The sequence below is a fragment of the Mesoplodon mirus genome (genome assembly GCF_964341445.2).
Source record: "Mesoplodon mirus genome assembly, chromosome: 17".
Classification (NCBI taxonomy): domain Eukaryota; kingdom Metazoa; phylum Chordata; class Mammalia; order Artiodactyla; family Ziphiidae; genus Mesoplodon; species Mesoplodon mirus.
Genome location: NC_138993.1, coordinates 51,627,441 through 51,699,529, shown reverse-complemented (window position 1 = coordinate 51,699,529; position 72,089 = coordinate 51,627,441). Strand labels below are relative to the sequence as shown.

Sequence of the window (72,089 nt, the reverse complement as noted above, 5' to 3'; positions counted from 1 at the left end):
CTCCCAAGCTCTGGTTCATGGCTGTTAATAGACCTCAGTTTCTCATTAGCTTTTGGCCAGAGCCTTCAGTTTTTCTATAAGAAAAGCATCTCTACATGAATGCTTGTAACATGACAACTGGCTTTCCTCAGATCAAGTGAGGAGTGAGACAAGAATGTGTGTGTGTGTGTGTGTGTGTGTGTGTGTGTGTGTGTGTGTGAACACAGAGAGAGCGAAAGAGACATAGAAGAGAGAGAAGAGAGAAGATGCAGGGTCTTTTATAACCTAAACTTGGAAGTCACATACTATGACTTCTGTCACCTTCTATTGATAACACAGATCAACTAGTACAATGTAGGAAAGGACTGCACACAGATTTAATACCAGGAAGCAGAGATCATGGTGGACCATCTTGGAGACTGGCTGCCACAGTAACTAGCTGTGTACTCATTAAAATATATTCTAAACAACACATACTTCCAAAACCAAAAAATAAGAGTCCTTCATAAGCTTTCTACACACTTCACACCCCCAATATAAGTATTATAAATGATTTGTTGTCTATAGTTTTAAATTTTTCTTTATGTTTTTACATATATGCATGTATGTGCATGTGTGCATGCACATGTGTGTATATAATTCATAAAAATATTCAGGAGCTATACATTCTGTTCTGAAGCAGACTCTTCCATACAGCAATCTATTGTGAACATCTTTCCATATAGACCTATTGATACTTTATTCAATCATCAATGACTAAACAGTATTTCCTACTATGTATGTAATAATATTATGTTGTAACCAATTTTTTAATGGTTGCATGTAAGTTGCTTCTAATTTTTTCTCCACTGCAGTTTACTTTAATAAATTTTTGCATTACATTAATCACAATAGCATTCACATACATTTGAAATAGAAAATCAGAAAATTCAAGTAATATTTTTTCCAAAAGAAAAAAAGCCTAGCATTCCATGAAGGGTTTTTTTCAGTTAAGTTTTAGAGACATTAGCCATATATTTCTATATTTCCAACCTCTGATACACACCTAAGCATATTTGTTCAAAACCTCCCCTGTTTGTATGTATGCACAGGGCCCCTCATCTCAAAGGACCTACAATCTTTGGTGGTGTTGGTGATGGTGGTGGTGATAAGGGTGTGGTGATGGTGATTATGGTGGTGGCAGTATTAGAAGTAGAGAAAATTGTTGGATACATTGAGGCAGACAAGCAAACAAGCAATCTCAATATAGTGTAATAATTGTTGTGATAAGAAAGCCCTTAGGAGGCCTAATCTAGTGCAGCTTTGGAAAGTCTTCCTCATTAAAAAATTTCGTATTAACAAAGACATGAAGGAGGTAGGTTAGTCAGGTCGTCTGAGTCAGCCATCATGCATTGAAAAACTAATTTCTGTTTCCAATCCTCCTACTTTCAGTTCACACACACAAATTCATTCTTCAATCCCCTAATATTTGACAGAGATAAGCACCTCCTCTCTGCCACCAGGAAAGAGATATGCTGATGGCTAACCATCTTTAAATTTTGGTAATGTATTCGCTTACCAATATTCACTGAAAACCTACCATGTGTCTGTCACTGTTTAGGCACAGTGAACGTGGTAATGAATAAGAAAGAAAATGTTCTTGTCATTGTAGGCTTCTATTCTAGTGGAGTGAGATAGACAACTGTCAAACAGAAAAGTGTACAATCTGTCAGAATAAGAGGGGGCAAATCATGGAATAGAATTTATTTTTGTATCAGTCATAACTATTTTTGACTACTATGCTTCCTGAAAGATGCTCTACTGAACATAACTTGGCAAAAAGAGTTTTTTCATGTTCCACTATTTTAGCCCTAAGGAAAGGGAAGGTTATGGCTAGACCTCAAAAAAAAAAAAAAAAAAAAAGCTAGATGGAGGGATTCAAAGTCAGTAAAGCTCTTCCCCACCCTTTCTGGGTAGCTGGTGAAATTCTCCTAACTGTGAACTGACCCCTGCCATTTGAGAGACACCACTAACATCTGCTGTGAAAAAATGTTTCCCTGACATACTATAAAACAAAAACAAAAAAACTATGAGAAGGACATTGATAGGACAGTAGGACAGCTTGGGTCTGGTACCTCCCCACCGATCGGCTTTGGCCAGCAAGGCTGTCCTATGGTACAAACATTTGTCTCATTGCAGGTACAACGCTGCATAATTAAGACAGAGGAAGAAACCTCTATGGGTCAGGAAGTTTCTCCAAGAGTATCATTTATAAGCAGCTTGGTTAAAAGTGGTTGTTGTTTAATATAACTTCTTATATAAAATTTGAAAAATTCCTCACCAATGTAAGGAAAGGAAGATTTGGGGGCATGGCTTTAAACATAAACGCTAATAAGACTGAGCCATGGGCTTCCCTGGTGGCGCAGTGGTTGAGAGTCCGCCCGCCGATGCAGGGGACGCGGGTTCGTGCCCCGGTCCGGGAAGATCCCACATGCTGCGGAGCAGCTGGGGCCGTGAGCCATGGCCGCTGAGCCTGCGCGTCTGGAGCCTGTGCTCCGCAGCGGGAGAGGCCACGACAGTGAGAGGCCCGCGTACCGCAAAAAAAAAAAGGAAAAAAAAAAAAAAAAACTGAGCCACTTCATCAATGGCCTTACAATACTTTAAGTTTCATTTGATTTTAGTGTCAATTATCCATGTAAGTATTTTAGATGTTGTATTAAAAAATAGAAATCTGGCTTTACATAATGGCTTTAGGAAAACAGGCTTGAATTATCTTAGTCAACAACAACATCATGACATTGGGCCCCAACTATTTAGATGCTGCTTTTCAAAAATAGCATCTGGAGACTGAATTTCTGTTTCTCTTTGGCTGGCAAAAATCAGTATTTTGCTGCTAAATATAGGCCTATGTATAATACACATTTAGAGTTTGGGTCTTTACCTTATAAGGTAAAAATAGGTGTAGAAATGTCGTAAAATAGAGAGTGCTCCAAATTCCACTGGCACCAATAACAAGACCCAGCTGTGCATGTTAAACTCCTCGAAGACTACACTTTAAGCACTGCATGTGTTTAGCCAAGTCTCATTATCTCTGAGAACATCTCAGAACTGCTAAAAGTTCTATTTGGGCGCATAACAGATGTATCAATAAATGCTGGATTCTTCTAAATAGCGTCTGCATATACTTATGAAAAGTTAGTATGTTACAAACTATCAAAATTTCTGATATGACTTTGGTCTCAGATCTGCAATGATGGATAGTACATGTCCACCAACATGGAAATTTCTACCCGAAACCATTTCTCCATCACAACGCTATTGTCTTCCAGAGAACAAACAACCAAAGACAGTAGAAATCATTTATGCTAACCTGTGGTGCCATGTTACAGATGTTTAATAATATTAAATATAAAATATTAAAGTATTCTGAAGTAAAAATTAGAACTGACAGCCCAATGAACCAGTTATTTTTACACTCCTCTCCAAAAGTAGCTTACTGGAGCACACTTCTTTTTTTTTTTTTGGAGCACACTTCTTATATGAAAGTACATATTAAGAACTTACTGGAATAAACAACGCAACTGAATCTATGTAGCTCTAACTCTGTAAGTGATGCAAAATCAGCATCTATATAACTAATTTTCACAGTTTTCAGTTTTCTTGGCCGGTTTTCAAGTGGTTATCATTTAATTGGTCATAAAGACAATGGCCATGTCTTTGAAGACCAGTTAAATAATCACTGAGATGGTCAGTCTTGCTCACTTCTGGTCATTATATAGTTGATCATCAAAAGAGAGCAATTCAGCACAACAACCAGGAATTGCATAAACTCAGCTGTCAATCAATCATACATGTGTCAATTCTGTTAGAAGCAAGCCTCGCCAGAGAGACTCCATCATGCAGTGTCCCCACCTTAATACTTACCTTCAAGCAACCAGAAAATGTATTAATAATAAAAATGATCTCTGATATTTCTAGATGGTCAGCTTATCCCAAACACTATTCTAAATGCTTTACAAACTGTAGAATTTAAAATTTACAATGGAGTCACTATTCTCATTCTCCCTTTTACCCAGGAGATACATCGAGGTAAAATGATTCACGTAAGGCTTTTCAGCTAGGTAAATAACCAGGATTCAGATTTGCTAAGGTCCATGCTCTTTTATCTTTTCCAGGCTACCTCCCTTGTAAGGGGACATGAGTCTCTGCTTTTTCTAATCCAGAGGTTTAAAAAGAAGATTGTTATCAAGAAGGTATTGGAAAATTTGCCTGCCATGTACAAATATGTCTTCAGGTCATTAAGAAACATCTAACCCATATAAGAATTAAGAGAGTTGATATCTCATGGGTCTAAGGATAGGTAGATCAATCTCAGCCAAAAAGTAATAGCAAATAAACCAAAGAAGGGGAAGTCTTCCAATGTACTTTTTAAAAAATAAAGGCCACTTAAAGAGAACAGGAGCTGTGTTATTAGACCAAGCTGAAGCCAATAAAACATCACTAAGTATCAAAGAATATTCACACATATGTATAGATGAAAGGTACACCTACCATGACCAGATCTTAGATATTTATCTTACCCTTTTCCCCTACATCATATTACTGACTGTTTAGGGAGATCGAGTCCTGTATATTTTGGTCATCTCACTCATATGCTCTGAGGATTTCTAATAATCAAAACAATTCATGGTACTAGGCCCACATTTCATTTGCTCATACAAAGCAAACAATCCCTTTGCATGATTATTTCCATTGTCAGTCACTTCCAGAAATCTGTTGTAACAAGCAGCATAGTGACAAGTACAGGAAATGAGTCACTCACCTTTTGACCTTCATCAGTGTCTGCACCTAAAATTTCAACCTGATACATGTTTGAATACAACTGAAAATGCTTCAATCATTATTGCTTTGTATCTTTTGCTAATGGCCTGGGCTCGAAGTAAATTTGATACTTACAGAAATGAATTTAACAGTTGGGGATTGGAAGATGAATATTGTTAAATTAAGCATTAGAAATATTTTAGTTCTTCTTAAATAATTTGGTGAAAATGTTACCAAGACAGTGACATTTTGCCTTTGCTTCTTATCCCTGGAGCAAATTCAGCTTATCCCTAGAGTAAAGGTAAGGATCGCACTGTTCTCAGACTTGATCTTCTCTTGACTTCCCAGAAGCTGTATTATGTCTGGAATTCCAAGGGAAGGGGCCATTTTTGTTTTTCAGGCAAATCCATTTGCATTTATATATTTCAGATTGAATAACTTAAATATGTGTTTTTAGAGGTAGTTTTAAGCCAAACACGTTGTTGATGGCTTCAGTGGTAAACCTTTTCAGGAAAAGACATTCCTTTTGGAAACAAAGCTCCTTAAAATATCATGTACTTTAGATAATTTTACACCAGAAAACACTGTCATGAAAAAAATATATAAAATATTTGGTAACAATACCACCCTGTGGTAAACAAAAGGGATGAAATATTTCCTCAGAATATTTCTTGGTGGTAAAGAAGGACCACCAAAGATCAGGTCATTTGGTTCTTGACATAAGACAGTGGTTAACATCACAGCTTTGAAAATATGATGAGATATTATAGTCATATCTAATATTAAATCCACACATGTATATATAATAAAAGTGGTATTTTATTTACCCCCCAAATTTTATAAGACAAAAGATTAATTTAACTGTTGTCTTCTTGCTTGCATATAAAAGATTAAATATACCTGAGTAACAATAACCTTTTTCTACAAATACTTGACTCCCTCACAAGGCATGGATTATTCATTGTGAATATCTAGATGGATGGATGGATGGATGGATAGAGGGATGAATGGTTGGATAGATGGATAAAGTTAGAAGAAAAGAAATTGTGAAAGTCTAAAGATGTTATAGCTCTTACTCAGGATAAATTTTATCCAAAGCACCCCAGTGCTAATCATTTACCTACTTTTTCAACTACCTTGGAGTTGGAAAAATATCATGAAAATATTTCTGTGAAGTTCCTGATTGTCTATTTCACCCAAATTCCATGGCTAGTCTCTTACCAAATGGTCAAAAAGGGGAAATTTGTATTAAATTTGTCTTGAGCACTCCCACCCTTGTTAACCCTTGACCTAGTTTCTAGACACAGACTTCCCCAATCCTCACATCCCCTCAGATGAACCTCTGACTTCTACCACCAGGAATAGAGAACTAGGCAATTAAGAACAACATTTCTTATGAATGAAATAATGCCATTAGCAGCAACAAGGATGGACCTAGAGATGATCACACTAAGCGAAGTAAGTCAGAAAGAGAAAGACATATGATATCGTTTATATGTGGAATCTAAAATACAACACAAATGAACATATCTACAAAACAAAAACAGACTTACAGATTTAGAGAACAGACTTGTTGTTGCCAAGGGGGAGAGGGTGTGGGGGAGAGAAGGACTGGGAGTTTGGGATTAGAAGATGCAAACTATTACATACAGCATGGATAAACAACAAAGTCCTACTGTATAGCACAGGGAACTATATTCAATATCTTGTGATAGACCATAATGGAGGATTGGTTCAAGATGGCAGAGTAGAGGGATGTGTGCTCGCTCCCTCCTGCGAGAGCACTGGAATCACAACTAACTGCTGAACAATCATTTACAGAAAGACACTGGAACTCACCCAAAAAGATACACCACATCCAAAGACAAAGGAGAAACCCATATGAGATGGTAGAAGGGGTGCAATCACAATAAAATCAAATCCCATAACTGCTGGGTGGGTGACTCACAAACTGGAAAACAATTATACCAGAAAAGTCCACCCACTGGAGTGAAGGTTCTTAGCCCTGTGTCAGGCTTCCTAACCTGGGGGTCTGGCAATGGGAGGAGGAATTCCTAGAGAATCAGACTTTGAAGGCCAGAGGGATTTGATTGCAGGACTTTGACAGGACTGGGGGAAACAGAGACTCCACTCTTGGAAAGCACACACAAACTGGTGTGGTCATCAGGACCCAGGGGTAAGGAGCAGTGACCCCATAGGAGACTGAAGCAGACCTACCTGCTAGTGTTGGAGGGTCTCCTGCATAGGCGGGGGGTGGCTGTGGCTCACCATGAGGACAAGGACACTGGCAGCAGAAGTTCTGGGAAGTACTCCTTGGCATGAGCCCTCCCGGAGTACACCATTAGCCCCTCCAAAGAGCCTGTAGCCTCCAGTGCTCGGTCGCCTCAGGCCAAACAACCAGCAGGGAGGGAACAAAGCCACACCCATCAGCAGACAACTGAACTGAAGTTTTACTGAGCTCTGCTCACCAGAGCAACACCAAGCTCTACCCACCATCAGTCCCTCCCATCAGGAAACTTTCAAAAGCCTCTTAGATAGCCTCATCCACCAGAGGGCAGACAGCAGAAGCAAGAACTACAATCCTGCAGCCTGTGGAATGAAAACCACAATCACAGAAATATAGAAAAAATGAAAAGGCAGGGGGCTACATACCAGATGAAGGAACAAGATAAAACTCAAAAAAACAATTAAATCAAGTGGAGATAGGAAACCTTCCAGAAAAAGAATTCAGAATAATGATAGTGAGGATAATCCAGGACCTTGGAAAATGAATGGAGGCAAAAATTGAGAAGATGCCAGAAATGTTTAACAAAGACCTAGAAGAATTAAAGAACAAACAAACAGAGATGAACAATACAATAACTGAAATGAAAACTACACTAGAAGGAATCAACAGCAGAATAACTGGGGCAGAAGAACAGATAAGTGAGCTAGAAGATAGAATGCTGGAATTCACTGACATGGAACAGAATAAAGAAAAAAGAATGAAAAGAAATGAAGACAGTCTAAGGGACCTCTGGGACAACATTAAATGCACCAACATTTGCATTATAGGGGTACCAGAAAGAGAAGATAGAGAGAAAGGACCCAAGAAAATATTTGAAGAGACTATAGTTGAAAACTTCCTTAACATGGGAAAAGAAATAGCCGCCAAAGTCCAGGGAGTGCAGAGAGTCCCAGGAAGGATAAACCCAAAGAGAAACACAGCAAGACACATAGTAATCAAATTGACACAAATTAAAGATAAAGAAAAATTACTAAAAGCAAAAGGGGAAAAATGAGAAATAACATACAAGGGAACTCCCCTAAGGTTAACAGCTGACTTCTCAGCAGAAATTCTACAAACCAGAAGGGAATGGCACAATATCTTTAAAGTGATGAAAGGGAAGAAGCTACAACCAAGATTACTCTACTGGGCAAGGATCTCATTCAGATTCGATGGAGAAATCAAAAGCTTTACAGACAAGCAAAAGCTAAGAGAATTCAGTACCACCAAACCAGCTCTACAACAAATGCTACAGGAACTTCTCTAAGTGGGAAACACAGGAGAAGAAAATGACCTACAAAAACAAACCCATAAGAATTAAGAAAATGGTAATAGGAACATACATATCAATAATTATCTTAAACACGAATGGATTAAATGCTCCAACCAAAAGACACAGGCTCGCTGAATGGATACAAAAACAAGACCCAGGGCTTCCCTGGTGGTGCAGTGGTTGAGAATCTGCCTGCCAATGCAGGGGACACGGGTTCGAGCCCTGGTCTGGGAAGATCCCACATGCCGCGGAGCAACTAGGCCCATGAGCCACAATTACTGAGCCTGCGCGTCTGGAGCCTGTGCTCTGCAACAAGAGAGGCCGTGATAGTGAGAGGCTCCGCACACTGCAATGAAGAGTGGCCCCCACTTGCCACAACTAGAGAAAGCCCTCACACAGACACGAAGACCCAACACAGCCATAAATAAATAAATAAATAAATAAATAAAATTAAAAAAAAAAAAAGACCCATATATATGCTGTCTACAAGAGACCCACTTCAGACCTAGGGACACATTCAGACTGAAAGTGAGGGGATGGAAAAAGGATTCCATGCAAATGAAAATCAAAAGAAAGCTAGAGTAGCAATACTCATATCAGATAAAATGGACTTTAAAATAAAGAATGTTACAAGAGACAAGTTAGGACACTACATAATGATCAATGGATCAATCCAGGAAGAACAATTATAAATGTACATACACCCAACATAGGAGCACTTCAATACGTAAGGCAAATGCTAACAGCTATAAAAGAGGAAATCGACAGTAACACAGTAATAGTGGGGGACTTGAACACCTCACTTACACCAATGGACAGATCATCCAGACAGGAAATTAATAAGGAAACACAAGCTTTAAATGACACAATAGACAAGATAGATTTAATTGATATTTACAGGGCATTCCATACAAAAACAGCAGACTACACTTTCTTCCCAAGTGCACAGAGAACATTCTCCAGGATTGATCTCATCTTGCAGCGCAAATCAAGCCTCGGTAAACTTAAGAAAATTGAAATCATATCAAGCATCTTTTCCAACCACAACGTTATGAGATTAGCAATCAATTACAAGAGAAAAAAACGTTAAAAACACAAACACTTGGAGGCTAAACAATATGTTATTAAATAACTAAGAGATCACTGAAGAAATGAAAGAGGAACTCAAAAAATACCTAGAGACAAATTACAATGAACACACGATGATACAGAACCCATGGGATGCAGCAAAAGCAGTTCTAAGAGGGAAGTTTATAGCAATACAAGCCTACCTCAAGAAACAAGAAAAATCTCAAATAAACAATCTAACCTTACACCTAAAGGAACGAGAGAAAGAATAATCAAAAGCCAGAGTTTAGTAGAAGGAAAGAAATCATAAAGACCTGAGCATAAATAAATGAAATAGAAACAAAATAATAGCAAAGATCAATAAAACTAAAAGCTGGTTCTTTGAGAAGATAAACAAAATTGATAAACCTTTAGCCAGACTCATCAAGAAAAAGAGAGAGAGGACAAATCAATAAAATTAGAAACGAAAAAGGAGAACTTACAACACACACCACAGAAATACAAAGCATCCTAAGAGACTACTACAAGCAACTCTATGCCAATAAAATGGACAACCTGGAAAAAATGGACAAATTCTTACAAAAGTACAACCTTCCAAGACTGAACCAAGAAGAAATAGAAAATATGAACAGACCAATCACAAGTAATGACATTGAAACTACGATTAAAAATCTTCCAACAAACAAAAGTCCAGGACCAGATGGCGTCACAGGTGAATTCTATCAAACATTTAGAGAAGAGCTAATGCCCATTCTTCTCAAACTCTAACAAAAAACTGCAGAGGAAGGAACACTCCCAAACTCATTCTATGAGGCCACCATCACCCTGATACCAATACCAGACACAGATACTACAAAAAAAGAAAATTACACACCTATATCACTGATGGATATACATGCAAAAATCCTCAACAAAATACTAGCAAACAGAATCCAACAACACATTAAAAGGATCATACACCATGATCAGGTGGGATTTATCCCAGGGGTGCAAGGATTCTTCAATATACGCAAATCAATCAATGTGATACACCATATTAACAAATTGAAGAGTAAAAACCATATGATCATCTCAATAGATGTAGAGAAAGCTTTTGACAAAGTTCAGCACCGATTTATGATAAAAACTCTCCAGAAAGTGAGCATAAAGGGGACCTACCTCAATATAATAAATGCTGTATACAACAAACCCATAGCAAACATCATTCTCAATGGTCAAAAACTGAAAGCATTTCCTCTAAGATCAGGAACAAGACAAGAATATCCACTCTCACCACTATTATTCAACATAGTTTTGGAAGTCTTAGCCACGGCAATCAGAGAAGAAAAAATAAATAAAAGGAATACAAATTGGAAAATAGGAAGTAAATCTGTCACTGTTTGCAGATGACATGATACTATACATAAATAATCCTAAAGATGCCTCCAGAAAACTACTAGAGTTGATCAATGCATTTGGGAAAGTTGCAGGATACAAAATTAATGCACAGGAATCTCTTGCATTCCTATACACTAACAATGAAAGATCAGAAAGAGAAATTAAGAAACAATCCCATTCACCATTGCAACAAAAAGAATAAAATACCTAGGAATAAACCTACTTAAGGAAGTAAAAGACCTGTACTCAGAAAACTATAAGACACTGATGAAAGAAATTAAAGTTGACACAAACGGATGGAGAGATATACCATGTTCTTGGATTGTAAGAATCAATATCTTGAAAATGGCTGTACTACCCAAAGCAATCTACAGATTCAGTGCAATTCCTATCAAATTACCAATGGCATTTTTTACAGAACCAGAACAAAAAATCTTAAAATTTGTATGGAGACACAAAAGACCCTGAATAGCCAAAGCAATCTTGAGAAAGAAAAACGGAGCTGGAGGAATCAGACTCCCTGACTTCAGACCATACTATAAAGCTACAGTAATCAAGATAATATGGTACTGGCACAAAAACAGAAATATAGATCAATGGAACAGGATAGAAAGCCCAGAGATAAACCTACACACATATGGTCACCTTATTTTTGATAAAGGAGGCAAGAATATACAATGGAGAGAAGACAGCCTCTTCAATAAGTGGTGCTGGGAAAACTGGACAGCTACATGTAAAAGAATGAAATTAGAACACTCCCTAACACCATACACAAAAATAAACTCAAAATGGAATAGAGACCTAAATGTAAGACTGGACACTATAAAACTCTTAGAGAAAAACATAGGCAGAACATTCTTTGACATAAATCACAGCAAAATCTTTTTTGACCCACCTCCTAGAGTAATGTAAATAAAAACAAAAATAAACAAATAGGAGCTAATGAAACTTAAAAGCTTTTGCACAGCAAAGCCAACTATAAACAAGATGAAAAGACAACCCTCAGGATGGGAGAAAATATTTGCAAATGAATCAACAGACAAAGGATTAATCTCCAAAATATATAAACAGCTCATGCAGATCAATATTAAAAAAAACAGCCCAATCCAAAAATTGGCGGAAGACCTAAATAGACATTTTTACAAAGAAGACATACAGACGGCAAAGAGGCACATGAAAAGCTGCTCAACATCACTAATTATTAGAGAAATGCAAATCAAAACTACAATGAGGTATCACCTCACACCGGTTAGAATGGGCATCATTAGAAAATCTACAAAAAACAAATGCTGGAGAGGGTGTGGAGAAAAGGAAATCCTCTTGCACTGTTGGTGGGAATGTAAATTGATACAGCCACTATGGAGAACAGTATGGAGGTTCCTTAAAAAACTAAAAATAGAACTACCATACAACCCAGCAATCCCACTACTGGGCATATACCCTGAGAAAACCATAATTCAAAAAAAGAGTCATGTACCACAATGTTCATTGCAGCTCTATTTACAATAGCCAGGACATGGAAGCACCCTAAGTGTCCACTGACCGATGAATGGATAAAGAAGATGTGGCACGTATATACAATGGATTATTACTCAGCCATAAAAAGGAACGAAATTGGGTCATTTGTAGTGACATCGATGGACCCAGAGACTGTCATACAGAATGAAGTAAGTCAGAAAGAGAAAAACAAATATCGTATATTAACACATATACGTGGAATCTAGAAAAATGGTACAGATGAGCCAGTTTGCAAGGCAGTAATCGAGACACAGATGTAGAGAACAAACGTATGGACTCCAAGGGGAAAAACAGTGTGGGTGGTGGTGGTGGGATGAATTGGGAGATTGGGATTGACATACATACACTAATATGTATAAAACGGATAACTAATAAGAACCTGCTGTATAAAAAATAAAATTAAATTAAAAAAAACATAATGAAAAAAAGAACAACCTTTCTTTTGAAGATGAGAAATGGATATATATCTTATACTGTATGTGTGTGTGTGTGTGTGTGTGTGTGTGTGTGTGTGTTTTAACTAGCTTGAAGACATAAAAGATTTAACAAGGTAACGATTATTGGGCCAAGTTCCCAGAGAAATCAGAAACCCAGAGAAGTAAGCCTGTCATTTGAGGCTGCTTTTGCTGCCCCCAGGCATTGACCAATTCAGCTGTGGGAAGAGGCAGCTTCTTTCCAGCCTTGCAGAGGTAGGAGGACAAAAGTTGGAGTCCAGGACACACCATGAGTGTGGGCCCTCGTAAACGTCCCCCATTCGGGGTTGCAACTCAAAGGTGTTGCCTTTTTTTAAAATTAATTTATTAATTTATTTATTTTTGGCTGCATTGGGTCTTTGTTGCTGTGCGCGTGCTTTCTCTAGTTGCGGCGAGTAGGGGCCATTAGGCATGCGGGCTTCAGTAGTTGCAGCACATGGGCTCAGTAATTGTGGCTCAAGGGCTCTAGAGCGCAGGCTCAGTTGTTGTGGTGCACGGGCCTAGTTGCTCCGTGGCATGTGGTATCTTCCGGGACCAGGGCTCGAACCCATGTCCCCTGCATTGGCAGGCGGATTCTTAACCACTGCGCCACCAGAGAAGCCCAAAGGTATTGCCTCATAAGGGTAAAGGTGAAAGCTTTCACATGGACTGAAACTCAGCTTCAAGTTGTGTGCCCAGCATGTGTGCAGAACACCAGGGGCTCCCACCCTCAGGAAAGTTTTGCTAAAACCCCAGCATATGGTTCCTGCTCACCAGTTTTAGCCCAAGGCTTTCTGCTCATCAGTCCCAGCCTGTGTTTTCCCACTTGCTATCACACTGAGGATTAGGTTTCTACATATGAATTTTGGAGGCACACATTCAGTCCACAGCACATATTCATTACAACGTTATTCACAATAGCCAAGAGGTAGAAGCAACCCAATGTCCATGGACAGAAGAAGGGATATGCAATATGTGGTATATATATATGCCTCCCTGCCTATATATATACAATGGGACATTATTATTATTATTATTCAGCCTGATAAGGAGAGGAAATCTTGTCACCTGCTACAACATGGATGAACCTTGAGGACATTATGCTAAATGAAATGAGTCATTCACAAAAAGGCAATTACTGTATGGTATCTAAAGTAGTCAAATTCATAGAAACATTAGAATGGTGGCTACCAGGGCCTGGGAGGAGAGGGAAAAGGTACAGAGTTTCAATTTTGCAAGATGAAAACTGGAGATCTGTAACAAGGCCTAACACCAGTGAACTGTACACTTACAAATGATTAAGATGGTAAATTTTATGTTACGTGTTTTTTATCACAATAAAAAAATAAACTATGTAGATTTTCAAAGGATGAACCACTTTGGATTCCTTATTGCTCTATCCTGCCTGCCTCCCTGCCTATTACTTGGTATCCACTGCCTCTGCAGTGGCCCCTCGAATGCCAGCCTTGCATCTGGAACAGCAGCCCCTGAAGGAACATGTCTTTTGTGCATTTCCTATGAAAGCATGTGAGCAATTTCAATAATCCATAGCTGATAAAACCATTTCAGAATCCCTATTTCCACAGGTAGAAATAACTGTTCTTCCTCAAAGGCCTGAAAGAGAAGAGGCAACTCTCTGCACAACCATCTCTGAGGTTTGTGAAATCGGGCACCGCTCTGAAAGCCCCTGATGATCCCTCACCTTAACAAAGATGCCATAATTCTGAGCTATTTATTTTAGTTTTGACTGGAGATAAAATTATTCATCTTATGTAAGGTAAATGAACTTTCAGGAAATTCACTGTTTCCCTTTACATTTTAGTTCAAGCAGTTCTATTCTTCTACTACTAGACCTCAACGGATAGGAAACTTTTTAAAGATGTCAACAGAATTTGATTGAAAAGATTTTCATTAAAATCTAGACCTTAATTAATAGCAGAAGTGAAATAAAAGTATTTCATTGATGAAATACAATTTTTTTAAAAGCCTGCTGTGGAAATTTTTTCTCATCTCCTAACACACTCTATTCTCTACTGCAAAGAACTTTTCCTTTCTTTAAGAAAAAAGCAATTCTCCTTTATTCAACAGGGTATTGTGAAATCCCCAAGTTTCTCTCTCTCCTTTCTTTCTAACTTCCTTTGACTATTTCACATCCTTTTGGACACACCATTAGGATATTAAAAGAATGGAAATAAGGAAAGGTGAAAATTAAAGAGAATAGAGGAAATGATCATAAATTCATCATAAATTTTATATCATTGAAATAACAGCCCCCAAAGGAGTTCCTTACACATGATGGGATTATTCGAATATCAAAGAATGGGAGTGTTTTGTGCATGATTGAATGGCCTAAGAATAATTTCCATAAATGTCAAGTGTGCACTGGCAAACTGAGTGAGCCAGGTTGGACTGCCTGCTTAAAAGGAATTTCTAAGACATTTTTAAGTTGTGCTAAATAGTTCTGGTGAACAGTTTTAAGGATTTTGTAGACCAAGTTATACTCATTTATTCTTTTACTGACACTGGCGTTGAAAAAAAATACATCAAAGAAAAGAATATAAAAATTACTTAAGCCATAAGCAGGAGAGTAAATCCTTTAATTAAATCCTTTAATTAAAGTAGACAGTAGCCTAAGGTAGCTGAACTACACTGCTTTTCTCAAACAGAAAAAAAAGGAAGTGTGGCGTTGATATTTCTCGTATTTTCTATAAGCAGAAAAGAACTAATTATGTCTTATTTCTAGTTACTATAAGCCTATTAAATTTTTATTACTTTAGGGGCATTATTAAGCAATCATCAATAAAGTTTCAAATCTTAGATTCTTTCAATTACAAGCACACCTCTAATTTATGAATCATGTTTCAGTTACAGAAACTGATAATATGTATAAAATAAGTTAATAGAGCAGAAATAATGTCAAAATAAAAATTTCAATAGAATAGTATCCAAATCCAAAATATTCAAATGTTGCTACTTTAGAAGAATAAACACATTTTCAAAAATCCCTGTTAAGTATGGGTCATAGGGAGACATTCATTTGTCAAAACTCTTCCAAAAGTGCAAACTGTGCAGTTAAGCCCTGTCCATTTAGCTATATATGAATTATACCTTAACTTTAAAAGACTTAAAAAAGCATCCTGGGCTTCCCTGGTGGCGCAATGGTTGAGAGTCCGTCTGCCGATGCAGGGGACATGGGTTCGTGCCCCGGTCTGGGAAGATCCCACGTGCCGCGGAGCGGCTGGGCCCGTGAGCCATGGCCGCTGAGCCTGCGCGTCCGGAGCCTGTGTTCCGCAATGGGAGAGGCCACATCAGTGAGAGGCCCGCGTACCGCAAAAACAAACAAACAAACAAACAAAAAATCCATCCTTAGCCAGAAGGCCCAAATAGCTGCAGTCACTTAATGTATGAGAAAAATCCCAAAATAGAAAGGCTCAGGCTGTTTGCTGTTGATTTGTACAGTCACTTTAAATCCTCTATCTGCTCTTCCTTCAACCACTATTTGATCATCATGTGTGGAGAAGCAATTGAACCAACGCTTTCTGTTTTTCACACACCGTGTTCCCCAGCATTCATGATTTAGAGACTGCCAGGTAGATTTCGAAAGGTACATTCAAATCAAGGGGATCACATGAAAGTATTAGTTCTTTTTTATGACTAAAAGGGCTTTTCTTTGTTCTCTTACCCAGGGAAAAGATTAGCTTTGGGCAAGCTCCCCATGGCAAACGTCTCTGAGAAATGAATTCTGAAGTGCACTGTTGAATGTGCATGCCCTCAAGACCTTCTAGTTAAAGCATTTAAAAGGATTGTGGGACATTGTTCTTCACCACCCTTTCTGTCTTTGATGGGTGATCTTAGCCAATCTAGGATTTTGATATACTTCCTAGGACACTTCAAAAAGTGTCTTCATAAAAGCAACTTTGTAAAAGTTTCCACATTTACGAAGTCAAAAAAAAATATCCTTCATCAGTGCTAACAGCAAAATTAGTGCAAATCCAAAAGTTTTCAGGAAAGGGTTATTAAAACTTGATCCAACTTTTTACTCCTATTTACAAATGCCATTTACACAGCACTTTAACTACTGGTGAATTTACACAGAAAGTTTATCAATAAAGGCTTTTAAGTCATCAGGTGAAAAAAGCCTCTTGTATCTGTAGTAGTAGTACTCAAAGTATGAGTCGAGAGAGTACAAAGAAGAAAACTAAGGTCTGGTATAAGATCTCGCCTCTCTGTTTTGCTTTTCAGGCCACTTTTACAGGATCAGTTAGCTTATCTGTTAAACCGATGTATTAGAGTGAGACAGCTTTAAAGATCATCCAATCCTTTCCCTCCACGTTACAAAAGGGGAAATTGAGACTCAATTTCTTGTGACTTGATTAAGGTCATTCATGAGGATCAAATAATAAATCTTTCACATGGTTACTTTTATGTTTTCACTCAATTGAAGGTTAAACTTCAATGAGATATTCTGATGTCTAAAATACTGCCTTCTCAAATTAGGAAAAAAAAAATCTGTTTAGACTCTATGTAATTAATCGAAAGCACAGTCTATGTAACCAGATAGGCTCTGATTCAAATCCTAGCTCCAAATCATAGACCCACAACTAACCAGCTATGTGACCTTACATGCATTTCTAAAGCTCCATTTCACTATCTATAAAGTCATGAAAAACAATTCCTAACCTAAGGACTACTGTGAGAGAGTAAATGAGATCCTGTAGATGAGGTGCCTAGTAGGTCCTGTAATAGGTAGCCAATACTGTATTTTATTTATTATTTATTTATTTATTTTGTGTGTGTGTGGTACGCGGGCCTCTCACCGTTGTGGCCTCTCCCGTTGCGAGCACAGGCTCCGGACGCTCAGGCTCAGCGGCCATGGCTCACCGGCCCAGCCGCTGGATGGGGATGTGGGATCTTCCTGGTCCGGAGCACGAACCCGTGTCCCCTGCATCGGCAGGCGGGCTCTCAACCACTGCGCCACCAGGGAAGCCCTCCAATACTGTATTTTAAATTCCAGATGAGGAATGTGTATGTTTACCTTAAAATTATTTGCCTTTGACCCTGAGACTTATGACTAGAGTTACCAAAATATAATTCAATTATATTTGTAAATGTAATGATCACATCTCTAAAAATTATTTCTTGAGCTCAACTTGCGGCAGGGACATTGTGATGGTCCAGAAAGAACCTATCATTCCGTCCCTGACCTGAAAAAGAAGTGGATACCCATGAAATCAATATTGAGCCAGAAAAGCCTCAATGTGATCAAGTGCTCAGTTGTATTTAACAGTCTTAAAGTGCTAAGAGAAAAGAGGAGAGTGAGATCTCAGTGAGGCTTAGAATAGACATCCAGGACTGGGTGGGAGAAATATGAATGGACGAGGTAGTGAAGATGGGAGAGCAGCTGGGAGGCAAGAGAAAATGGCCCCATCCGTAGGGCTCTATGTACGATGGGAAGAAGGACAGGTTCAAAACAGGGCAGAATATTCATACTCCAAATGCGTCCATGTAATTCCTCATTCACATAACACTCTATATTGTTACTCGGCTCAGCTGGGAAGCAACTGAATGTTGACCTTGTTTTTACCAAGACAAGGAGGATGAGTACTGGGCTCAAAATAGCCGGCACTGGAATTAGCACTCATAACCCTAAACCATATTTCTCATTCCTTTAGCATTATTCCTTAATCATCTTCTTTAGACCACATTTCAAACTTAAAGTTCACCTTTTTTAAATAGAAATTGATTTTCTACTTCGACTTTCCCAGAAAGCATCGCATAGAACACAAAAAATCCAAGATGCTTGTCCCACCTACGCCATTAACCAGCTGTGAAGCCGAGAATGAGCCACCTGGACTCTACCGTGAATTGCTACAATGCGTGGCTCCTCCTGGCTCTGAAATTTCACAGATCCAACAGGGACTTAGCTGACTGGAGGACAGCAGAGTAATTTCCAGTGTACCTGGCGCAGCCTGGATTTCTGACTTCTGTTTTATACAATCTCTGGCCCAAACTGTCAGTCATTATTATTCTTTCTACCCCTTAAAAATTGAGTTCAAGCATGGATAGGAGGAGTTTACTTTATGGCTTTGCCTCATAAATAAATATTCTAAATTTGAATGGCAGCTCTCGGATAATTTTCATCCCCCCTATAGGTATCGGGTCCTTCGACAGTAATAAAATCCAGAGATAGGCTGACAATAACACTTCAAGAGACCGCAGGAAGAAGAGCCTCTGCTAGAGAAAATGAAGGAGGAATTTTAGGTCTCTCCTAGGGCAGGGGCAGGGCTTGAAAAGAAAGGATCGTGCTCTTCCGTGTGGGTGGGGACCCATGCGGACTTGAAACTGAATGGCAAAACAAAAGCAGCCTCTCCCCCACCCTCCCAACAGCTAACCAAGGTTTAGGTATCACGGCGGGATACTTAACTTTTCTCTGAAAAGTCCTAGCGGGCTTGAAACACGTTTAATTCAGAGCCCGGCTCTAGTCTGAAGCCTCGAGCGTCGCGGGGTGTGTGAAAACTTGCCCTTGGTTTAGGCTCATCATCTGAAGAACTGAGAACCATGACAACCCCACAGCCTCCCAGGACGCGTCTCGGGCCGAGGACTGCCCTCTGCGGCAGCGGGCAGGTCCTGCTGATGCAGTCCAGGCGTCGCTCCAGGGGAAAGGTTGCCGCGCGGTCGCAAGAGGCGGGAGGAGTCTAGCGGTGATTGATGGGGAAGGGACGAATGAATAAAGGTACTTGTCTAGGGACAGCAAGGATCCCGAGCAAGCTGCGGAGGCTACACGGTCAGGCATTCCCTCAGCGTTTCGTCAGAGCCAGATCCGCCCGCAGCTGAAGGGAGGCGCGCTCTGCTCCAGGGCAGCCTGGAACCCAGCTGCGAGCCAAGTGCGTCCCGGGAAGGAGGTCCCCGCTGGTCCCTCTGCGCCTGGCGCGTCCGGTCCGCGAGGTAAAAGTTCTGGCTTGGTGTTGAATTAAAATCAGAGATTGAACCTTATCCTGGGGCTTCAGCTTGGATTACTTGTTTGGGGATTTTTTTTTTTTTTAATGTATGGATACAGCGAATTACAATGGGGTTGGAACGAAGGAGAGCGCGTGAGTGTTTGAAGCCACTTGGAGGGCACAGAAGCTTCCGCGTTAATGCAGATACTCTCCCAATCAGAACTGAGATGTCCCAGAGATTTTCCGAGTCAGCCGGCACACTCGTGGGGGGTCCGGGGGAGCCCGAGCGCAGGCAGCCGGGAAGTAGCTGCTTTCACCCGCGGGGAGGAAGGAGTCTTGGCGTCCAGACACAGGGTATCCGGGTTCCTGAGAAGTCCAATGCAGAGACTGGCACATCCCTTGGCCTCTAGGTGCCTTGATTTCCCCCGTCCCCACGCGCCCTTAGCCAGAACGAACACACACGTCTCCCTCTGGGCACAACAGGAGCTCAGAGCTTTGCTCTAGACACCCATCCTTTCCTCCCTGTCACACCCCTTCCAGAATACCCCACCCCACTGCGAGTCATTTACCCCCCTCGGGAAACGCAGGGGAGAAAAACCAGCGAAAGCTGGCTCTGGAAGGGCAGGAGACGGGCTCGGGCGGGTCACACGCGCCAGAGTCCCCCGCCTACAGCTGGCGCGCAAACTTGAGTTACTTTTGCGCGCGGATGATGCGGGCGCGGCTGCGCTCTGCGCTAGCCGCTGGCAGGGGCGTGGCTGGGGTAGCTGACCCGGGTGTCCCGTCTTCCTTCCCTTGCTGATCTCCAGACTGAAAGCTGAAGAGTGGCCACCCGACTCCCCCTGGAGCAGGCAGCAGCATGCAGCCGCTGCCCAGCCTGTGCGGACGCGCCCTGCTGGCGCTGATCCTTGCCTGCGGCGTGGTGGGGGTCCAGGCTGAAGAGAGGGGATTCCCGCCGGCCGGGGCCACTCCGCCACTTCTGGGGGCCGGAGAGATCATGGCGCCCCCAACTAAGACCTCCTGGCCCCGGGGGTCCAACGCCAGCGTGCAGCGGTCGTCCGCATCTCCGCAGATGCCGAAAGGAGGGAGACTGGCGGGAACCCCACCGCGCACCCTCCCCCCGCCCCCGTGCGAAAGACCCATCGAAATCAAGGAGACTTTCAAGTACATCAACACGGTGGTGTCCTGCCTAGTGTTCGTGCTGGGCATCATCGGAAACTCCACACTGCTGAGAATCATTTACAAGAACAAGTGCATGCGAAACGGCCCTAATATCTTGATAGCCAGCCTGGCCCTGGGAGACCTGCTGCACATCGCCATTGATATCCCCATCAATGTCTACAAGGTAAAGGGTGCCTGCTAATATCGCGATGGGAGGGCACACCGTTAGCAAGGGGGAGATGCCAGAGCCTTTGCAGGAAGCTTAGTCACGAAGATCCAGCCCTTCCTAGAAGTCAGTAATCACTGGAACCAAATAGCCTTCTGGTTTCAGTAGCCCGCTGCTAAGCCTGGAAAAAGCATAGTCCCCAGAGCCGCAGCATAAACATAACTTGGAAACTTGTTAGAAATGACATCTTATAGCCCCACCTCAAACCTACTCATCCAGAAACTCTGGGTGAAGCACAGTAGTTTGTATGTTAACAAGCCCTGCACGTAAGGTTTGAGAACCACTGGTCCTGAAGGACCTTGTCCCTAAATCCAGCTCACAAGGTACATTCTCTCTACTCAGAAACGGATGGTTCATGGACTGGCAGGATTGTTATCACCTGAGAACTTGTTAGAACTGCAAGCCCAACCCAGGCTTATTAAATCAGAATCTGCATCTTAAAATACCTAGGTGATTCAAATGCATACTAACCTTGGGAAGCATTTTCTTAAAGGACCCTAACAGTAGAGGGGCTCGAATAGGTTTTTAGGAGACAAATGGCCTAAAAGAAAGAGACCCAGACAGGACAGTAGGAAAACACAGTTCACCTGCTGTGAATGACCATACTGTACCTACCCTTTACTGAATGCCTACGACGGGCCAGGCGCTGGGATAGATGTGTTACTTTCTTTTACTCCTTTTGACAACCCATGCGTAGACATTACTCCATTTAACAGATGATAGGATGTTCAAGGTCTCACAGTGAGTAAGTGATGGAGGTGAGGAGAATCAGGCTCCATCTGTCAGGTTCCAAAGCACAAACTGCACCCCATCAATGACTTTGTGGACAAGACCGAGGACACTGAACATAAAGTCTCTAACAGTTTCAGTAGCTAACAGCATTATGTGATTACTGCAGGCATCAGAGGGAACGGGCTTGAAGAGCTAAGGCAGGACGCAAACCCCTACGCTCTTTGACTCCCGCTTTGAAACTCTGGACACTTCCCAACATCTCTGGGCCTCAGCGTCCTCAACTCTACAATAAAGTTTCTAGTGCCCACTAACTGGGGTTTTGTGGTGTTAAGAAAAGTAGCCTGAATGAAAGAGCTGGAAAATTTTAAAGGGCGATGCAAATTTGTAAAACTCTGCTTGCCCATCGTAACCAGCAATAGGAAGTCACGCATAAAAACAGAACCAAAAGTGTAAGGGATTGGGAATGTACTTTGGGGATTTGCCTAAAGCTAGTCCTGGGCTCAGTACAAGGGAAAGAAAAGGCATGTTGGTTTAGGAAAGGACTGTGGGAGATACTTTGATCTTTGTGGCAGGAGAAGTCACCAGATGGCATGCCTTTAAATTGCCTTTTATGAATCTCTGGAAATCCTAATCCAACAAGGCATACATTAAGGAATTCTAGAGACTTCTGAGGTTTAGAGACAGGATTTGGATTAGGATCCAGGTCCTAGAAGGCAACACTCCCAGAAATGAGGGATTAATAGATGAAATCCTAAATTCCTGCATGACTACCAGCTCTTGTGAACTCTGAGGGTTTCCTGGGAGAAGCACAGGCTGAAATGGGTCCCTTAAATGCAGTCACAGCTCCATTAGGGCCAGAAGGAACCCATTTTAGGAGTCCTACAGACTAAGTCTTACCATTCCAATGTGGCAGGAGAATTTCAATTCAATTCCTCAAAACTGACTTGAGAAATTTTAGAGTACAAGGTGTTGTGAGAAATTTTAAATAAGTGATAAGATCCTTCTGAAAAGGGAGATTACATCTAGTTTTGCTAGGCTTGCACAGCGTTTTGTGAAAGATTGTTTAGGAAGGTCCCAGGGAACCCCACATGGTCAGCCCATTTAGAAACCCTCCTAAGTCAGCCAGCAGATGAAGTGCTGTATGGAAGGTTGGATTGAGGGCATTTTGCCTCCAGATCAGGTGTAAATCAGCTCTTCCAGGACCATCTTACTTTCTCTGTCTGGCTAAATTATTACATTCGATAAGCCAGAGAATATCCTACTCCCAAAGGACACACAGCTTTTCCTTTCCTTTCAAATTCGTTTATGATTTCCCTAGGAAGTTACAACGTTTTGCCTAAAACCATTCAGTCTGTTAAAGCTGTGTTTCTATTTCTGAAATAAACAAACTGAGTCATTACAAATCTGACCATGTAATCATCCTTTTTGGTCATGAACAAATCCACCACATAGAATTAGGTCCCATCACTAGGTTTGCCATCAGTGAATCCTACATAGTGGCTTTTGGTTTATTTTTATATTGTGCATAAATATGTGTCACTTGAGATATAATATAACAATAATGGCTACCATTTATTATGTACTCAGTACTTGGTTTAGTTCATTAAATCACTGCAACAAACCCTATGGAAGAAGTATTGTTATCACCCCTGTTTTATGGGGAAACTACATTTTGGAGAGGTAAAGAAGTAAATTGCTCGATGTCACACCACTTGAAGGTCGATGTCACACCACTAGAAAGTGATGAAACTAGGGCTTGAACCCAGGCCTTCTGGCCCTAGAACCCGTGGTCCTCCTGGCCCCCTGCACAGCATGAGCTGAGCATAGATTGCCCTTATCCAACCTGGAGTATTGTTAGGACCTCATTTGAGTGCAGTGCTGCAATTATGGGACACACTACTACATAGTAGGATACTTGGTAAGCATTTTCAGTTTTAATTTGAGTCATCTGAAGATTTCTATCTCCTGAAATCCCCTTCAGATGATCTGTAATGAATATATAATATTGATAATATCACTGTTTGTTATTCTAAAGGCTTTATTTACAAAAACACCTAATCTAGGGCTAGTTAAAAGCCATTTTCCCTTAAATAATTATGACACCATATCAGTTAAAAAAATGCATTTATAATTTCAGAGTAGTCAAGTATTATATTTCATACAAAGCAATTGAAGTGAATTATGAGTGCCATTTAAATTTATCCTAAAGTGGGGGACTTGAATCTCTAAACTAGCGATTTCTAATTTTGTTTTTGTGGGATGTTATTATTCTCTTGAGAATCCAGTTAATTATCCATCTTATATGTTATATATAATTAATTTATAAATAGATAATTTATATATACATTATAATTAATAGATACTATAATGTACATTCACAGTTTCTGAGGGTTCATAGAATCCCGCAGCTCCTCTGTTGGTTTACCCACAGGCCCAGAAACATCAACGTGAATCTATTACATTAATCTGGACTTCAGTAAATCTAGAGTTCAGTAAAGTTGACAAACCACAAAATGTCATAGATCTGGCTGGAAGCCATGTTCCTTGATGCGGCTGTAGAATGGGATGGGACTTCACAGGAAGAGGCTGCTGTGAGGGCTGAGAAACCCCAGGGAATGTGTCTACTCTGCTTTGACTCCCTCAGGGAACTGTTTCTCTGGAAACTTCTAGACAGTCTTTTCACCAGGGCTCCTGTGTCAAGGAGGCAATCCTGATAGATCGATGTTGTGGGAGACAGCAAATCGAAGCTCTAAAAGAGCTTCAGATAATCATAAGAACCTGCTGGAAATAAAAGCCTCATTTCTCCTTCTCAGCAGCGCACACTAGGGCTGTCACTGCATGACATAAGAGCATCCAGATGAAAAATGAAAAAGCAAGCATCCAAAGAGGATGTTTAAAAATATATATGTATACATATGCATATATAAATATATTAAATGTTATGAAGAATGTATAGATGCATAAGTACATAGGTGAAAATCATTGGTCGCAGTGCCTGGCACAAAGTAAGCCAGTAATAAATGTCATTAGAATGTGTGTGAGTGTGTGTGTGTGAATAAGAATGGAAATTTGGAGGGTTTTTTTTTCAGCTTTTGCCATTATAAACATGACTACAAATAACATCTTTGTCCATATGGCTTTGCACACATGTGTGACTATATCTGAAGGGTAAATTTCTAGAATTAGAATGATTGAATCAAAGGATATGTGCATTTGTAATTTGATAGGTATTGCCATACTGTAGCCCAAAATTATTGTTGTACTCTTAGTTTGAATCACTATTTTATGTAACATCTCCATATACATATATATGTATCAATGTCTATCTTTAATACATACATGGGTCACTATGCCAGTATTTACATGGTCCATGTATGTACCTGACCCCCAAACCAGTGTTTAAGCATCTGATGTGAGGATGAATATCTCCTTATTCACAAGCTACTTATTGTGCCATTCCTGTGTAGACTAAAATGAATGGAATAATCTAGACATTTGTTGCCTATAGGAGCCTAGAGTAAGTTGGAGTAGCACCAATGTCAAAGCTGTATAGGAAGAGCTGGGTACACTTGTAGATGCTGTGAATTTTTTTATGTTGCTGGTGGTGGTTGGTTGGTTAGTTGGTATGGCTTGGTTTAGTTTAGCAGTGATTTTTAACAAGCCTTGATTGCAGGTTGAAGTTAAAATTTCTTTAACTTCTCTTAACATCTTAAGAAGTTAAAAATGCTTGAGCAAACAATGAGTTTTTAAATTATAACAAGTCACTCTCTTTGTACTATATTTGCATGGAATAACTGACTCAATAGATATATAGTTAACATAAATATAATGTAATATAAATATAATAAATAACATAAATATAGCTTCCTTTATGTGTAAGCAAATTGAGTTTGAAAACAAATCTCCTTGGAAACTGATGACAGATATCTACATGGGCAGACACTGATAAGGATCCAAGTATAATCAGATGTCTAGTGGTGATGGAGAGCTTTCTAAAAATTGAGTTGGTGACCCGCTGGAGTGCCTCTAGATGGTTTTCTTGTTAAGACTTCGTAGGCTACTATTAGCGTCAAAGAGGCTGCCTTCATAGCTCTGAGAAGCAAAACTACTGACCTTTAATGTTTAACTACTTAAGGTGGGGTATGTGTAACATTAAAACGCTGGTATGTCAAAATGGGAATTGCTTCACTGAACCCTCAAGTGAGTTTGGAGCGAAGTGACCTTGTCACGTAGTCAGACATTCCTGCTTGTAACACAATCAAAGCTGTCTTTCTGAACAAAATCACCTTTCTCACTATCCAGACTTAGACTACTTCTAGTACTTAAAAAGTCTGCATATAATTAACTAATTTCATAGTTAGAAGTAAAAGTGAATGAAGGACCAGCAAATTTAACTTTCGAAGTTATACTTTTCTGATTAGTAAATGCAGTTTATGCATATAGAGCAATAGAAGAAGTAAAGGTATCATTGGGTAGGGGAGTCTAATTTTGCCCAAGATAATAACACTGTGCATATTTCCAGTTAAGCAACTGAGATATTTTAGTGACATTTTTGTGATGTCTAGAGACATCTTATTAGCAGAAGCATTTTGTACCCAAAACAGAACTTAGATACCTTTGAGGTTCATTTATTTAAAGCAACAAAGTTTTTAAGGCGTGTTAATTAAGCACATTTGAAGTATTAACATTTTAAAAGTGTTAATAAAGAGTAAGACTATTAGCTTTGAATGACCTTGAGTCAATTAATAAATAAAGCTAACCCCCCAACACCCACATAGCATAGTGCCTGCAACAATCAATTCCAGGCAAATGCTTGTCGACAAAAGATGTTATACTCATATTTTTTTTTTTTTTCTTTTTGCGGTATGCGGGCCTCTCACTGTTGTGGCCTCTCCCGTTGCGGAGCACAGGCTCCGGATGCGCAGGCCCAGCGGCCATGGCTCACGGGCCCAGCCGCTCCGCGGCATATGGGATCCTCCCAGACCGGGGCACGAACCCGTATCCCCTGCATTGGCAGGCGGACTCTCAACCACTGCGCCACCAGGGAGACCCTATACTCATATTTTTATAACTGTCCAAAAAAAGGGAGGGAAATTTTGTTCTTTTTTCTATATGTATGAGGATATTGGCCATAACAGAATAATAGGTCAATAGCAGATGTCAAATAGCCCAGAAACTCAAGACTTCCTATTTCTGATTCACTGCTTCACATGTTGGCTGTGGATGCCTATGACAAAATGGTGGGCAAACTCTTGGCCTTGAGCAATGAAATGTTCCCCAGGTTAACTCTAGGGTGCTTCCTGTGTTTGCCTTTGATCTGCCACTCAGTCACTCCATAAATCCAAGGCTCTTAAAATGTCAAGGCAATGTTTCTTTCAATGTGGTAAGGCTTATCTATCAAAGGCTTTACATTTTTTTCTTTGCTCATTTTAAATGAATCGTTCAAGATTGAAGGCATTTCCATAGTTGTACAAGAGGATGACACAGCCAAGACCATGTTGTTTCAAGGCCAGGGAGCCAGGGTCTTCATTTTCCAAAGAAAACCATATAAGGTATGGCTAATATGCTATAGTTGATGATTTTTACAGAAACATGCCAAACGCTAATCAATGATTAAGTGCTCTCAGGGGTGTTGACAGATAAAGCCTGAGCTGAAATAAGATTCTAGAGGTAATTTATGATGTGAAACATTCTCTTTCAGGACTTTGCAAAGTTAAGAAGAGGATGGTTATGTTTGGGAGATAGCTGAGCATGGTGTATGGATGTACCTTAGCCGGCAACTTCTCTAATTTCAGACTTTTTTCCTTTCCGGTGCTTTTACTTTAGAGACTTATTATTTCTCTTTCCCTATAGATCCTCTGGTGAAAATGTAAAGGAACAAGAAAACGGCTAAACTGGGATGGTAGAAGAGAGAGAGAAAGAGGACTGTTCTTGAGTCAGAAGTGTATTAGCAAAGTTGACAGAAGCATTTATCAAGCAGTGTTCTGTCGCTGAGTCCCCCAGCCATATTCACACCTCCTAACTCGCATCCCCTCTCTATTTCTCTCCTCCTTAGCTTCATCATGGTTTCCAGAAAGGAGGAAGCCTATTCTCTGGACGTTTACTTTGTACATATCTTCTTCCTCCTCACACAGTGTTTTCAAATTATATTAATGGGCTTTTGAATTCCGTGGTAATCAAACGCTTTCTCACCATAGCTTATCCCATAAGCCATTCTCTGGATAGAATTAGATTTAAGTAAGACATGAAAATACTTAATAAGATTTGTTGAATTCTTTAAGTTTGAGAGTCACTTTCTGAGCCATGAGGCCATCAGGTTATAATTCTTTAGTTTCTTCAGGTGTCACAGTGATCTTAGAAGATCCAGCTCAGCTAAGTGAATCTGACCATAAAGCTAGGTTTGTGAATAGCATGTCTTAATGCTCTTAGTTGAATCTTTTCAAAATATGTGACATGTCAATGAAAGGTTTTAAGCACAAACTGTGGATAAGTTTTTAAGTTCAGGTAATAGGAGAGTAGCAATCCATTTATTTATTGGCCTGTTACAGACTTGGAAATAAATTTCACTATAACAAAAGGATATATATTTAAGGTGAACTTAAGTTTCTCTAAGACATATTTATTTTTTATCTTTATTCTATCTCTTTGCTTCTCTTAAAGATTTTGTTTCCAGAAACTTAATTCATTTTAATGGAGTCATTCTTCTAGTTCAGCAAGTGATAGGAATCTTTCCAGAGCAGTGGAAAGCCCTCTCTTTGCCAGTGTGCACACAACAGATTCCTAGGACAGGGCCTCTGCCTTGCACAACTCCAGGGGGCACTGTTCATATTGTGGTATTTAAATGGTACCCCTGGGGGATAAGCTGACATTATTCCTCACCCACTTATTCTAACCCACATGGCCTAATCTTTAAGTGATTAAGTGCATTTTAATGGACCCAGGATGCAACCGGTAACTGACATTCATCCCCAAGGGCACGGGTGCAACGTATGTCAAGAAAATATTTTCTATGCACTTGACCAGCAGCTTAAATTCTCACTGTATGTTTGAATAAGAAAAAAGAAAGGGAGATCCGACATGGGAAATCCTTGAATGAGGGTGTACTATCTTATTAAGACGCCAGTTCAATTGCAGAAAAACTCTTATCTGCTACAGGAAACAGAGATAAAAGCAGAAGAATACACCCTTCCCCAAACTTGTGAAACACAACCACTCCATTATTTCCTTCTTTTGACTCTGACTGTAAAAACTTTTCTATAATGCCAGTCATTTGAAAGAAATGTTCACAGTTCATCACGATATGGAACAGACAGCAATCCAGCAAAGCAACCCTAGTTGTCATTTTTAATGTGTTGCTCACCTACCTTCTGAAATGACCATCTCTTACAGTGTCTCTATGCTTCCTGAGTCCATCTCCACCAAATTTACAACTAAAGCACCTCACTGAATCCCATCAGATAGTGAGAAACAGTAGGTTCATTTTTTTTAAAGTCATTTCCCTGATAGGTTTGAGTAGGGGAGAGAGGGGAGGGGAGGAATTTTGCTTTCCACCTTTTCCAGCCTGCTTGGAAGGCAGAAGTCCAAGAGAAGAGCCAACGCCTCCACCCCAGAGGCCCTGGCTCTATGTGTCAAGACCTGATCATCTGGAAGGGAGGAGGGCATGGACTAGACAATACAAAAATCAATCAATATATAAAATGCATAGTCATCCCAATTCTCTAAAGAAATTGTTTCAAATATGAGAAATGAAAAGTTCATGACAAAAGTTTTATCACAAGGTTTTTGCCTTATGATCAAATTCGTTTATTCGTCCATGAACTCATTCATTCACTGTTATTCAACAACATTTAATGAGCGGTCACTGTGTGCCAGGCACTGTGCTAGGCACTAAAAATGTTGTAGAATATTCTGAAACAAAGAAACAGTTAAAGCTCAGTGTATACTGTTAATTTAAAAAAAAATAGGAAAGAAAAATGGTATATATGGTTAATGAGGCAGTTGAACATTTGTTAGTGCAAGATGGTTAACTTTGGCATTTCCTGGCTCTACGGGGCGAGATGCCTTTGGGCATTAAGAGTGGTGTGTATTAATAGGATTTTCTCCATTTAATTTCTCTAGAATGTAATTTTTAATTGCAAAAAGAATTGAAAAACCTAAATCCCCCAGTTGGAGAGATTTTGTAAGACTCACTTAATCATACTTTTACAGAAAGGATATTTATTTTCTGTTCATGTTATTTATCCTTTTAGAAGTTTTTAAAAATATTATATAATATATATTTAATATAAAAATAATTTTTAAATATGATATAAAATAATTTTTTGGATTCTATTGACTTTTTCCTTTCTCAAACAGCTGTTTCAACATAAAGTTATGAAATCATGGCCATCCTTGTGTAGAAACCCTGTAGTCAGTATGACCAAGTCTTTTTTCAATCTAGTGTTTATTTATTTATTTGTGTTTACTTTACTCATACAAAAGAAATGTGCTAGGGAAGCAGTAGAAGCCTTAGGCGAAAGGGGCCAGCATGAGGACCGGCTATCGTTTGTCAAATGGACACCACATTGCTCCTAGGACCAACACTAACAAAAACTCTTCCTTGGATGAGCCATCACCGTGTGAAAACCAGTATCTGTTATGGGAGTATTTTCTGACTGGCTCATATTTGATAAATGGTAGGTAATATATATTCAAACTTAGCTTTAAACAGGACCTGAAAATTTAGGGCTTCCCTGGTGGCGCAGTGGTTTAGAGTCCGCCTGCCGATGCAGGGGACACGGGTTCGTGCCCCGGTCCGGGAAGATCCCACATGCCACGGAGCAGCTGGGCCCGTGAGCCATGGCCGCTGAGCCTGCGCGTCCGGAGCCTGTGCTCAGCAACGAGAGAGGCCACGACAGTGAGAGACCCGCGTATCGCAGAAACAAAAAGTTTAATTCACGTGGCAGGGACCTAGAAACAATATGGAATTCTAACATTCTTTTTGCGATCAGAGAGATTTGATTACATGCATGATTTGTCTTCAGTATTTAGATCGTGCCCTTAAATTATCTAATTGAATGGGGAAAACTGCAAATAAGGAATAAGAATGTATTATTGCTGGGTTTAAAGTTAGAGTTGCTTCCTCTTGCAATAAAGGAGAATCAATTTCCTCTACCAAGAAGAAAGCTGTATTGTTGGACTTCAAATTATAGATGTTGGATGTCATTATTTTTGTCAAGAAATAGTGAAACAGTTAATTTCCAGGAATTATAAAAATGTCTAAGAACATTCTTTCACCAAATTTTAAAGATGGCATCTTGGTTGAGAGTGATTTTTTTTTTTTTTTAAGTTCACAGCTTTTCCCCTACCCAGAGCTTTGTTTATTATTAAACAAGAGGTTGACATCTTTTGCATTTTAAATAAGCTCCAAGCCCTAAATTACCAAGGCATTGAGGCTGGAGGCCATTCAGACAGAGATGAGCATCAGCAGTAGGCGTGGTCTCTGTCACAGGGTATCAGGCTTCTTGGTGTCCCCACAAAGCCTTCTGATCAGAGAAGCAGAGGTTGCCAAAGTCATCCTTCTGACTGACTACAAAATAATAGAAGTGGGCACTCCGTCCCCCCACCTTCTGTGGCCTCTCAGGGCTGGCAGCATTCAGGTCTGAGTTGAAATGATGAAGAGTTTTTTTTCAGTCTCTTTCCCTTCAGAAGGGTGGATTAGAAAACTGTAATCTCTCAGTTGTGATTAGGTTTCTGACTATCTGTGTTGAACTTGAAGAGAATTGCTACAATTTTCAGTTTGTGTTTCCCTGTCCTCTGTGATAACTTGGGTCAGAGGTTGGGCTGCAGGCCTCCCACTGGTATGAAGAGCAATCATCCAATTTCTAGGCTGAGCCAAAAACAATAGTAACCTCAAAACAGGGCCTGGATTCAGTGCAGAGCTCATTTTCATTGGCCAGACTTCTCTCTCTTCAGTGACCGGACCCTCATTCATCTTGATTCATCTGATGGCTGTACCTATGTGATACTAATATTTGCATATTTGGAAATCTTTGAAGACAAGAAAACACTTGACACTATCTGAATATTTGGACAGTAGATGAATAAAATAGCAGGGGGGTTAGAAGAAAATTTTACTCTACATCTAGATACTTTACCATTGTTTGACACATAGTTATGGGCTTTAAAATACTAATATTGATTTAATTCTAAACACGTTTCATCTAAGATCAGCTTCTTCAAAACATTATAGATTCTAGAATCAGACCACGTGGGTTCAAATGTGGATCTATTACTTACTTAAGTGAGTGACCAAGGACAAATATGTTAGTTATCTAATGCCGAGTAGTGAATTACCCCCAAACTTAGCAACTTGAAGAATAGCATTTATTGCCTGACACTCTATCTGTGGGTCAGGAATTCAGGAGCTGCTTAGCTGGTGGTTCTGGCTCAGGGTCTCTCATGAGGGTCAAGATGTTGGTGGGGCAGCAGTCATCAGAAGGTTTGCCTGAGGCTGGAGGATCTTTTCATTCACACACTTGGCAAATTAGTGCCAGCTGTTTTTAGGTGGCCTCAGTTCCTTGTCACCTGTTGGAGTCTTCATAGGGGTGCTTGAGTCTTCTCCTGACACGACAACTCCCCCAGAATGAGTGATCCAAGAGAGAGCAACGAGGAAGCCATAATGCCTTCTATGAACTAGTCTCAGATGTCACACATCATCACACCCACCACATTCTATTCACTAAAAGCAAATCATTAGGTCCAACCTGTGTTCAAGGGGAGGAAAATGAGGCTTCACCTTTTGAAGGGAGGAGTATCAAAGAATTTGTGGGCATATTTAAAATCAACACAGCAAGTTAATAAACTTCTAAGTGCCCCTAAGTTTTTTTACCTATAAAATGAGGGTAATAGTAACACTACCTCATAGGATTGCTTTGGGAACTCAATGATATACCATGTGTAAAGGGCTTAGAGTAGCGCCTAGTCCCTTGTAAGTACCATATATGTGTTAGTTTTGCTTCCCACCCCCCACCCCAATACATATAAAGGCAATCAGAATGATTAGACAGAATATTACCTGGATAGTTTGTACCAAACTGGGTCTGGCAGGGTTCTTTTAACTGTTTGGAATCTTTTTATTATGTTTCCAAGGGTAATTGGCAAGTCTTTTAAAGCACCTTGAGTTCATAGCTAGTTCAGACTTGCAGGACCCTGGCTCTTCCCCATTTCAGCCAATGTCTCCACCATTCACATGATCAACCTCCTTGAGTTTCCTGAGTCTCATATCTTATATCCAACCCATCAAAAAGTCCTGCTAGCTCTGCTTTCAATGCATATCCAGTCTATAACCCATTCTTTTCAGCCCCAGGGCACCACAAGTTTCAGCCCACAATCTCTCATCAAAGCTTCCTTTCTTGACTCTACATTCTAGTCTACATTGAGCTTCCAGAGTGATCTTTTTATATTTTTTAATTAATTAATTAATTAATTTGTTTATTTGGCTGCGCAGGTCTTAGTTGCGGCACGCTGGCTTCTCTAGCTGTGGTATGCAGGCTCCAAAGCACGCGAGCTCTGTAGATGCAGTGTGCCGGTCTTAGCTGCCCCACGGCACGTGGGATCTTAGTCCCCCGACCAGGGATTGAACCTGCATTCTCTGCATTGGAAGGCTGATTCCCTGGACCACCAGGGAAGTCCCCAGAGTGATCTTTTAAAAAACATAAATAAGATGATGCCATTTTCCATTTCCCTGTTCAAAATCTTGCAATGGATTTCCTCAAAAAAAGAACAAAAACAAAAAAAAACATTCAGACTCCTCCCTGTGCAACTACATCTCCTAGACACGTGGCCGGGACCACTCGACCCCAGCCTTGAGAGCCTTCTTGCTGTCCCTTCCTCTCACTAAGCTTCTTTTGACCTCAGGGCCTTTGCATTTGCTCTTTCTTCTGCCTAGAATGCTCTTTGCATGGCTTACATTTTTTAGTCAGGTCCCTACTGCAGGTTGCCTCTTCAGAGAGACCTTGCTGAGAAGCCTATCAAGAAAACTCCCTAAATTCCACCATAATCTTTCAGTATGGTGACACTGCCTGTGTGACACCATATTAAGTATTTATGTGTTTTGTGTCTGCCTCCCTCACTAGACTGTAAGCTCCATGAGAGCAGGGAGTTTGCCTTGTTCACTGATAGGCACTCTGTACTCCGAATGGTGTATGGCACATAGTAGGTACTCAATAAATGTTCGCTGAATGAATGAATGAACAAGCAGAGTTATAAGCTCATTAATCCAGAGGTCACAAGTTAGAGGCTGGTCTGACACATAAAAATATTTTGTTAATACAATGTTATATGACAGTGTTTTTTTTTTAAATATGAATTAGTTGACAATTTTTATAAATTGTTAGATTTCATATAAAAATTCCAATTTTGGGCTAAAAATCAAGATACTTTTGTATTGGGGATCTCTTGGCAAAAATCACATCAAGTTTATTAGCAGCAGCTCCTTTTAGACAGGATTTACCCCAGACCCCTCTGTTCCCTATTGTTTCCTGACACCAATGACTTTCTTACACCTGGCTTCCTCCACTCTTCTGTTGCCTGCCTGGCCTTGCAGGCTTTCAGGCCCTAGAAAAAGCGTATTTGCTGTAAGTAAGCCAACATTTGTTCTACATGTTGGTGTAACTTTTCATGTCTATCTTAGAAATGAAATTGGTTCCACGTTGGAGATCCAGTCATATTCGTACTGAAACACACATTTCAGCTTTGGGTGCCACTCTAGTTACAGAACAATCACCCAGCATGACAAACTCCACAAAGAACCTTCACTAGTGAAAGAACGGAAAGACTCAATTGTGTTTCAAAATAGTTTTCACTTTTGGAAGGTTATTTTTTAAAACATTAAAACACACACACAGACACGTAGATTTGAAATACTTTTCTTTATTTTCAAAACCTCATGAACGTTCGACCCAGATGTTTACCTAAAGTGATTCATTTACCAGGGTGGGGCACACCCAGTTGTCCTAAAAAAGAAAATCACTGAGTTTAACAATAGATGGTTGCATAGTCTGAAGTCAGATAAACGGAAATATACGTATGGTACCAAGAACTAGGTCTTTCGCTGGCTGGATAGCCACTGCCTATATATTTTAGGGGCCTGAATATTTAAGAATCTGCTGTATGTCAGGAAGTGTACTAGGCAATTGCAGAAGTTCTTTTCTGTTTGATGGGCTAGGGGTTCCAGACAGCAAAACTTAACCAAACAAACAAGTATGGTATAATATATACAATAGGAGTTGATAAGTGCTATGGATGAAACGGGAAGTGGAGTAGGATGAGGGGGATGGGGAGGCCTGACCAGTTCCTATACCTAATAGTGTGGTCAGTGTAGGTCATGTTGAAAAGATGAGATTTGAGTAAGACCTGAAGGAGGTCAAGGAGTTAGCCCAGTGAATCTGTGGGAGAAAAGCCTTCCAGGATAAGGAAGAACGTCCAGTGAAGCCCTAGTGAAGGAGTGTGCCTGCTGGGTTCAAGGAGCTGTGTGCTGAGTTACAGAGCAGTCAAGTTGACTAGAGTGAAGAATAAGAACATGAACACGCACACTGTTCTCCATAGGAGTCGTCTAGTCTCTCTGGCTAAGAAACATTTGTCATTTGTTTTGTTTTGGGTTTTTTTTTGGCCGTGCCACATGGCATGTGAGATCTTAGTTCCCCGACCAGGGATGGAACCCTGCACTGGAAGCGTGGAGTCGTAACCACTGGACCACCAGGGAAGTCCCACGTCACCTATTTTTAGTTAACCTTATTTTAATTTGGCCACCAGCTGAGTACTTGAGACTCCATAACAGTATGAGAGGCATTTTCAGCACTGCAGGCCCAATCTTGTAAGGAGAACTTAAGCAACTGGCCCCAGTTGGCCCTGCAGTGGAGGAGACCTTGACCCTAAGCTACTGTCTGTGTATAGTTAATTCTCCTGAACTGGCTGCCCTTTCATTATTCCCAATCCACTCTCTTGTTCCAGATATCAAATGCAAGTGCTTTTCAGAGGAGTAGTCTATGAGAAAAAGAATAAGAACTGGAATTTGTTATTTTAACTCTACATGTTCATTTGTCTCCACTAAGTGATACATACAGTTCAGAGGGCGCCCTGTGAAAATCTCCCTAACAGAGCTTCATGTTTCCTCAATGCAGCTACTTGCCGAGGACTGGCCCTTTGGAGTTGAGATGTGCAAGTTGGTGCCTTTCATACAGAAGGCCTCTGTGGGAATCACTGTGCTGAGTCTATGTGCTCTAAGTATTGACAGGTAAGAGCATACATCTAAGCCAGGTATATCCTGACCGCTATCCTAGCGATTGCTATGTTACTTAGAAAATAAACTGTGTAATTCAATAAAACTAGGCTCTGCCAGCTTGGCAAACGATTATGTTTTATTCTTCAGATATCGAGCTGTTGCTTCTTGGAGTCGAATTAAAGGAATCGGGGTTCCAAAATGGACAGCAGTAGAAATTGTTTTAATTTGGGTGGTCTCCGTGGTCCTGGCTGTCCCTGAAGCCGTGGGTTTTGACATGATTACCACTGACTACAAAGGAAGTTATCTGAGAATCTGTTTGCTCCATCCCACTCAGAAAACAGCCTTCATGCAGGTAAATTTTACTCTTTTGTCCCCCTTTCTTTTGTTGCCTTATAAATATTTAGCTATTTTTTCCCTGATCTCCTCTTCTTGGGAAGCTACTGATTTATGACTCTCCTTGGCATGAATTAAGAGTGTAGGTCCTAGGGCAGTGGGATTAACGGTGACTAATGACCCAGGCTGCAAGAAGCTGGGTCACTACTTCTCCAAGGATCCCCTGGTGCTCAGGAATACAGATAAACCAAGTTTACATGAGAGAATCGATTTGAATTTATAGCATTTCTGCTCAAATTCCCATAAGGACTGGCAGCTACTACATATTCTGTATGAAGCAGCACAGCAGTCATCAGAAGGAGTGTGTGGCTCAGGGAATGATCAAGTAGAAGTCGCCCTGGTATGGATGGATTGATCGGAATCCATGTGAATCCGTGAAGCTCGGTATGAATACCAAGCTTGTCTTCTCTCTAAAGGGAAAGCTGCCATTGCAAAGAACTTCATCTTGGCCATTTATTCAAGAGCTTTTAATCAGGAAATAGGAAAAGAATGGTAATACTGGTCATCAGAAGATAGATCCTAAGTGTAAAAGGCTCATCCCAATAGAATGGGTTAAGAGGAGTTAATGCAAAGGGGGCTGGTCCAAATGTCACCAATGATTATTTTTTATTTTACACGTAAGGCAAGATAAAGCTTTATGAATATATGTATAGATCATGGTAAACAAAGAATAAAGAGGGGTATTAATGTGAAATTGAGACTGCTGTTTTCTTGTTTCTTATTAGTTAAAATGGGAAAAGTACTGCACAGATTACATAAATTCTGCTCCAACACAGACATATCTGGAACAACAATTTTAAGAAGGAAAAGAAGAAAAGAGCAGAAAAAGAATAAGACAAACGGCATGCTACAAGCAGCTTTGATTTTTAGTTGATAGGTTAGATGTATACATCCCTTAGGTAACTGATTAATATACACCTCTTCCTACCTGCTTTTCCCATAAACAAACTTGTTAAAAAGTAAAAAACTCCCATAAACACTAGGATATCTTTACCCATTCAGATGTGGTATTTCACACAAAGAATTCCTTAGGGATAACTTGCATATGTGAAGACAAAAATATTTGAATTACCAAATATTTAAAATTTTGCCCAATTACTTACATTTTTATGTGTAATGATAGCACACTTCCTTAGAGAATTGAAATGCTTTTTAGGAAAAGTTTGTTTCATTTAATTTAATTATTTGTTCAGCAGACGTGGCCTGAAAGATTCTACATAGTATTTATAAAATGGATCGACTTTAGAAGATAATTTCCCCTTGATGAGTATTTTTTAATTTAACATTTGATATGTAAGATTTTCTTACAGAGGAATATTAAGTATAACATTCTCTCTTTCCCATAGTTTTACAAGACAGCTAAAGATTGGTGGCTATTTAGTTTCTATTTCTGCTTGCCATTGGCCATCACTGCATTGTTTTATACCCTGATGACCTGTGAAATGTTGAGAAAGAAGAGTGGCATGCAAATTGCTTTAAATGATCACTTAAAGCAGGTAAGGAAGTAGAAATATTTGCTGACTCATGATTACAATCCTGATTATGAATATGAAAATTATCATGGTGATAAGAAACTAAAATTATCATACACCACAGCATACTTCCTTTTTCTTGTGCTGGTATTTTTTAATATACAAAGAATATTTTTCATATTATCTATCTGGAGATATTCTACATAGTCTAAAAAGATGTAAAGAGAGCCATTACTTTTTAAAGATGAGTCTCTAATCATTTTCTGTCTAATTCACATTAGCTATTCAGTTTAAAGCTCAGTGTCCTGAATTTTTACAAATGCCACTGATTTTTTGTAAACGATATTAAATATTTCGTTTGGAAAGTGAGAACACTGTGATTATAATGAGGCATCTATTCAGTGTCTGACCGTGGTTTTATTTCAGAGACGGGAAGTGGCCAAAACAGTATTTTGCCTGGTCCTTGTCTTTGCCCTGTGTTGGCTTCCTCTTCACCTCAGCAGGATTTTGAAGCTCACTCTTTATGATCGGAATGATCCCAATAGATGTGAACTATTGAGGTAAGAAAGGTAAAATAGAAATAGTTGTGTAAATAAATGCCATTCAGAAGTTTTTCCATTGATTTCTTTCACTAGCAAGAAGAGAGAGTACCATTTTTCTAATCCTTAGGGAGCAATTAATATGGCCATTTTTTTTTTTTACCTTTACTCCTATTTCGAAGGGAGAAGTAAAGGGACTTAGGAGAACACTGGGAATGGAGAGCCAGGGTTGTCCAAATGAGTGAGTAGCACAATTGAAAACATAAGGTCTGGGCTTCCCTGGTGGCGCAGTGGTTGAGAGTCCGCCTGCAGCTGCAGGGGACATGGGTTTGTGCCCCGGTCCGGGAAGATCCCCGCGGCTGGGCCCGTGAGCCGTGGCCGCTGAGCCTGCGCGTCCGGAGCCTGTGCTCCGCAACGGGAGAGGCCGCAACAGAGGCCCGCATACCGCAAAAAAAAAAAAAAGAAAAGAAAACACTAGGTCTGATTCTCCTTTGCACTTTGTATATCCTTTCTTTTCATCCAGCCTCAGCGTTTCCAAAAGAGATTTCATTTTTAAAAATTATTATTAATTAATTATTTATTTTTGGCTGCGTTGGATCTTCGTTGCTGCATGCGGGCTTTCTCTAGTTGAGGCGAGCAGGGGCTACTCTTTGTTGCAGTGCACGGGCTTCTCACTGCAGTGGCTTTTCTTGTTGCAGAGCACAGGCTCTAGGTGCACAGGCTCAGTAGTTGTGGTGCACGGGCTTAGCTGCTCTGCGGCATATGGGATCTTCCCGGATCAGGGCTCGAAGCCGTGTCCCCTGCCTTGACAGGCGGATTCTTAACCACTGCACCACCAGGGAAGTCCCGAGATTTCATTTTAAACGAGAGAATTGAGCATGGGTGGCATGGGGCGATGACAGGGACAGAGAATGAGAGAGACAGAGACAGAGACAGAGATCATAATCTGCAAAGACTAGTGATAAAGTCAAAACCATTGTAAATGGCTAATTTTTTTGTTCACAAAAACACAAAAGTCTGTAAAGAATATAGGTTCATAGCAGCATATTTTTTTACAGACATGTCTTGTATTATTTTTTGCAGCTTTTTGTTGGTATTGGACTACATTGGCATCAACATGGCCTCCCTGAATTCCTGTATTAACCCAATAGCTCTGTATTTGGTGAGCAAAAGATTCAAAAACTGCTTTAAGGTAAGAGAGTATTCGAAAATCAAAAGCCCTTTTTAATCTGGCATCAAATATAACCCTTCCAAACTATTAATATTTCTATCCAAAGAGATCTAGTCAATTGTTTTGCAGTTTCCCCTAGTATTACATGATAGACATTTCCTATTTATTTATTTATTTATTTATTTAATTTTTGGCTGCGTTGGGTCTTCGTTGCTGCGCACGGGCTTTCTTTAGTTGCGGCGAGTGGGGACTGCTCTTCATTGCGGTGTGCAAGCTTCTCATTGCAGTGGCTTCTCTTGTTGCAGAGCACCGGTGCTAGGCACACGGGCTTCAGTAGTTGTGGCACGTGAGCTCAGTAGTTGTGGCTCGGGGGCCCTAGAGCACAGGCTCAGTCGTTGTGGCACACGGGCTTAGTTGCTCTGCGGCCTGTGGGATCTTCCTGGACCAGGGCTCGAACCTGTGTCCCCTGCCTTGACAGGCGGATTCTTAACCACTGCGCCACCAGGGAAGCCCTAGACATTTCTTTTTAAATGTGAATTTTGCTCATAAATCACTATAATTGATTTCTGCCTACAAATCCCAGTCAACCATTCCCTACTGCCTCCACCAATCAAGTTTACTCATAGAGTTACACAGAAAATGAATGCAAATTGCATGCATTGATGTCTGACAAATATCACAGGATAAAATAAGAGCTACACATGATTAAAGGCACCGTTCCCATTTTTGGAAGATTTTGGACTATGCAGCACACTGTAGATTATAACTAAGTTAGTTTCTTTTTCATACAGAGGTGACAGTAACTAGTCAAACAAAGCAGTTTAATTCAGGTTTTACCTCCACTTTTCTGCCTTCATTCTATAGCAGAGAAGTGCTCCTTGATGTGGAATATGTGAAATTATTCCTCATTTGCCTGCTTGCATTTGTGTGTAACATCTATCCATCCATTCATTCACGTCTTCAACAATCTAACATAAATAAAATATTCCCTTCCCTTATGTGAGAATGATTCACTTGTCCCTGGTGTAACAGAACCCGGATTCACCTGCTCACCACTCATATGCCAATAATTCGAGAGGCAAGTGTCAGTAGAAAAGAAAGGTGCTTTAATCAGAAAAGCCAGCAGTCTGGGGAGATGGTGGACTCGTGTTCAGAGACCAACACCAAAGATTCTGCTCAGCCATGACAGTTTTTAAAGGGAAAAATGGAGGGGGAAGAATCTCAATGAATCATCAAGGCAGGAGGTTGGGTTCTGCCTCTCCCCTGCGGACAGACTGGCTGGCTCTCTCTTCAGATGTTATCTTGCCGGAGTGGTCTGCATGCAGGATTGCTTAGGGGGGGCTAGTGTGGGTAGAGAGCTAGTCTTACTTCTTTTTATCTAGGAAGAGAATCAACAGGTTAGACAAGGCATGGTGTGCATTCAGGAGAGCATAAGTCAGGAATTCGTTTCAATTGCTTAGTGATCACATTTCTATAATTAGGTTCTTTCGAGGTTAGAGGGGAACAGAAATGGGAACAGGAAAGGGGCAAAAGAGCTGCTTTCAGTTCCCCACTGTCAAACACCATTCCATTTCTATGGGATTAGGGGCAAAGGTCTATCTTCTGTAACTTCTTCATGCTGACATGGGACCTCATATTCTCAGAGTGGAAGATGTCAACATGGGTCTGTAGCATCTCTTTGCTGACAATTTTATTGTAGTTGCATGCTTACATATACGGGCAGAACAAGCTACAATTATTTTGCTGCCCACCAAGGTACAGATTATTATGAGCAATAATGTTAGTCCCATTCTCTTCAGGCTCGTTCTTGGACTTGTGCTAGCCATAGATTCAGTACTGCTCAGGATGGTGCAGCTTATGTCAGGGTTACAGTCTGGTCATCATGGAGTTAGCTTTTTCCCTCTGGTGACAGTTACCGTACCTGTAAAACAACTGGGGAATGTGCATCAGACACTGAGTCTGTGGCTCTATTGTCCTAATTATTAACTGCTTGGCTTTGTACTGGAGGGTGTGGTGCCTTGGTTCTGCTTGGTTCCACTGGAAGTTCATTATTGGAAAACTGAGAACTTAGCTTCCTTGTAAAATCAAAGGCAGTCTATAAAATTCTTTGCTTACTCATAAACTCATAGATTTTAGAGCTAGAAGAGAATGTCACCAGATCATGTCCCTCATTTTACAGAATAGAAAGCAATGGAACTCACATTTTCTTATACATATAAATTCTCAGAAAACAAACAGAATTAACAGGATTTTTAAAAATCCAAGAAAAATTTGGATGACTACAACTGAGACACATATACTTTATAACCTTATTGTGTAACAGTATTGAAAAGTCACATGAGATTAAACACGTGGCTGAAAAAAATGGTGATGTAATATTAAGTTTATTGACATGGGAAGATGTTTATGTCACTGTCAAGGCCATGGAGTAGTATGTATAGTCCAGTTTTATTAACATAATTATACACACACTTCCACAAACATGCACATATACAGTCATGTGTAGATATGTGTGTGGTAATATTTCCATTTGCATAGGAAAAAGTCTTGAGTTCTGTATTTATCAAATATTAAAAGTATTTCTCAAGTAATCAAGAGTAAATATCAAGAATTAAGAGTGGCTTTCTCTTTCAATTTTAATTAAAGATGAGGAAGTTTAATGATGTACATTTTTTCTTCTCTGTATTTTCTAGTTTAAAAGAATTATCATATACTACTTATGTAATTATATGTTTTTAAGGGGAAAATAAGAGGGCATGGAAAGAAATTGGCAGAATTGTGTATCATGCAAAGAAAGCCAGAATTCTGGAGAGGAGGAAGGGTTGTGATAGTGTAACTGATGTAAACTTATAACGAGTTACTTTGTTTTGTACAGTCATGCTTATGCTGCTGGTGCCAGTCATTTGAAGAAAAGCAGTCCTTGGAGGAAAAGCAGTCGTGCTTAAAGTTCAAAGCTAATGATCACGGATATGACAACTTCCGTTCCAGTAATAAATACAGCTCATCTTGAAAGAAGGAATATTCATTTTCTTTACTTTGGACAGAAATCATTAAAACAAGGAGGCATCTGCCAAACAAAACAAAACAACGGTGTGTTTGCACAGAACAATGTAAAAATGTAAGAGTGATTATTTTCTTAACACTCAGACTTACTCATGACATTTTATGAGCTGTTTACAGCATGAGAAGAAAAGCGATGAGAATTAAGAAAGCCTCATTGTGAAAGCACTTAATCCTTTACACTCAGCACTTCAATGTGGCTCTTCAGAACTTCTGGTATATTCATACACCACTTACGTTTAAACTGAGCTCACTCAGAATTCCTATTAAAGATGTTTATGTTTTAAATTAAGGTGAATCTGATGCCAAGGAAAAATGTGTGGCTGCGAAACAGAATTTTTAAATGAAATTTAAATTACTCAATTTAAAATTTTAAAAGTCTTTTAAAGGAACTTTTCTATTAATAGTCTCACACCATTGGTTGGACTATAATTGGAGCCAACATATGAAAGCAGTTCAGCTGGTGTATTTTTTTGATGTTAGAGACATATTTAAGTGATCAGGAGGGAGTATCAGAGAGATTGAGGTTTTTGAAAATAGTCAACTTTACATTCAGATAAGATCAAATGTCACAAAGGGGCAGAGAGAGAAGGTTTGGAATGCCATCCCAAAACACTGCTTTGAAATCTCCTATTCGTGTACTCTGCAAAGAAAATACTACCTACCATTTTTTTGAGGATTATTAAAACATTCTTCTTCTTTCACTATTGTAGTTTAAATGCTATGTGTTTAGTTTTGTCATCTGTAAATACTTAGCTACAATACACAACGTGTAGATGATTAAACAAAGGGCAGGCCCCAGCATTCATACCTTTACGATGGAGAGATGCCAGGAACCCCATAATGGACAGAATGTGAGTTGCCTGGAGCAGTGTCCATGGGGCAAAGGAGAAAGCAGCATCTTCTCTCACCCCTGCTGCAGTTAAGATGGTCTCTGGCAATGTATCATACGATAGTTAAAACACTATTTTTAAGATCATAGATATTAGAGTCAATGTAACAGTTACCTGTAAAGCTTATTACTAATTTTTATATTATTTGTGTAAATAACTAATAGAAAAGAATTCTGGATGTGGGGCTTTCCTGTCACTTACAGGCAAATCTGCTTTTTGAGACTGTTAAGAGCCTCTTACTTTGTGCATTCTTGCCTAATTCTTTCATCTCCCCAGCAAAGTGCCTCAGGTTAACTTGGATGAGATGTGTGTGAAAGTATGTACAAGAGAAAACGGAAGACAGAGGAAATGAGATGGGGCGGGAGGAAACCCATGGGGACAGATTCCCTTTCTTAGCCTGATGTTCGTCACTGCCCGTCACATCAATGCAAAAGGTCCTGATTCTGTTCCAGCAAAACAGTGCAATGTTCTCACAGTGGCTTCAGGAACAAATTGGGCCCAAGAGCTTTAACTCTGTCTTAAAATATAACAGAGTTTCTACCCTTGTTTTTTGTTTTTTTTGTGTGTGGTTTTTTTTTTTTTTTTTTTTTTTTTTTTTTTTTTGGTAACCCAAGGCCACAGCCACATGTTGAGAATAAGCAAGCAATGTTGTTTTCTGCCAGCATCTAACGTGATGCTACCAAAACCCCAATAATGGGGCCAGAAGGAAAGGACAGTAATTAATTCACATGCCACGTGGAATCTATTTACAAATCCCAGGCTTATTTATTAATTTCTTCCCAATCACTTTTTCAGATGCTTGTCATCACGAAAGACATTTCAAACTTCGGATTTTAAATTAACTTTGGGTTACTACTGTTTTCAGTTTGTTAATATATTTTTTATTCCTATTTAAATTTGAGCTCATTTTATTACCATTCATTTTGTTTCTCATCTGCATCATAATGCCCTTTCCTCCTCCCTGTCAGAGTTGTGGTCTGTAATCATCTTGCCAAATTTTAAACTGCACACAAATAGCATATACATGCATTATTTATAATGAAATTGTGTTCAGTAGCTTTTCTAAAAATGTTTGATTCAAAATTTTAACATACTGACAAAGGTTGGTAAGAAACAAGCATGATTTCTTAGCATAAATAAAATCAATATGGGAAAAGGTGCTACTGTTTAACTTTAAAATGTATTTTCTAGCATTAAGCACTGTATAATATAACAATGGACAAAAATAATGTTAACATGGATGTAAAACTTAAAAGATTTATAAGCGATTTTATACTGTTTTCTCCTTTATATTTGCTAATGTGGGTGTGTGTTAGTATTGACAGCTGACAACATATGGCCAAAGGAATACAGTTTATAACAAAGCATGGGTATGCTGTAGCTAACTTTATAAAATTGTAATATAACCATGTAAAATAATTATATATTTTGTTTTTCTGAGGTCACTTAAAGTGACAACTACTGTAGTTGCTAATTCTATGTTATGTAAACAAAATCAATAAAAATTTAAATTGCTTTAAAAAAAGACCAGCTTGTTTTTCACTGTGCAGGCAATAACTAACACTAATTTATTATTAAGTGTTTAAAGGAAATATAAATGTTACAAATGGACATTATTTATGTTAAACACACAATTATCAAGGAAATATGAAAGCTGTTACATTAAAATGCCAAGTTTCTATTATGTTTTATTGTGGTGAGTAACCAGATATATATACATTCAGTTTTCCGAGGTTGATTATCTGATTGATTGTTTCCAATGGCACCTTGTGTCTTTCCATCTCTGGTTTCCTGCCTTTGGATCATTTCATTGTTTAATCATTATTGTACCATAGGTGAAAGTTGAAAGGCTGAAATGAGATTTTGGAATCACTCATTTCAGTTCATAAGCTCCTTTTGAGAGCAAGATGGGATGAAATTAATAAGATGAGAGGTTCCTACTTGACAGGAGATAGAAATGATAACAAAATTTAATACAAGGCAAAAGGAAGTGACCACTAAATAACTGTGTACTGACTGCTCTTGAGGTTCACGGGTCTGTATCTCTTAGCACATAATCCCTTTCTTTCCCTGGCAAAAATCATCTAGAATTAACATTTGCTCTTTTCCCATATCATTATCTTAAACTCAGCCTAGTGTTTCAGAGGTTTCCATGAGTCATCCCTCACCTTTGTTGGATTTCAGCTGCCTAATCTGAGCTGGGTATTTTGAGATATAGGTATTCTGAATTCAGGAGCTACATGAGAAGTACAGGAGAGCAAAACCCAGGCAGAACCCTCTCTCAGGAGTCACCAAAAAGAGCCTAACTTCTCTTGAATTGTTAGTTGTCAAGTTACAATAATAATAATAATGCCCACATAATTCATTATAGTAAATGTAGACAGAATAAATACAATTTAGATTCTTGGCAGAAAACCAAAAGATGTGGCAGCTCTAAGATGTAAATGTTCCAAAATCCAAAGAGTGCAGAGGCCAAGCTTGTGAAGAAGAATGTATCTGGCTGGACTGACTTGCTTTCAGTCGTTAGTCCGCCTCAGAAGTGACAACGTTAAATAATCAACAGATCGAATGTGTATACCCAGATCAGAAAATCTCACTGGACACTTTCAGGATTCAAGGCTCGCTTAAGCACAGGGAATAACTCCACACTGGTAGGAAGGCAGCACGTGTAATGGAAAAAGCATCAAAAGTCAAAAAACAGGGCTTCCCTGGTGGTGCAGTTGTTGAGAGTCCGCCTGCCGATGCAGGGGACACGGGTTCATGCCCCAGTCTGGGAAGATCTCACATGCCGTGGAGCGGCTGGGCCTGTGAGCCATGGCCGCTGGGCCTGAGCTTCTGGAGCCTGTGCTCCGCAACGGGAGAGGCCACAACAGTGAGAGGCCCGCGTACTGCAAAAAAAAAAGTCAAAAAACAATATGATATCTTTGACTGTTTCATCAGTATGGTTGACCTCAAACAAGCCAGTTAATATCTTAGAGTTCCAGTTGAATTATCTATAAAATATAGACATTAATATTCCCAACTTAATTCTTACATGGAATCAACAAATTTTTAGCGTATTTACTATATAATTTTATTGTCCCCTCTAAAACATAGGTATACTCAAATGCAGAAGACATAGTTCCTGCCCTCCAGCAACTCACAATCACTATAGACAAATAAACAAATTAAAGCAATTAATTTGTTATAGATACTAGAATATAGATACATACAGTAAGAATCAAGAGTTCAGGGAAACTCATCAGAGGAGTTGGGCCTTAAAGGAAGTTCTGAATTGAGCTTTAAAGGAAGTTTTCCCATCAGACCAGGAGTTACTGACATTACTGGCAAAATGACCATCTAATAGGGAAACTGAAGGGGTGAACCAGCACGGCCAGTTCAGGAAAAGGGCTGACCCACAACACGTTAAAGGAAGGGTTGTGAGAGGTGGGGCTGGAGAGATCACAGGGCCTGTGTTCCACACAGAAGGGTTTGCCCTTTTCCATGGCCAGTGTTTCTCAAATATCTGAGGACTGCATGCTGCAGACTCATCTGGATGTTTGTTTAAAATGCAGACTCCTGACCTTCAACTCTGATTCATATTATCAGAACCTCTGGGGTGGGACCCAGAAGTCTTTAACAAAGACTTCAAGTAGCTCTTATACATCTAAAATTGGTGGGGGGGGGGGCTTCCCTGGTGGCTCAGTGGTTGAGAGTCCACCTGCCGATGCAGGGGACACGGGTTCGTGCCCCGGTCCGGGAAGATCCCACATGCCGTGGAGCGGCTGGGCCCGTGAGCCATGACCACTGAGCCTGCATGTCCGGAGCCTGTGCTCCGCAACGGGAGAGGCCACAACATTGAGAGGCCTTCATACCACAAAAAAAAAAATAAATAAAATAAAATAAAATTGGGGAAGCCCTGCAGTGTAGAGATTTGAAGAACACTGAGTATTTTTGTGTGTGTGTGTGGTACGCAGGCCTCTCACCGTCGTGGCCTCTCCCGTTGCGGAGCACAGGCTCTGGACACGCAGGCTCAGCAGCCATGGCTCACGGGCCCAGCCGCTCCACGGCATGTGGGATCTTCCCGGACTGGGGCACGAACCCGTGTCCCCTGCATCGGCAGGTGGACTCTCAACCACTGTGCTACCAGGGAAGCCCCAAACACTGAGTATTTTAAACAAGAAGTAACAGAGTAAATTCTGTTCTCATAAGACACTGCTTTGGAAGCAATGTGTAGCATGACTATGAGATGGAAAGTAAGGGGATGGGTTAAACAGCTACTGCAATCGACAGGTGAGAGAGATGAGGGTCTGAGGGAGGAAAGTGTGTGAAGGTGGTGAAGGGCAGATCTGGAAAGACACAGTCGTCATAACCCACGAAGCAGATAGATGTGTAAGGTAAAGTTCTTATGAGGTTTCTGGCTGGATGGCCATTAATCTGGATCAGGGATCCGCATACTATAGGCCAAGCCAAAGCCAGCCTACTGGCCAACTTTTGTAAATACAGTCTTGGGAAGACAACCACATTCACTTGTTTACCTGTTGACTATACCTGCCCTTCACTACAACAGCACAGTGACAGAAACTGCACGGCCCGCAGAGCCTGAAGTGTTTACTATCTGGCCTTTGCAGAAAACATTTGCCAGTCCCTGACTTAGATAAACAGCATTAAGGGAAAAAAGAGGTAGCAATTGAATTGGAGGAGAAAAAAAGAATTCTGGGGATGATATGAAGTCTGTTTGGGGCAGAATGAGCTTATGGTACCATCATGGAGCAACCGCGGAGAAACTTAGGAGCTCTATCAGAATGCAAGATGAAAAATGTGTGTATCGTGGTTTAGAGATGCTAATTAAAGGGAGGAAATATTCAAGGAGAATCAGAAAAAGTAGAAAAAAAGAATAAAATAACAGGAGTCACAAATGCATGAGGAGTGAACAGAGAAGAGAAATTCAGAAAACACAGTAAGAAACAAGGAAGCCTGGTGTCCCCAGCATCATGGGAAGGTAATACAAAAACAAAGAAGTAGGCGTCAATCAGAGTAAAATGAGAATGTTCAAAGCAACCTTTGAAATTGGCAGTTTGAGAAACATGGGAGAACTCATCTGGAGCAGTTTGTGTGTGTGTGTGTGTGTGTGTGTGTGTGTATGAGAGAGAGAGAGAGAGATGATGATGATAACATATCTCTATTTTCTCATCTCCTATTAACTCATTATTACACATTATATATATATATATCATATAGCATGTCACCTTAGCAACAGAGAAGGATTAAGCATTTGGTTAAAGGTAACGTATTAAAAATATATGCTTTTGGGCTTCCCTGGTGGCGCAGTGGTTGAGAGTCCGCCTGCCGATGCAGGGGACACGGGTTCGTGCCCCGGTCCGGGAAGATCCCACATGCCGTGGAGCGGCTGGGCCTGTGAGCCATGGCCACTGAGCCTGCGTGTCCAGAGCCTGTGCTCCGCAACGGGAGAGGCCACAACAGTGAGAGGCCCACGTACCGCCAAAAAAAAAAAAAAAAATTATATATATATATATATATATATATATATATATATATATATATATATATATATGCTTTTTTCCTCATGCTCCTTCCAAAACTCCTCTAAAATGACTGGAAAAAAATGCTTAAAGGTATAAACTCACAAAGACAGAGATGAAAGAGGAGATAGCAGCTGACTAGAAATGTTAACGATATTGTGTAAGATGAAAACCAGAGAGATGAGGGACAACGGAGTCAGATTTTGGCTTTCTCTACACAGTGGCTGCCAGGGAGGCAAGCCGACCTGTTTCACAGCCCAGAAGAGGCTCAGGAGTTGGAGGAACAGGTGTCTTTGAAGACAAGGTATGGAAGTGAAGTGAGAAACAAAAGATTCTATTAAAATTCCAAGAGATCAGACTCAAGCATCCATCTCCACCCTGTACAACGAGTGATTGCTCCGAGTCAGCTGAAGACACATAGCTTATCTTCCAGAGGGGTTGTGCCTGTTATCCGTGGACTTGGTCACACAGTGAGGACAGCAGAAGGTGGGAAGGAACGGAGGCCCCTTACTGGAATCAGAAGGATTAAGCAAAGACCTGCCTTATAGACAGTGAGAGCTTCAGCCCTCATCCTCCACTAGACACACCAGAAGGGTGACTGGCAGCCTTCTACATGCCAGCAAGAGACTGAAGATTCTGTCCTGGGGAAATAACCAGCTCAACTCAAGGAAAAAAATACCTACAGATATCAATATTGAGGGTGAGGAATGTTCTCACTGAAATGGGTTTTCTGCCCCACCACACACATAGAACTTCCAATCTGCCCCTTGGTGCCACAGTTTGAAATATGAACAAACAGGCAAAGACCAGTAGACATTTTAGGAAAATGTCTGAAATGAAAGAAACTGAAACAAAGAGAAAAAAACTGGGGAGACTGAGGAAACAAAAGTGCAGAGAGCACAAGAAAAAAAAATAACAAAATTGTAATTGATTTTCCCAGAGCAATAAACAACAACCAGCAAAACCTAGATGCTGTATAAATAAAAGGGACATTCAAAGATGGAAAAAATGCTTGCTCCTGGAAAATGAGAATAGGATGGGAGAAATAAAAGAAAATAAAATTAAAGGATTTCAGAGACGAAGTTGAGGGAAAGTAGAATGGAAAGCTATTCTTCCAAAATGTGCTTAAGCTAAACTGAGGAAGGAAATTAAGGAATCCAGGAAACAGGTGAATCCAACACAGGAAAGACTCAAAAACTATTCCCAAGATGATTGAGGGGGAAAAATATACTGTTTAACCTGTCTACAATGCAATTAATCTAGTTAGGAGCTGAAGAGCAGAGGAAGTATCTCTTCAAGAAGAAGTAAAACAGAGAGATTGCCTTTTATGTTTGACCATATTTACAGGAGTTTATAAGTCTATGAAAGCATCTAAGGATAAATGGATAATCGTTACATAGAATGTAAGCAAACAAAAAAGTCATTATACAATTATTCATCTCCAAAATTTTTTCTTGCAGAGAAAAATAATCATAATAGGTACATGACTTGGATATAAGTTAATTTATGTTGTCAATATGAACACCGAAGACTGTTTTAAATAGTCTTGTGACACAAATAAAATTGTGATATAAATAAATTGGAAGAAAAGGGGAAGAAAAGTGTGTATGATGGTTATGGTGCAACAAAGGTAAATCTTAATTTTCTATGGTAAAAACCTAACACCCAACTTGGGAAAACAATTGTAGACTATCTAGAAAAGTTGAAGATATGCTTATCCTGTGACCAAAATTTCTACTTGTAGAGAAACTGCTTATGTGACCAGGATACAGATATCAGAATGTTCATAGAAGTATTGTTTGTTTAGGCCTAAAATGGAAAAACTCTAACTCCATCTATGATAATTTCTAGGATAATTTTCTGTGGCTGGAGTTTTTGGTATAGCCATACAATGAAATACTCTACTACAGTTTTCTCAACCTCTGCACTATTTATATTATACATGTGTTATAGATTATATTATGTATTATATAAGTACTATATAAAATTACATATATATGCATATATTATTTATTATATACATATTACATAAAATAGGATGCACTTTATATACTACTAAATTTGTATAATTATTTCTTTAAGTATACATGTCTTATGCCCTTTTCTATAGTTGTGTTATAGTTTATAATTTAAGAAGTTAAAAAAAAAACAGGAAAAATATAGATAACACCTAATTGAAAAGTCGAGAAATAGCAGTAAAATATGTTATTTAGGAATATGAAAGGAAAAGCCTGAAAAGGCTAGAAGAAAAGAAAGTTCTTATTTAAGGGTACAGAATTCACAAAAGCAAAGGATATGGGGAAGGGGCGCGAAGCAGGTATTACTCATTATAAACCTTCTTACAGTCAACTAGGTGCATATGTTAGTTTAACAAATATAAAAATTAATTTTGAAAAATGGAATAGTGATAGAGTGAGGCATGTGAATGCATTTCCTGGGCCATAAGCTCTATAATCATTCTGGCTAGATTTTTTTATGCTGCTTATTAATCACACTGGTGTTAATTATTTGCAGAGAGTCTGTATTCCTTGGGGTTGGCAGAAGTATGACAAGTTTATTTTACTAAACAAGTAATATAGAAGCATTTTATAATGTTGACTAAAGATTAAGTGAATAAATTCCAAAGGGGATTTTAAAACTATTATACATTCAATATAATAAGCAGGTAAATTCGAATGCCTTACTAAAATAATTCGTGAAAGTTTAAGCTTTTTGGCAAATCAACGGAAACAGGGGAAAAAGAAAACAGTGGCTGAAAGTGAAGTTCATTTTAATATGTTGTAGGTGGTGCAAGAAAAATTATCTTTTCCAAGAGGTTGAAACATAGTATAATCAACAAGACACAAATAAGCATTATCCTAGTCACTTTTAGACTAGGAAAGTTTTTATTATTTTAGTTGTTTAAATTGACATTGTAGTCACTTGGAAAGGGACTCACTGTTCAGTACATTTTAAAAAGAGTGTGGAGAAAGCCAAGTTATAAATCTGAGATAAGCAACACTGTTTATTTATTCCTATCAGCAGCCCCAAAATCAATCACACAACATGGAGCTCAGTAAGAACTCTGACAGGAAAAGCGTAGAGGAGCCCAGACTCTACGGCACTTAGGGAAGGCTTCCTAGGGCAGGTGACATTTAAGCTGAAGTCTGAGCATGCGTGGGAGTTAGCTAGACAGAAGTCATAAACAAAGAAATTCTCCCAGGAGAGAAGACAGCACCACATAGCCTAGAGATGAGTGAGAACATGTTCTCTGAAGATGTGTGTGTGTGTCTGTATGTACGCACATGCATGGGTGTGTATGTCTCTGTGCATGTGTATGTGTATCTGAACTGTGTGTATGTCTCTGTGTGTACGTGTGTTTGCGTAAGTGTGTGTAGCATCAGGGCAAGAGAACAGTGACAGGCAAGTGTTCAGAAAGGCTCTTCAAAGATAAGAGGTTCAGATTTGACCTGGGTAGTGATGGGGAGACACTAAATACTTTTAGTCCAGGGATGTGCACTTAGAAAGATCACCATGGATGCACTGTAGACAGTTAAAGAGAGCAAAACTGGAATTCCAGGAACTTGGTTAAAAGGTCATAGGTGATTTAGGTGACAGATATGGTGCCCTAGACTAAGGTAATAGTCCTGGAAAGATGTAGCTGGACTAAAGAGATATTTAGAAGGTATGTCAACAGGACCTCACCTACTGATGAATGAAAAGTGAGGGTCAGGTAGTTAAAGAGTCAACGACACATCCCAGGTGTCTGGCTTGGGTGATGTAGTTCACAGAGAGGGGGAATCACAAGGGAAAGGAAGCCTGAAATTATTTTGAAGGATGTGTGTGTGTATGTGTGTGTGTGTGTGTGCATGCCATGAGCGAGGGGAGAACATGTATTTGAGTTGGCATCTCTTAAACTTGAGGAGCTTGTAAATCATTTGTCTTTTTTTATACATGAGAATCTTGAGAGTTTACATAACGATGGGGGTAAACTGCTAGAGAGGGAGAGGTAAAAGATACAGAAGATTTGGGGGATATTGTAAAGAAGAAAACCCTGAGAAAGTGTGAGGAGATGGGATTGGAGTTCTATAAGGACAGATTGGGTTTAGACTGGAAGAGAGAGAGAGAGAAACAACTTTTTTTTAAAAAGATTGAGATGTAATTGGCATATAACATTATACTAGAAACAACTCTTCTGATTAATCTTGGTTCGAGTCTCTGTTATCTCCTCGGCTTCTAAAAAGTTGTTATTGAGACACACATAATCATATATCTACAAAATACATTCTGGAATACTGAAATGGATGATATTTAATTCATTAATTGTACAGAAAATCTTCCTTACTCATAATAAACCATGGTGGGGACAACAGGACTTTGTTGAGATTATTATGAGAGAAAGTTGCTTAATTGTTTTCTATAAATATTGGGCCACAGCTTGAGTTGAAATTGTAAATTCCTTGGAACTTTGTGATTATGTCTCTGCCTCTTTTGTAACCTCCCAGGTGCTTTACATGATACTTTGTTCACTGTGGATATTCAGAAATGCTGACCACCAGCTTATAGTCATTTAAGTGCAGATTAAAATTTTTGTTTATTAGATGACTTGGGTAAGCAGGAAAACTCAAAAAATAGTGATTGATGACAAATTTTAAATTCTAGCTCAGATAACACAATAAATATTGATAGCTAGACTACCATTAAGCATTCTGGATATATCAAGAGCTGTGGAGCTTTAAAATGCTTTCAAAGAACGAGAGAGTCTACATTTCTCTCTCAAAATTGAGGAAATCAATTTTGACTGTCATAAAATTATTCCTAAATCACCAGTGTTGGATGCAGGGTTGAGTCTTCAGCACGTAGGACAGAAGGTTACCTTTCATGTCCTTCTTTCCCATTTTAGTTCTTCAACCTAATGCATATGGTCTTCCAGCCTTACCATCCAAGGAAACGCCTGGGTCGAGATCACCCAAAACTTCATGTTGCCAAACTCAACAGGCATTAGTTACTCTGTCCTCAGACCTCTGAGAAGCAATTGGCACAACTGACTGCTCTCCCCTCCTTTAAACACTCTCTTCATGACTCCCATGCCCCGTGTGCTGGTTTTCTTTCTGCTTCATCGACCGCCTCTCCTTAGATTCCTCTGTCTCCTGACCCAGCCTCTATCATGCTCATGGAGGCTGGGTTCTTCACCTGTTCTTTTCTCTCCCTCCATTCTCCTCATAGTTGATTGCATCCATTCCCACAGCCTTGAATTAGCTGTTGACTTCCACATTGGTATCATTAACCCAGGCCCCTTCTGATGCTCCATACTTCTCTTTAGAACATCCTTTTGGCTTCTCCACTTGGGGGAGTCCATGAACATATGAAACATGACATATCTAAAACAAAATTCTTGATTTTCTCATCAAATCTCTTTTCCACCTCACCACTCTCAGTATGCCTCTGTTAAGCCAAGTGTACTACCAGCCACCACCCCACCCCTCCAAAAATAGAAATGTTGATTCCTTCCTTTTCCATACTTGTCATGTCCAATGCAATAGAAAGTTCTGCCTCTGGGTTCCATTCCAAGATGTCTCTCAAATTCATGCACTTTTCTCTTTCTCTGCCTCTGCAAGGCGGATAAAGCCATCATCATCTGGGTATTGTAACTGCCTACTGATTGGTCTCTCCACTTCCATATTTGTAAAATTATAATATTTAAAAATGTTTATTGGATCATGTCACTACCTCAGTTTAACCCCTCAATAAACTCTCCCGGTGCTTGGAATAAAATCCAAAGTCTTTAACATGACCTATGAAGCCTACGTGATGTTGACTTCTCCTATCTCTCCAGCCACATCTTGAGTCACTCTCTTTTTCTTCCCATCACCTAAGCATAATGGTCTTCCAGGGGATCCTCAAAGCCAACCACTTTTCTGCCTCAGGGCCTTTGCATGTACAAAATTGTTAGAACACTCTTCCTCCTCCCCACTGTTTGCCATGCATGGCTAGCTCCTTTTTTTTTCTTTCAGATCTCAGCTTAAATGCCACCTCCCCTAAATGTGATGCCTCCTCTAAAGGAATATTTAAGCTGTGACGGGAAAGAAAAGACTTTCCTATCTAAAGTAGATTCTTTTTTAATTTTTTCTCTGAGCCCTTTGCATGCTTCCTTCACAGTCCTTATCACAATTTGTGATTCCTTTATCTTTTGTTCACTTACTTGATTGTGGGAGGAGCTCTCTCCCAGGCAAAACTCCTTAAGGGCAGTGTCTTACCCTCATTGGTGAGTAAGGGTCTTACCTTACTCACCATTGTACACTTGGCACAAGTGCCCAAGAACTATTTATTAAATGAGTAAAACATCCTCTATAAAAAATACTCTCTGAAATAATTATAAGATAATTGTTTACTCAGCCTTAAACTTTCTCTTTTTCTGGACAAATAATTCAACTACATGAAACCTTTCAAAGATTTTTTTGTCCTCTAATAAATTGCTTGGTTTTATAATTCTTCCCTGAATTGAGTTAATTCTTTTCTTCTGTTCATTTATTCTGGTCAGGGAGAGAGCGATAAGAAGAGCTATCCCAGTAGAGTACTTTGTTCATCTTTCCTCAATCCAGGAGCCTATTCTGACCCCAGTGTTCTGGGGAAACACCGCATCTTACCTGTCATCAATAGAACGACTCGACTGTAACTCAGACCACCTGCACAGACAAACGGCCTTTCTTTCATGGAAAGGAGGAGATGGATAGTACAGTGAAGTTAGATTGATTTTTCAATTTTCTTCTGTAAAACAATTATTTTTCCACTTACCCAGCCAGACATCTTAACAAACATGTACTCTGTCTAACAAAACAAAACATTTTATTTTGGTCAGGTTAGGTATGATCTATACCAGTTTTTGTTGTTGGTTTTTTTTTTTTTGCAAAACATTTTAAGTTTGCCTTTACCAAGAAAATATGAACCAAGAAATCACCTTAGAGAAAAGCAGCACATCATTTGTTTCCAGAACTATTGCTTGACAAATTATTTTTTGAAGGTCAGCTTTAAGTTTTCAATCTGTTGTAAACCAATGTCAATATGTCAAGGCACAACAGATAGAAAAATAAATTCAGATAAATCCCAATACGTCCAAAAAAACTATAGGCTATTCAGCTCACAACAGCAATTTGGAACCAATAAGTGAGGCTAGTGTCAATCCAAAAAACCCACCACTGTGTGTCATGATGAGTTCCCTGTAATACAATCCACCACTTAGGGACAGTGAGAGGAATGTCCTACTTTTCTTGTCTCTAATCATCATCCCAAACAGTAAAATCTCTTTAAAAGCACTTCTACACAATTATCTGGCTTCAACCTTCAACTCTATTACTTAGGAGAAGCATTATGGATCACTCAAAAGGATTTCTAGTGTATCCTTTTCCAAATATTGTGGTTCCTAAGAAATCAATTGTGTCAAAAAAAAAGGGTAAGGGGTAAGACCACATGTAGTACGAAACCAAAAGGAAAATACAATATCAGGATGCTGCATGTTGTTTTTCTTGTTCAGGGATTGGTAATAAATACTTGATATGCAAAGGTAGCTGATAAATAGTGAACGTGAAGAGACATGTCCCTTCCATCCTATGAGCATGTGATAGCTGGCCTCATGCAGCTATTAACTACCACTTACAGCTGGGATCTGCACATATTCATGCCTTTAAATTTTAGTACTTGCAAGCTGAGCCATTTTCCTAACCGCTTACCTCACCCTGCTTTTACCTCACCCCATACGCGCGCGTGCACACACACACACACACACACACACACGAGCATTCACAGAGAGACTCCCCACCTCCAACTCCACAAAGCATTTTTAAAACCCAGCCCTGGATGAGAAAATAAAACCCTTTCCTTTCCCTCAGTAGCAGCCTCCTTTATCAGTTCTGGAGGCCAGGAAGTCCCAGATCAGGGCCAGCAGATTTGATATCTGGTGAGAGCCCTCTTCCTGGTTCACAGATGGCTGTCTTCTGCCTGTGTCTTCACATGACAGAAGGGGCAAGGGAGCTCTCTGGGGCTCTTTTTTTTTTTTTTTTTTGGCTGCATTGGGTCTTCATTTCTGCGCGTGGGCTTTCTCTATTTGTGGCGAGCAGGGGTTACTCTTCGTTGCAGTGCATGGGCTTCTCATTGCAGTGGCTTCTCTTGTTGTGGAGCACGGGCTCTAGGGGAGTGGCTTCAGTAGTTGTGGTTCGTGGACTCAGTAGTTGTGGCTCACAGGCTCTAGAGCGCAGGCTCGGTAGTTGTGGCGCACGGGCTTAGTTGCTCCGCGGCATGTGGGATCTTCCCGGACCAGGGCTCGAACCCGTGTCCCCTGCATTGGCAGGTGGATTTTTAACCACTGCACCACCAGGGAAGCCCTCTGGGGCTCTTTTAGAAGGATATTACTCCATTCATGAGAGCTCCATTCTCACGACCTCATCACCTCCCAAAGACCCCACCTCGAAATAATATCACATTGATGATTAAGTTTCAACATATGAATTTTGAGGAGCCACAAATATTCAATCTACGGCACCCTCTTTCTCTGCTTCATTTGTCCCCAAAGCAAAGCTTATCAGATCTGCCACCCTATAAATTTACTTGTTTTGCTGTCTATCGTTCTCAACTAGAATCACAGCTCCACAAGGCCAGGGAATCTTGGCTTACTATTCTAACCCTAGCATATACAGCAGTGCATGGAACATGATAGACACACAACAAATATTGGCTGAGTTAATCCATTCATTCACCAGGTATTTAGGATGAACCTGTTTGGTTCCAGGCCAGTGATTGTTGACTGCCGTTGCCAGGATCACACAGCTGGTTGGACACAGAGCCAGAATAAGTGCTCAGGTCTCCTGACTCCCTGTCCTGTGCTCTTGCCAGTAGATCATACTGTCTTCTATTTAGGAACTATTGTTTCCAATAACTGCTTAGACAAATGGACAGATTTTCTACAACGTGTGTATCTAAAAAGACATGAGGTGATGCCCACGTGGTATGTCATATTCTTCTAGATTCTTTAAATTAAAAATAAAAAAGACAACAACTATATACTTAAAAAAACATTCTGCATTTTAAAGTGCATCAAAGAAGGACAAAATGATGAAAGTGAATCTTCCTATTTCTTTGCATTTTAGACATTAGATTATGGATAATTGACATGGTCTGTTTGAAAGGAATAAGATAGCAATAACTCAGGAACAGGAAAAAAGTCATTTTTTTTCCTGGCAATGTTTTTCAATTGAACAAGTAAACATGAGTATATCTACCTCCTGAACATTGTATAATACCAACTTTAAAACTGCCTACTGAAAACAAATGTGCATCCTTTTATTACTATTCTAAGCCACTGGATAACTTCGGATACAACAAGTGAGTTTTTTCAGTAATGAACAATGCAATTTAGAAACAATAATAACAAGCTCTACTTTAATCAGTCTTTTCTGTAATTCAAATAACTAAGAAAATTTATTATTCCAATTTTATAAAGGTAGAAACACTGATACACATTTTATATACATCTTATTAAACAAAATATACATTTTATTAAATCCACAAAATGTCATTTGAATTCCCTGCTCCTTCTAGGTACCTGACAAGGTCCGAGACTCAGGAGATGAGAGTGGGATTATAAGAGACAGTAAAAATATTTGGATCCCAAATATTTTTGGATCCAAAAATATTTGGAAAATAGAGGGGCTTCCCTGGTGGCACAGTAGTTAAGAATCCACCTGCCAATGCAAAGGACAAGGGTTCGAGTCCTGGTCCAGGAAGATCCCACATGCCGCGGGGCAACTAAGCCCACGAGCCACAGCTACTGAGTCCGCGTGCCACAACTACTGAAGCCCGCACCCCTAGACCCTGTGCTCTGCAACAAGAGAAGCCACTGCAATGAGAAGCCCATGCAATGCAGAGAAGAGTAGCCCCTACTCATCCCAACTAGAGAAAGCCCACGCGCAGCAGTGAAGACCCAACGCAGCCAAAAATAAATAAATAAAATAAATAAATGGGCTTTGCTGGTGGCGCAGTGGTTGAGGGTCCGCCTGCCGATGCAGGGGACACGGGTTTGTGCCCCGGTCCGGGAGGATCCCACATGCCGCAGAGCGGCTGGGCCCGTGAGCCATGGCCGCTGGGCCTGTGCATCCGGAGCCTGTGCTCACAACGGGAGGGGCCACAATGGTGAAAGGCCCGTGTACTGCAAATAAATAAATAAATAAACAAACAAATAAATGAATAAAATAAGATAAAATACAAACTTTAGAAGTTTAGGGTAAAAATGCCATTCTACTATTTCTTGCAATTTAACCAGTGTTCCACGGATAATCAAACTAAACTAATGGCAAGAAAGGTTAAATTCTAACTTTTGAGACTACAAAATTTACTTAAAATAATTTCTGGACCAATTTCCCAGCACACATAAAATCCTTTGCTTATTCACATTTTTTCCTAGTCTCAACACCTTAATTGTACTCATTTCCCATAAGGAAGCACAGACCACCTCTTATTCTTATTTTAACTATGATATTATCAGGTGCTCTGGGTTCTTCAAAGGGTGTTCCCAGGGTAGCTGAGTGTCAACAGATAGAGCTGATTTCAAGCAGAAATGAAGGACAATTATCAGAGTTCTAAAAATCTGACCTTAATTGTTAAAGTCTAGTCCTCTTCCAATAAATCCCACTAGAGTATTCTACTGAGACAATACTCTCTACATAAAAGAAATTTCACATCTATTAAATAGACACCACAGTACCTGGTTCAGTGATGGGTGTGTACTAGTTGTCAAAAATAGTTTGGTGAATATATGAAAGAAGTTCACTCATTATGAGAATCATGTGTTAAGACTGACTCCTTCCAAGAGATTTTATTACAAAAACTACAGGCATTTCTATCCTAACTCTTTGAGTGCAGTTGGGTAGAAAATCTCTCAACATTTTATGGAACAATTTCTCCCTTACAAAATGTTCTGGATTATTAGTAGCATTATATGCTTTGAATTTTATGTAAAATATTATGAATAAGTTGTTTGAGCTTCTTTAATGCCAATTGTTTATTCTCCGAGGTAAAATCTATGCAACGCATCAGAAGAAAACTTTTCCTAGAATTGAAAAGCTATATACTTATAGATTCCTAGTCGCTGAGTGGGAACTTCACAGATGATATAGTCAGTAATTTCCTTACTGCAGATTCCCAGGGCTCTGTAATTGTGCTACCCGAGAGAGGACTAGCCACCAAAAGAAAGCAAAACTTTAGGAATTTGGCTTCTCACCCCATTCCAAACGGAGCAAATCCTCTTATTTCTGATTAATATATTAGTCTTCTAGATGAGAGAGTTCTTCAACTAAAAAAATAGTTTTGAAACCCTCTGATGATTTACCATTCCTATTCTATAAATAATGTAACTATGTCTCAGAACCTGCTCAAGGTCCAGTATCATCCAAACTTCACTGCATTATACCAACCTCCTCCCCCATAAACTAATCTATTTTGAAACACAGATAATCTGGGCTAGGTCTGCCATCTCTCACTCCAAAGTATTTTAGCTATGTGCTGCCAATTAACCAGGGACAACAGGGCAAAAGCAATTAATTCTGAGGTATTTCTCACCATAGAATCATTTACCACAGATGAAGCTTGAAATAAACACTCACTTTTTATCTATCATATGACCTTTTCATGACTTTCTGGTCATGGAATCAATATGGAAATGTCCCTCATATGTTCTGGGACCATAAAAGGAAAGAACACAGTACAATCCCATTTCCTGGATCCTTGAGTCCTAATAAAAGGGAACTGAATGGCTCCCCTTAAGGTTGGGAAACAAGCTCCAAGACAGAGGTACTACCCTCATCTCACAGAATAGAAGAGACTTTTGGAGTAAAGATATACTGCAAACACACTATCAAACCAATTGTATGGCTGTTAGCATAACTGATGCCATCTTGGGCCCATCAACTCCTCCTGTCCTTTCACTGACCCTATCTAGGGCTGTACTGTGTAGTAAATCTCTTCACTGTCGTCAAGGGCTTTGTAGTTAGTATTGTTTAATAATCGTTAGGTCCAGGTGGCCTCTATGCTCTGTTAGTCTCCAAACAATGATGAAGACCTTTGCTGATGTATTCCCAGAACCCACGAGACTAGTCACCCATTCATAAATCTTGACTTAGGAATGTATTTCCTGTTTCCAAGCACGTACCCCCCATGCCCTAGGTTAACTATAAAATTGTCCCAATGGCTCCTCAGTGGGTGGAGCACAGCTGCGAATGCTTCCAGATCATCATCCACTGGATCCCACCCCATGAGCAAATCACCCTATAATAAACTGATCCATTGCTTATATGGAACTTCTTGCCTCATGTTTCAGTCTCAAGATACCTTCTCAGTTCAGTTGGTACTTTTTGCTCCCTCCATCCTCCGACACCAAGACCAAGAAGTAAATGTTCACACACATCCACTAGAATGCCTATAACCAAAAGGACAAACAATAACAAGTGTTGGTGAAGATGTGGAGAAATTAGAACTCTCATGCATTGTTGTTGGGAGCATAAAATGATGCAGCCACTTGGAAAATTTGTACATAAAAGCTGTACATAAATGTATCATATGACCAACAAATTCTACTCCTAGGTATCTACCCAAGAGAAATGAACACATGGGTCCCCATAGAAACTTGTATGCAACATTCCTGGCAGCCTTGTCCACTATATCCTCACACTGGAAACAACCCAAATGTCCATCAACTGGTGAATGAATAAACAAAATGTGGTATGTCCATACAATGGAATTCTATTCGTCAATAAAAGGGAACATAAAGTGCTGATATGTGCTATACCATGGATGAACCTCATAAACATTATGCTAACTCAAAGCTAGATACAAAACCCAGATCTAAAGACCGCTTACTGTACAATTCCATTTACTTTATGAAATGTCCAGAAAAGGCAACTCTACACAGGCAAAAAGCAGATTAGAGGTTGTCTGGGGCTGGAGTGGGAACGGTGACTGATGGCAAATGGATGCAGGACTCTTTTTGGGGTAATGGGAATGTTCTAAAAATGGATTGTGGCAATGGTTACAAAATTCTGTAAATTTACTAAAAATTATTAAATTGTATACTTCAATCAGATAAATCTTATGGTATTTAAATTATATCTCAATGAAGTTTTTTTTTTTAAAACAGAAGCAGACATTCACATGGAGTTAGTAAAGAGGAATACAGACTGCAGAAACTCACGCAGAATTTTTCCAAACCAGAATCTGAAGTAATCACGATACCTTACTTTCTCCTTATTATGTACCTTGCAGAACAATCATGTACAAATGGGAATTTGATCTCAGGAATCATCCTCCTATTCTGGAGCTTCTTTAATAGTAGCACATCTTCTCATACACCTGCTATACACCCTAAGCCCTGTCAAGCCCAAGCACAATGGTGGGCATGGATGGAATATAGTTGGGTTTTTTTTAAATGCTATCTTTTTTTTTTGTGGTACGTGGGCCTCTCACTGTTGTGGCCTCTCCCGTTGCGGAGCACAGGCTCCGGACGCGCAGGCTCAGCAGCTGTGGCTCACGGGCCCAGCCACTCTGCGGCACATGGGATCCTCCCGGACCGGGGCATGAACCTGTGTCCCCTGCATTGGCAGGCGGACTCTCAACCACTGCGCCACCAGGGAAGCCCTTAAATGCTATCTTGACCTGGTTTTGAGGTCCTGACTAGTTAGAGGCCAATCAGTTCTCTTTCTTGAACAGCTGATTAAGTCCCCAACCCCTTCCCTTTCAGGATCTCACACTCGAGGCTACTATAAGAAGACAGCCCTAATCACCAGGGCCAGGTACCCAACAACCAGAAACAGCCCCTCTATCCTGGACCTGAAACTATTCAAATTAGCCAATCCACAGGGAGCCCAGAAACCTAGATAATCCCACACCCCTGCCCTAATAAGCTACCCACTACAGCTCCAGCTAGCTGTTACCCTACAAGCCCTTGGATAGCACTGCCCAGTTGCCTTCTCTCCTTTGGTGTTGTAGGTAACAAAGAGCTCTGCCTTTCATCCTTTCAAGTGTCAATGTGTTGTCTGCTTCCATCAAAAGAATTGTTAAATCTTATAAAACAACAGAGCAGATGCTTGATGATTCAGCAGAGAAGGAGAGATCAACAAGGAGCTATGTATCAACTGACTTTCAAATACACTTTTCCAAAAACTTCTTATTTGCTCAGCACTTCATGAAGTCAGTCTAACTGATCTGGGAGTATCTGCCCTTGATTTTCCCTGGAAATCTCCAAGGTTAATGTATCTAACAGTTCTGTGTAAAGTATTTGATTATTTGTTTACTCTCAAACAGAAGGACAAATAATCACAGAAATGATTTTGACTAAGAGCCTAATAACGTATTGCTTTTTTTTCTCCAGTAGAGTCCCAGGATTTTCCTAGGAGACCTTTAAGAGAATGAGAAACCCCTGATATTGAGACAGTTCAGCTTATCTCTTCTCCCACACAACTGGGAAAATATAGCATTTTCATGTTTATAAAACTTAGAGTTATAGAGTTAAAAACTGACAAACATCACTGACTTCAGGATTGAATGGTGTGAATCTGCTATCTAGAGGGACTTTGGCTAATTTAAATTATTCCTCATCTTGCTTCCTTCTTTCTTCCAAAGAGCTAAATGTTATGCTTATAGGGTCCTTGTTGAGCAAGTAGCATTTAGTGGTTCCAGATTTTCTTTGGTAAACTCTTATATGCAAAAAATCAGCTGTGTGACGTACTTTAATGAAGAGGAATGCATTGTTTATTCTCTTCTCAAGTTTGCCTGGGAGATAATATCACTCTCCTTTTCAGAAGGCTGGCTCTTCCAAGGGCAGGAGATTAAACAGACACAGCATATAGGCAGTCAGATATCTATCCGAAGGTGGCCTATTTCTCCACCCATCATTCCTTCCAGTCTCCACTAGTTGACTTGGAGCTGTTCTTAACCACTCTCAGACTAGCTTTTCCAACATTCACATTGACTCCAGGAGATATGGGTTGAGGTTAGACATAAGACCTCTCAAATAGCCAAGAGGGCCCAGTTAGAAGTTACAGAAGATGTTAAAACCCATTCAGATGAGAATCAGATTTACAGAGATGGTTTCCCCTAGCAGACAAAATTCACTTGCGTTTCCATAAGCAAGAAATATTTGCATTGCTATGAGCCGCCTGGTGACAGAGAGCAGGTCTTGTAAGAATGTGGCCCCACCCAGCCTTGTTATCCTAAAAACTTCCTCGAGGACAGCAAACGTTAAAAGGCCTTATTCCTGTATATACTCACTTATGTGCACAAACACTACAGCTTTACTATGACTTGATCAACTGGGGTCAAAAATTTGGTATAACCCAGTCACACTTTTGCATGGACTCTGAAAAAGTCATGGACATTCTACTTACAGCAACTGGATTTCAACAGGAGATTTGAGGCAGTCCACAACAAAGAATGCAAGTTAAAGAAGTTGATAATTTAGAAGTAAGAATATATCAGATATCTGAAAAAGACAAATAAAAAATAAATCCAGATCTATATCTTTTCTATGACTGGGTGTAATAATTGCTTATATGCAGGCTGACATGCCAAAATAACATTTTTTGAAATCAGAAAACAAAAGATTTTATTAAGAAAAAGAAGTTTTCATGGGTCCTAAATTATAGGAAAATTTTACAAGGAACATATTTAGGAGACTGACTAACATAGGGGACAAATCCTAAACAAACAATATAAAAGCAAGTGCAGAATATGGGGTCATATGATGATTTCGTGTACAGATCTTTAAGATTATGACTCTCCAACATCTGTAAAAGAACAATTCCCACAATGATTTACCAACATTCTGAATGAAAAGAGACAAAAGGCTAACTATCCACATATATTCCCTACCCCCCCCAAAAGATGTGTGTCAACTGACATGGAACTTTTTTAAATTATATTTTTAAAAAGTAAACAATTTTAAATTATTTTAATTAACTACAAATTCCACATGAACCCACTTTTACAGCATCATGGCTTTAAGTCCACCCTTCATTCAGTAATTAATGGAAATATGTCAATTTGTCATATGCAATGATAAGCATCAGTGTCATTGGTTTAAGAATGCATACTCTATTACTCAGCATAATTAATCTGTCATGGCAGCCTGATTCAAAGAAATAAAGTTGTAATTTGTTTAACTAGTCTGCAACAAATATAAAAAGAAGAATGATATCAGAGGAAGCTGGCCACAAGCTTTCGTAGCAGTGACTCAGTAAGCAATGTGGCTGAAAATGAAGTAAAACAGAAGTTTCCTTGCAATATGCCCTTCACTGTAAAAAGATTTTTATCTTTTTCCTATCAAGTTTTAGTGTATTCTGATTTTGGATGAAATTGTTAGTTATATGTTTCATATTAGGAGACCCACACTTTAAGCTTTAGGCTATAGGGGTTCATATTTTATCTAGCCACCTTAAGTATATTTGAGCCAAAATTGTTTACCTGTTTCATTTCAGACATTCATTGCAATCCCCTGTTATAACAGGATATTTTTCAGATTCTTTTGAGTCAAAACAGAAAAGCTTAATGAAAATCAGAATTTGTCTCCATGATATTGTGTGGACTTTAATTTTCTTTCCATTCAATTTTAGAAAATTTATAAAACTTTAATCCATTTTATATAACTATTTAATTAAAAAAGGTTTTAATCTCTTTGTTACTAGATTCTATTACAACTATAAGTAAGAAAATGCAACTTGAATCCTTATATATATCTTCAATGTGTATACATATATATGTATTATATATGTATATTATGTACTTATAAGAAATATTTACATAATTCATATTTTGATGCTGTAGGCAACTAAAAATGTAAACTGGTTTGAATAGCAGGGCTCAAAAGATGCACATGAGACCTGTGGGCAGGCTCCTGCTATATCATTATTTTTAAAAGACTATATCATGCACGAGTTCAAGTGTTTGAGAAGTACAATTCTCTGATGAAAATTCTGGCTCCACCTGTAAGCTCTACTTCTATCCAAACACAGAAGGAATGAGATCTTCCTGTAGGTCACAACTAAAGGATTAAACTTGGCATCAACTCAATATGGCCCTCCTTCAGTCTATATAGTATACCTACTCTACCAAATTAAGAAGTAAAATTTGATTCCATCAAGTATCTGATAAGGGTTCCAAATATCTGAGAGTTGAGAGGGAATCTCAGAGATGGCTAATTGTGGCATCACTTGCCCTTTTAAGTCCTTCCATAAGCCCTCTTGCCTTGGACACCAACATTGGTTGCTTACTTCCTATTGACTCGCTTTTATTTGGTTCAAAGTTCCCCTCTGAATTCCCAGGTATCCAGTCCCACTGGAATGCACCACAGACACTGTTAGTCCCTCTCCTTGATGATGATTAAGAAAAAACATCACTTCCCACAAATCCCAATCGAATTTTAACTTTTTCCTGGTTCTCTCCCCTGGGCATGAGATGTGCATGTGCACATATACGCACACACACACTTCTTCCTTCAAGTGATTCGTGCTGAGGTAATGGAGAGGAGTGGAGAATCCTGGAAGGACCTCTCTTGGGATTAGCCCCACCTACTGCTTCTTGTAGCAGCTCTGGGCAGCAGGTCAACAATGGCTGCCCTTGCAGTTAGCACCAGGGCTTGGTAGTTTCTTCCTTCTCCCAGCTGTTCTTAGGAAGACAGAGCTTCCACAGCTGTCTCCCTACAGCAGATCTTGCCAGCATATAGGGCTTTGTGTGTGTGTGTGTGTGTCTGTGTGTGTGCGTGCGCACCCAGTTTGTTCACCTGTCTCTTGAGTTGACTCCTCAAGTACCACATCAACCCCACCATTCACTGGGAACTCACAGAGCACTATAGATTACAGTGGGAATTATGGTGATGCTCAACTCTTCTAGAGAAAGGAACTATTTAAGATGCAATTGGGCTTCCCAGGTGGCGCAGTGGTTAAGAATCTCCCTGCCAAGGCAAGGGACACAGGTTCGTGCCCTGGTCTGGGAAGATCCCACATGCGGTGGAGCAACTAAGCCCATGCATCACAACTACTGAGCCTGTGCTCTAGAGCCTGCAAGCCACAACTACTGAGCCTGCATGCTTCAACTACTGAAGCCTGCACGCCTAGAGCCCGTGCTCCACGAGAGAAGCCATTGCAATGAGAGCCCACACACTGCAACGAAGAGTAGCCCCAGCTCGCCGCAACTAGAGAAAGCCTGTGTGCAGCAACGTAGACCCAATGCAGCCAAAAAATAAATAAAGAAATAGAAAAAAAATTTTTTTTAAATAGATGCAATTGATCCTAGAGTTCTGCTCCATGTATGGCAGAAGAGAGAGGATATGTGACCTCTGAGGTCTTGAGACTTAACATAAAGTTGCACAGATTTATGACATTTTGCAAGCACAAATTACTCATAGTTTAGCCTAAATATCCATGGGATTTTTGAAATTTATTTCAAAATATATTTATATTTGTTTTAATAAAAAATGTTTCTCTCTCCAATCCAAGTCTTCAATATTTTAGTAAAATTGACACTCCAGAAATATATGTCTATCTTATTGTCTTACTCACCTGGGAAACCTTTGCATTTCACTCCAGGGTTTATGATGATGATAGTGACAATGAAGACATCAGTGATGATCACAAACACAGTTAGTTTTTATTGAATGATTTCTGTGTGTCAGGGACTGTGTAATGCCCTTGGCAAGCATTATCTCATTTAATTCTTACAACAACCTTACCAGTTAGTACAATTATTATCTTCATTTTATAGATGAGTTAAGTGAGGCATAAAGGAGTTAAATAACTCATCCCTTACAAACTTTTAGCTAGAAAGGTGAGGACTCAGAATATGACTCCCCACAGTGGTGGAAATTATTAATTTATTTTTCTTATTCTTCATTAACAGTTTCCTACCATTAATCCCAGTGGGGTTAGGTGCCCATAAATTCAAGAAGGACTCGAACCAATTAACAGAGATGAGCCAACAGTAACTAAACAACTAGGATGTTACCAAGAGGGCTGCTTAGGGACAGAACTTGAGGAACTTAAAAATGTCTGTTAGATTCTTCCTCAACTCAGATGTTTTGCACATTTATCAAGTGCTGATTGGAAGCTCTTTCATGACTGAATTCTCTTTCTGGTACCTAGAGCAGATACTCTATATTAGCTACAAGAGCCACATGCTCTGGGGTACATGTGCTACAGAAAGATTTAGTATCACACTTCTGGATGACAACTCAGCTCCCTTTTATTTAGGTCTTAAGGCAGAAGTCAGGTCCTTACCTTTCAAGTCTTAGAGGTAACCTTTTACCTAAAGTTGCTTGCCCAACTTTCATCAGGATGTCTCCCAGGCAAGTAACTTCAAGTAACTAAGGAAATTGGCCAAAGCTGAGATAAATGCTTATATTACCTTTTCATGGAAATCTGGGGTACCCATGCAAATCAGGTTTCAGGAATATTCCTGGCTACTCAATGATTCCCCAAGCGAGAGATGCAAACTAATTCTAATGGGGTAACTGGGTTATATCTAAATTAAGGTAATAATAAAAGACCTTCCTCTCTCAGTTCTCCTTGTTTCTTTACCTAGCCAAAATTTCATTCACAGACCCATTTTAAAGATATATCCTCTGCATCCATAACAGGTCTTTCTAAGAAGTATTCATTTGAGCAGAATGGCAGTGTCCATTGAAAGGCTTTGGTTGAAGCCATAAGTCATGACTCAAGACCTTACACAAAGGTCAATCCAGGAAAATTCAACCTTAAATTTTACTCCAGAAATATGTCATTTCTAAAGAAGCGTTTAGTATACTTCATCCAGAAAATGGAAGCCATGTAACATGTTTTCCCTTTGAATTTGTTGCCAGGATCTGCTCCATTTAATATCTGAATGAGGTAATATGTTTATTTCAGGTGCTTGGTAGCATCTATTTGAATACTGCAATTTGCTTCAGCAGTTCTCAAGCCCAGCTGCTCCTTAGAATCTTCTGTTTCAACAATACTGGATGTCTGGGTCAGAGTTAGCCCAGATCTAAGGGTTGGGGCCAGGTACTGGAATATTTTAAGTGCTCTCTGGGATGATTCAAATATATAGGGGGAGTTCAGAGTCATTTCTATGGATGCTCTAAATTTGTTGGTTTATTCATTTATTTGTTTTATTTTAATTCCAATGGTCTTATTTGTAAACTAACTTGTTTACCCTAACTCAATTTCTTTCACAATAAAAGAGTCATCATAGGGCTTCCCTGGTGGCACAGTGGTTGAGAGTCCGCCTGCTGATGCAGGGGACACAGGTTTGTGCCCCGGTCCGGGAAGATCCCACATGCCGTGGAGCGGCTGGGCCCGTAAGCCATAGTCACTGAGCCTGCACGTCTGGAGCCTGTGTTCCGCAACGAGAGAGGCCACAATAGTGAGAGGCCCACGTACCACAAAAAAACAAAACTAAACTAAACTAAACTAAAACTAAAAATAGAACTACCGTACGACCCAGCAATCCCACTACTGGACATATACACTGAGAAGACCATAATTCAAAAAGAGTCATGTACCACAATGTTCATTGCAGCTCTATTTACAATAGCCAGGACATGGAAGCACCCTAAGTGCCCATCAACAGATGAATGGATAAAGAAGATATGGCACATATATACAATGGAATATTACTCAGCCATAAAAAGAAATGAAATTGAATTATTTGTAGTGAGGTGGATGGGCCTAGAGACTGTCATACAGAGTGAAGTAAGTCAAAAAGAGAAATACAAATACCATATGCTAACACGTATATATGGAATCTAAAAAAAAAAGAAGAACCATTCTGAAGAACCTAGGGACTGGACAGGAATAAAGATGCAGACATAGAGAATGGACTTGAGGACAAATACAGGTTGTTTTTCTGGTGTCAGGTTGTATGAGTTCTTTATATATTTTGGATATTAAGCCTTCATCAGATATATTGTTTGCAAATATCTTCTCCCTTTCACTAGGCTGCCTTTTCATTTTGTTGATTGTTTCCTTCACTGTGCAAAAACAGTGTAGTTTGATGTAGTCCCATTTGTTTATTTTTGCTTTGTTTCCCTTGTCTGAGGAATCACATCCAAAAAAATAACACCTAAGACTAATATCAAAGAGCATACTGCCTATCTTTTCTTCTTCAAGTTTTATAATTTCAGGTCTTACATTTAAGTCTTTAATCTGTTTTGAGTTTATTTTTGTGTGTGGTATGAAAACATCTAGTCATATTCTTTTGCATGTAGCTGTCTGGTTTTCCCAACACCATTTATTGAAGAGGCTGACTTTTCCCCACTGTATATTCTTGCCTCCTTTGTCCTAGATTAATTGCCTATACAAATGTGTGTTCATTTCTGGGCTCTCTATTCTGTCCCATTGATCTACACATCTGTTTTTGTGCTAGTACCATACTGTTTTGATTACTGAAGCTTTGTAGTATTGTTTGAAATCAGATAGTATGATACTTCCAGATTTCTTCTTTTTTCTCAAAATTGTTTGGCTATTTGGGGTCTTTTGTGTCTCCATACAAATTTTAGATCTATTTGTTCTAGCTCTGTGAAAAATGCCATTGATATTTTGATAGGGATTGCACTGAATCTGTAGATTGTCTTGACGAGTATAGTCACTTTAACAAAATTAATTCTTCCAATCCCTAAAAATGGCATATCTTTCCATTTGTTTGTATCTTCAATTTCTTTCATCAATGTCTTATGGTTTTCCAAGTACAAGTCTTTTACCTCCTTGGTTAAATGTATTGTTAGGTATTTTTTTCTTTTTGATGCAACTGGAAATGTGATTCCTTTCTCTTTTTTGTGTGTGTATCTATTGGTCTGTGGTTAGCAGCAAGTTCATAGTAATGTATTTATTACTTCATTTTTACTCCCTCTCACCACATTTAATTTTTTATCATATTTGACATTTTTTTGTTTTATGTGTCCTTTAACTACTTATTGTGGATATAGATTATTTTACTACTTTTATCTTTTAATCTTCCTACCAACTTTATAAGTAATCATTTATATCCCCTACCCTTACTGTATGTTTGCCTTTACCAATAAGATTTTCCTTCTGTAATTTTTGTAGTTCTAGTTGTGGTCTTTTCTTTTCTGCTTAGAGAAGTCCCTTTAACACTTCTTGTAAAGCTGGTTTAGTGGTGCTAAAGTGTTTTAGCTTTTGCTTGTCTGTAAAACTCTTTTATCTATTCCTTTGAATCATCTAATCTGCTATTTTTTTAATGTATAAATTTCTTTCTTTCTTTGTTTCTTCCTTTTTGGCTGTGTTGGGTCTTCATTGCTGCATGCGGGATTTAGTTGTGGTGAGCAGGGGCTACTCTTTGTTGCAGTGTGCTGGCTTCTCATTGCGGTGGCTTCTCTTGTTGTGGACCATGGGCTCCAGGTGTGTGGGCTTCCGTAGTTGTGGCACACAGGCTCAGTAGTTGTGGCTCATGGGCTCTAGAGCTCAGGCTCAGTAGTTGTGCACACAGGCTTTGTTGCTCCGCAGCATATGGGATCTTCCTGGACCAGGGCTCGAACCCATGTCCCCTGTATTGGAAGGCAGATTCTTAACCACTGTGCCACCAGGGAAGTCCCCTAATCTGCTATTGATCCCTTCTGGTATATTTTTTATTTCAGTTATTGTATTCTTCAGCTATGTTTTGTTCTTCTTTATATTTTCTAATTCTTTGTTAAACTTCTCACTGTGTTCACCCATTCTTCACCTAAGTTTGCTAAGCATCTTTATGATGACTACCTTGGACTCTTTATCAGGTAAGTTTGCTTATCGCCACTTTGCTTAGTTCTTCTGGGGTTTTGTCTTGTTCCTTCGTTTGGAACATCTTCCTCTGTCACCTCATTTTGCCTAATTCTCTGTGTTTATTTTTATATATTTGGTAGGTCAGTTACATTTCTCAATCTTGGAGAAGTAGCCTTATGTAGATGTACTGTGGGACCCAGCAGTGCACTCTCCTCTGGCCACCAGAGCT

General features: G+C 39.7%; 1 protein-coding gene across 1 annotated transcript; it reads left to right on the top strand.

Moving 5' to 3' along the window:
* The first annotated feature begins 19,562 nt into the window (after positions 1-19,562).
* Positions 19,563-45,103, top strand: EDNRB (endothelin receptor type B). Its single transcript, XM_082602033.1, has 8 exons — positions 19,563-19,678; positions 20,478-21,013; positions 35,950-36,062; positions 36,198-36,402; positions 37,790-37,939; positions 38,342-38,475; positions 39,538-39,646; positions 42,501-45,103. Exons 2-8 carry the CDS (start codon positions 20,528-20,530, stop codon positions 42,633-42,635), a joined length of 1,332 nt encoding a protein of 443 aa, XP_082458159.1. The 5' UTR covers positions 19,563-19,678; positions 20,478-20,527; the 3' UTR covers positions 42,636-45,103.
* The last annotated feature ends 26,986 nt before the right edge of the window (positions 45,104-72,089 follow it).

Excerpts from the sequence above, each read along its gene's own strand:
- EDNRB (XM_082602033.1), top strand. The coding sequence starts at position 20,528 with ATGCAGCCGCTGCCCAGCCTGTGCGGACGCGCCCTGCTGGCGCTGATC. Across the intron at positions 21,014-35,949 it reads TCCCCATCAATGTCTACAAG|CTACTTGCCGAGGACTGGCC; the intron begins GTAAAGGGTGCC and ends TCCTCAATGCAG. Across the intron at positions 36,403-37,789 it reads AGAAAACAGCCTTCATGCAG|TTTTACAAGACAGCTAAAGA; the intron begins GTAAATTTTACT and ends TCTTTCCCATAG.